Source organism: Bos mutus, chromosome 13 (genome assembly GCF_027580195.1).
Source record: "Bos mutus isolate GX-2022 chromosome 13, NWIPB_WYAK_1.1, whole genome shotgun sequence".
Lineage (NCBI taxonomy): Eukaryota > Metazoa > Chordata > Mammalia > Artiodactyla > Bovidae > Bos > Bos mutus.
Genome location: NC_091629.1, coordinates 50616550 through 50687468, shown reverse-complemented (window position 1 = coordinate 50687468; position 70919 = coordinate 50616550). Strand labels below are relative to the sequence as shown.

The 70919-nt window shown below is 54.2% G+C and overlaps 1 protein-coding gene across 7 annotated transcripts; it reads right to left on the bottom strand.

Moving 5' to 3' along the window:
* Nucleotides 1-11892: 11892 nt before the first annotated feature.
* SRC (SRC proto-oncogene, non-receptor tyrosine kinase) lies at nt 11893-67434 on the bottom strand. 7 transcript variants are annotated; one of them, XM_070381706.1, is made up of 15 exons: nt 67276-67434; nt 46149-46220; nt 43688-43765; nt 34920-35086; nt 33223-33501; nt 31479-31578; nt 24057-24155; nt 23782-23885; nt 21788-21937; nt 20112-20267; nt 17843-18022; nt 16303-16379; nt 15412-15565; nt 15124-15255; nt 11893-14821 (listed from the first exon to the last, which is right to left on the bottom strand). In XM_070381706.1, exons 5-15 carry the CDS (start codon nt 33488-33490, stop codon nt 14613-14615), a joined length of 1629 nt encoding a protein of 542 aa, XP_070237807.1. In that variant the 5' UTR covers nt 33491-33501; nt 34920-35086; nt 43688-43765; nt 46149-46220; nt 67276-67434; the 3' UTR covers nt 11893-14612. The 7 variants fall into 7 exon arrangements, with proteins under 7 accessions (XP_070237807.1, XP_070237808.1, XP_070237809.1 ...); XM_070381707.1 differs by lacking the exon at nt 43688-43765 and adding an exon at nt 36148-36284; XM_070381708.1 differs by lacking the exon at nt 34920-35086.
* Between the last annotated feature and the right edge of the window lie 3485 nt (nt 67435-70919).

Here is a 70919-nt window from a genome sequence, read left to right as displayed (position 1 = left end):
AGCAATGAACAGACACTTCCTGCCTCTTCCGGGGGCCTACAGTACAGTGGCAGAGAGGATGGTGTGAGAGAAAGAAAATAAACCAAGAAACCATGGATAAGATAATAGCTGCAGGACTTGGAGAATGAGCTAATGGTTGCCTGGAATGGAGGGACAGTCGGGGTGTTTGGGATGGGCATGTACACACTGCTGTACATGGATAACCAACAAGGACCTACAGTATAGCACGTGGAACTCTGCTCGATGTTATGTGGCAGCCTGGATGGGAGGGGGCTTTGGGGGAGAAGGGACACATGTGTATGCATGGCTGAGTCCCTTTCCTGTCCACCTGAAACTGTCACAACATTGTTGGCTATGTGTGTGTGTTAGTTGCTCAGTCGTGTCCAACCCTGTGACCTCACGGACTGTAGCTCATCAGCTGCCTCTGTCCATGGAATTCTCTAGGCAAGTACATTGGAGTGGGTTGCCATGCCCTTCTCCAGGGGATCTTCCTGACCCAGGGATCGAATCTGGGCCTCCCGTATTGCAGGCAGATTCTTTGCCTCTGAGCCACCAGGGAAGCTCCTAATTGGTTATACCCCAATATATATAAAAGGTTTAAAATAAATAAAAAATTTTTTTAAAGATGAAAGCTGCAGTGTAGAGTGCTCTGAAGACAAAGACAGCAAAATAAGGTAAGAAAAGCTAAACTGGAGGATTCTGTGTGAGGCTCAGTCATCAGGGAGGCCTCTCTGAAGAAAGACAGTGGAGCAGCGGTCTGAGAGGTGAGCGAGCACACAAATCTCAGGACAGAGCGCTCCGGGCATCTGGAACAGCACATGCAAAGGCCCTGGGGTGGGGCAGCACATCTCAGTCAAGGAGAGGCAAGGGCAGGGTGGCTGGAGCAGAAGGCCAGTGGGCAGGGGCTGGGGGAGTAGCGGGTAGCGGAGCCCTGCCTGCAGCCAAGGCCATTCCTGTAGGTACCAGTGGGTGCCTTGGTTTTGAAGGGGAGTGTCCCCCAGGGAGATGGACCCTAATGAGAACAGGAGGAATAAAAAGGACAAGGAGGACCTGTCAGGCCCCAGCCCTGCTGGCTCTGCCCCCCGCAGGGTTGGTTGATTAAGACTTGATTAAACCCTGAAAGTTTCCCCAACAGATTCCCTCAGCAACAGAAAAGCAACAGGAGGGGCGAGAGCAAGGTGCTTTGGAGAGATTCACAGAGACTCAGGCCAGACGCAGAAAGAAAGGAAAGAAAGCTTGAGAGGTTCCAAGGGAGAGCAGGGAGCAGCCAGGCGAGACCCCACGCCGCCAGGGGCTTGGGATGACGCACGCTGCCGGCCCACGCGGGCGTGAGGTGTGACATACAGCCCATGCTCAGGCCACCGGGCACAGACCGTGACATGATATCCCATCAAAGCTCCCAGGAGCGGGGACGCAGAGAAGGGAAGGGAGGGCGAGGGAGACACGTGAGCTGGACAGCCCAGCACTGGGGGGATCTGGGGCCAGACAGACAAGGAGCCCCAAGACAGAGAGGGAAGGACACATGGACAAAATCATCCAGACAGACCCCTCCACTCAGAGAGACACAGCCAGAGACACAGTGATTCTCACAACACATGGAGATACAACCAGGAAGGACTGTCCCTGAGACACATAGATGGACATCACGCACACATGTGACACCCCACACAGACAGGAGACACACACACGAGGAGACCAGCACACACTCCTGTTCTTGGGGGCAGAGACATTCAGAATCCCCGGTCAGGACACACAGACCATCAGATAAACACAGAAACCCAGGGAGACAGACATACACATACACACAAATACAGATACCAGACAGTCAAATAAATACACACACAAACGCATCCACAGACACCAGACAGGATGACCAGATAATCACACGCTCTGGTGCATGGGGACAAACAGACAGACCTCACAGGGAGAGATACACAGACCCTCAACCTGAGTCAGACGGGAACACACACACACGGACATGTGGAGAGACGGGAGGGACACCCGCAAGGGCGAGACGGAAGGACAGGGAAGTTGGTGGAGACGAGAAGACGGAGGTGAGGCCAGGTGCCTGAACCGCAGCCTAACCAGGCTCGAGGGCTCCCCTCCACTCCAGGGAGCCCAGCCACAGATACCCTTTTGACTCTAAGGTCTACCCCACAGCAGGGGGACCCTTTTGACTCTAAGGTCTACCCCACAGCAGGGGGACCCTTTGACTCTAAGGTCTACCCCACAGCAGGGGGACCCTTTGACTCTAAGGTCTACCCCACAGCAGGGGGACTGAGGGGTGGAGGGTCCTCTGCCTCCCTCACGTGCCCCCACCACCCCATCGTGGAGCAGCAACCGTGTTTGTTGGCCAAATCCTCCTGCCGTCAGATGCAGGCTGGAGCACAGCAACAGGTGACAGGTGACAGGACCAGACACGGAGAAGGAGTCAGCAGGGAGGGGGTAGGGTCAAGCGACGCAGTGTCCTCGGGCTGCAGAGGATGGACTTGTCTGCAGCGTCAGACCCGAGTTGGCTGGAGGGTGGGAGAGGCCACAGCGAAGCCATTTCAGGGGGTCAGGAACACAATGCTGACAGCCAGGGAATGAGAGGGAGGTGCACGGAGAGACAGCTCTGGGACGGGTGCTCTGCAGGATGGGGGAGACAGATCGGTGGTGGGGGGACGGACCTGGGGCTCAGCTCGGCTAGAGACCCCGATGGCAGCTAGTTGTGGAGCAAATAGAGTTTGCAAAGAGGTCTGGGGAGCTTTGAGGGGCAGGAGGCGAGGGGGTCAGGCCAGGCACACACACACACAGAGCGCTGGCCAGTGCTCATCCACCCTCCGAGACAGCGAGGGAAGAAAGGAGAGAGAGAGGGAGAAACAGAGCCAGGCGCACCTGGAAAATTCTAGATGGAGCCCCCAGGAGTGGGAGAGGAGGAGAGAGAGGCAGAGGTGGGGGAAGCAAGCAGGAGCGAGGGGGAGGTGGTGGGCAAGCACACACACAAACACACTCTCACGCACACATACACTCCTGCAGTGACGCACAGAATAGAAGCAGAATTCAATAATGACTTAGAGCGGAGCGAGCAGGGAGGGATGGAGGGAGTGGGTTAGACACACACAGCCTGTCTCAGGAGGTATTCAATAATTGTTGATCGAATGAAGGAACAAAGATGAGGGACTCTCAGAAGGAAAGCTATGCCTGAGAAAGTTCCGAAGCGGGTAGACAGAATGTCACACATATACACAGTGAGAAAAAAAAAAAATTCCCAATCACGTTTTGGATTTAAAATAATGAGAATAAACAGTAAGAGAGTCAGAATAACCGGTTTGCTTGGCGGTTGGTGGTGATCCTGAGAGAGAAGGGGGCTGCTGGGGGCTGAGATGATTTGTTTCTTGCTCTGGGATGTGGATCCACAGGTGTAGACCCATGTAAAATTCATCGAGGTTTTTCATTTAAGATTTGTACATTTATGGTATGCAAGCTCTACCTCAATTTTTTCTAATGAGAGAAAGAGTTGATAGGAGAGGGAAGGAAAGATGAGTGTCAGACAAGAGAAGGACAGATGCACGCGCGTGCACACGCACACACAGACACACACAATGTAACAATGTCCAGGTGAAAACAAACCCTGACAAAGTCTGACGAGAAAGGAATTAAAAAGCTAATGTGATGGAGAGAGAAAGCCCAATGCCTAAACCCTCACATGGAAGGAGAGAGAGACCCCAGAGAGACCTGAATTGGGAGCAGGGTCCACAGGGCAGGAAAGAAATTGCCAACTTTGGCCCTTTGAGCTGGAGGTGCCAGGGGTGGGAGCTCCCGGGGCAGGTGTCCACCACCAGCCGTGAAACAGCCTGGCCAGGATGGGTCATCGGAGGTGGGGTTGAAGCAAGCATGTGGGGGAGAAGGGGGCAAGGAAGGTGCTGAGTCTGGGGTGGACTTGAGGGGTGCAGGGGCCAGGCTTGCAGAGGGTCCCAGGAGCAGCGGTGAGCTCAGATCTGGAGCTCACAACTCAGAGGCTGAGAGTGAGGCGTGGGCACTGAGACAGCCCAGCAGGATGAGGACCACAGTAGAGCCAGGCACGGGGTAGGTAGGAAAAGGGCCCAGAAGTAATGATCAGACAGACAGGCAGATGGATAGAGGGATGTGCTCAGGCATGAAGTGAAAGGAAGTGCTGGACAGAGTCTCAGAGACGGATGGAGAAGGAGAAAGAGAGATATAGAGGGGAGTGGGGAGATAGACAGGTCGGCATGTGTGGAAAAAGCAAAATGGAGCCGGAGAAGAGGGGGAACAGAGAGCAAGGGGTGCAAGGGACTCTGTCACACACACTCATTCACACACACACACACACACTCACACTCACAGGAGGTGTTCAGCATGTGCTGACCAAAAGAAAATACAAAGGAACTACCCCTCAGCGTGGGAGCAGAGGATTCAGGTAAAGTGGCCGAGGGGACACAGTGACAGACGGCTTGTCACACACAGATACACACACACACACACATACAACCTCTCTCTGTGAATCCACATGCAGGACCAGGGTAGCTTTCAGAACCGCCTTAGAGACTGGGCAGCTACACACTCACACCCAGCAGAGCGCTGGCTGAACAGAGGGACAGATGCAAACCGCTCAGGGCATGAGCACAAAAGCAAGGACCCGAATGAGAGGGGCCAGGGCAGGGGGCTACTGGGGCCCTTAGTCACTCTGTGTCTCACACACACACCTGCCAGGGAAGGACTGATCTAGGAAGAGCCTAGATGCGAAAGGAAACACAGCCCCCTCCAACGGCAGGGACCCCCAGAGTAGAGTGAAGGAGGTGGCCGCCCACACTGGGAATTCCGCAAGAGGCTCAGGGGTCAGATGAGTTAGAGCCCGGCTCGGCCACATGGACACACGCACAAGCCTGAGGTCCCCACCCAAGTGTTTGGGGCGGGGCGGTGGGTAAGTGAGTGGGGGGACACATTTTGGGACCCAGACACACGGGCACACAGACAACCGTGAAGTCACATCTTGGCAGAAAAAATGAATTAATGTGGGTAACACAGAGAGTTAACCTAAAACTAAGGATGCAGATAACGTAGTGCGCGCGTGCTCGGTCACTTCAGGCGTGTCTGACTCTGCAGCCCTGTGGACAGTAGCCCAGCAGGCCCCTCTGTCCATGGATCTCCAGGCAAGAATACTGGAGTGCTGGAGTGGGTTGCCATGCGCTCCTCCAGGGGATCTTCCCGACCCAGGGATTGAATCTGCGTCTCCTGCATTGGAGGCAGATTCTTTCACCACTGAGCCACCGGAGAAGCCACCGGAGAAGAAGTAACACGTAGAGCTAACCTAAAACTGAGAGGCAGAGGCAGAGAGAGACAAAGAAAGAAGAAGCAAACAGAAAGCCAGAGACACTGAGACAAAGACAGGAAAATAGAGAAAGGGAGAAAGGCACTGAGGCGGGGTATGGATGCAGCGGCAAGAGGGGCCCAGACGCCATAACCAGAGGAGCGGCCCAGAGCGGGGTTTGGAAAGAGAAAACGGAGATGGGGGCTGAATGGAGCAGGAGAGGAAGATCAGCAGGAGACGGAGAGGCGCCCGGGCCACCAGAGCGGAGGAAGAAGCAAAGGAATGAGTGAAAGAAAGATGCCTGAACGGACGCGAGGGACCCTCAGCACAGCCCTGGCTGGCTTCAGGGGGCAGCCAGGGGGTCAGCAAGGGAGGCATGTGCCACACCACACACACACACACACACACACACACACACACACACTCACACACCCCACACCATAAAACACATATCACTCGACACACATCACACCACACACACACACACACACACACACATCACACCATACAACATACATAACACATAACACACACCACCCCCACACACACACTGCTGCTGCTGCTAAGTCGCTTCAGTCGTGTCCAACTCTGTGCGACCCCATAGACGTCTGGCAGCCCACCAGGCTCCCCCGTCCCTGGGATTCTCCAGGCAAGAACACTGGAGTGGGTTACCATTTCCTTCTCCAGACACACACCCCACACCATAAAACACACATCACTCATGACACACACCACACCACACACACACACACACACCACACCCCCCCACACACACACCACATCCCACACACACACCCACACACCACACCACACCACAAAACACACATCACTCATGACACACACCACAGTGCACACACACACACGCACACCCCACACCATAAAACACACATCACTCATGAAACACCCCCAGACACACACACATCACACCATAAAAAACACATCACACATAACACACACCATACCACACACACACACACCCCACACCATAAAACATACATCACTCATGATAAACATCACACCACACACACACACATCACACCATACAACATACATAACACATAACGCACACCACACTACACACACATCACACCATAAAACACACATCACACATAACACACACCATACCACACACACACACGCACACACCCCACACCATAAAACACACATCACTCATGATATACATCACACCACACACACACACATCACACCATACAACATACATAACACATAACGCACACCACACCACACACACACATCACACCATAAAACACACATCACACATAACACACACCATACCACACACACACACACACTCCACACCATAAAACACACATCATTCATGACACACATCACACCACACACACACACACACACACACTCATCACACCATACAACATACATAACACATAACACACACCACACCACACACACACACACCACACCATAAAACACACATCACACATAACACACACACCACACACACACACACACCCCACACCATAAAACACACATCACACATGACACACACCACACCGCACACACACATATACCACACCCTACAATACACATCACACATACCACACACCATACCACACACACCACACCCCACACACCTCACAAATACTACACCATACAACATATCACATGCTGAACTACATACACAAAACACGCATGACCCATACACACCACACAGGTGTGTGAACACATGAACAATTGCAGGAAGCCCAGAGAGAAGACAAGGTTTCGAGAAGTCCCAGAGAAGGGGGAAGGAGAGAGCAGGAGAGGAGCAGTGAGGGCAGGGTTCCAGGTGCCTTTCTCCCCTTCCTGGGGTCAGTCTGGAAGTCTGTCCAGCTCCCTCTCACTCACTCTCGGCCCCTCCCCACCCTCCCAGCACACAATCACACTCTCCAGGAAAGGGGCGAACCAGGGGCAGAGAAAAGAGGGGCTCGGTGACTGTCCTGCCCCCGGGAGCGCTTCCCCTTCCCGCATTCTCCTCCCTGGCTTCTGCACCTGCTGCCCCAGGGCCTCACTCAGCCCCCTCCTGGGGGGGAGGTGCACTCCGGGCCCTCTGTTCAAGCTCGGGACCCCGGCTCTACTCTCCGCGGACAGTGGGCCTTTCTGCATCTGTTCTGCTCATCTGTCCTTCCGGACACTAAGTGCCTGGTCAACAGCTGCTCTGCAGCAGATTTTTCTCACCCCTGAACCCCAACCCCCAACCAGGATCAGGCACACAGTAGGGCTCAGTGGCCACGTGTACAATGAAAGCTTACACACCTGAGTGACAGCAGAGCTGGAAGGCGTTAGGATGAATGTGGAAGGGAAAAGCCAAGGGTAAAAGAGGAGGGCAGAGGGAGGGAGAGCCCTGGGCGGGGGACGGAAAGATGTGGCAGGCACATCTGGAATAATCTAAAAGGAGGTACGGGGGTGGGGCGGAGCCCTGGAAGCTGGCAGGCAGTGGGTGAGGGGTGAAGCACTTGGTGGGTACAGGCTAATACACGCACGTGCGCACACACACACCCGGGCAGGGCAGCTGCTTCATGACAAGTGCTTTATGAAGAGCCTGAAGAGCCCAGGGAATGAAATGAAACACCCACCCCCAGCACTCAGCAAGAGAGGGGCTGCAGGGAGAGAACCCACACTGGAAATTCAGTAAGCCTGCAGGTCCCGGAGGCAGGTGGCCTGGGGGATAGACAGGGAGCTAGACCCCTGCTCCCTGGCAGACACACAGATGCCAGGGCCACACATGTTTGTTGGGGGAATGAATAAATGAACAGGGGACCCCAGAGCAAAAGACAAACCTGTCAAGGTGAGAGAAATGGACAGAGAGCGACAGAGACTCAGGGGGTGGGGGTGCTAAATATACTATGGGGCTTTGATGCTCTCATATGGAAGTCAGGGGCAGACCTCAGGGGGCAGGGCGGGACCCATAAGATCCAGAGAGGGTAGAAGGTGCAGAGGACATAGAGCATGCCAGCAACAGCTTTTGCCCAGGGTCAGCACAGAGAGGGCACTCAGTACATCTACAGCCCACAATACCTTTAGGGGCCCATGAAAAATGTTTTAATTTCTTTCAAAATCAGGAGAAAAAATGAACTTTAACACAAAGAAAATGTTTTCATATATAATGTTAACATATTCCTCTTTATATAAATGTTGTAAAATACCATTTTTTTTTGGTATCTTTATGGAGGAAAGGGCCCACGAAGGCAAAACTGACCAGGGCCCATGAGTCATCATGGAGCCCTGGTTGAATGCCCAGCCTGGGATGGGGTAAAATGAGGCAAAGTCTAGGACAGACCCTACAGAAGGGAGTGCTGGAGCCAAGGGAACCCAGGGAAGGGGCAATCAGGAAGGAAGGAAAGACATGTCAGGCAATCGTGAGGAAGATGAGGCTTCCTCCACCAGAGACAGGCTTCTTCTGAGTAGGGCCAAAAGTGGGAAGAGAAAATGAAAGACCAGGGCAGAGGGAGGCTGAGTGATGGCTGACTGGGGCCCAGGATCAGGGAGGGACCAGACAGGAGTGGAGTTGAATCTGGAGTGGAGGGGGGCCAGGATGGGGAGCAAGCAGAAAGTGACCCTTGAAACCAAGTCCTAGGAGCCCTGGAAAGAGGAAAGGGGGCAGGGGGAGGTTCATTCATACACACACACACACACACACACAGAGAACGACAAGAAAGGGAAGAAGAGAAGGACATTTAATAAATCTGCAGGGAGATGGAGGTGGGAGGTAGAGAAAGAGACCCACTGGCACAGAGACCCAGCCGCAGACACAAGGACACACACACACACGGGGACAGGACAATCAGAGAAAAAGACAGGCATTTAATGACACCTCAGCAAGGGGGAGGCAGGGCAACAAAGGCAGACACACAGACGGACAGACAGATGGGCAGAAGGCAGAGTCCTGGGTCCCACTGGACATACTCTGAGGGAAGCACAGGTCTGGCAGTGGGTGGGAAGAGCCCCAGTGAGAGAGGGCTGGGGAGAATGGGATGGACAGATGGACAGAGCTTCATCTCCCCTCCAGATCCCTCACCACCACACCACCCTCCACCTCCATCGCTCCATCTCTGTGTTTCTCTCCCTGCAGGTCTCTCTCTGCCTTCCTCTCTGCAAACCACAGCTTTCTGAAGACCCAGAGAGAAAAATGGGAAAAGAAGACAGAGATGGGAGAAAAAGACGAGGGACCTTGTGTGTGTCTCTGTATGTGTGTGTGTCCAACACAAGGTCTGGTTGGACTTTTAGGAGGGAGGGGATGAAAGGAGCAGATGAGCAAAAGGACCAACAGCAGATTGGGGGGCGGGGCACAGCCTGGAAGGATCAGGAACACACAAGCCTCATAACACACCACATACTGCACACATCACACACACTCTGCACACACTGGAAGTGCCATTCGTGGGAAGGAGGTCAATGAAAACATGGAGAAAAAGAGGCAGCGTGTAGAGGGTGTGTGGAGCTGAGACAGATACACAGGGGAGTGCCTTTACTCCCAAGGCCGCCTAGCAGGACTGGGCCCAGGGTCCATCTTTAATGTAAGTTTTACATATGAATGTCTGAAAGAATCAAGAATCAAGCCCAAGAGCCCAGGTGACAGCCAGTAACAATAGGCCAAAGGATGAAGAGACAGAGAGAGAGACGAGGAGACACTGAAGCCAGTGGGTAGAGGACAAGCAACAGTCCCAGATGGACACACACCCAGAACCATGTTCCACCCTCTCTAGGTGGTGGGAAGGGGTACATAGCACAAATTACCGTGTTGTTGTTGTTTTTCTGCCACATGGCAAGCAGGATCTCAGGTCCCTGACCAGGGATGGAACCCATGCCCCCTGCAGTTGAAGAGCAGAGTCTTAACACTGGATCACCAGGGAAGTCCCAATTACCACCTTTTATTGTATGTGCTTTTCTGTATCTTTCCTACCCTGCTGTAAGGAATGTTTTGTGTTTGTTTTTTTTTGCAAACATCTTATTTTTCTCAAAAAGAAAAAAAAAATGCATGCGGAACGAGAAAAACCACTGAAACCTGGACGGGAAGGAGGAAGAGTGAGGAGGTCCCAGGGTCTCCGATCCCCTGGCGAGAGCTGGACACTGAGGAGGGCGGCAGAGGAGGAGCCGGCAGCAGGGCGGGGAGACGGCGGCCAGCAGAGTGGGCGTCACGAGCCTTTTCACTGTCTCTCTCGAAGGGTAGAGAAAAAGCAAATTGAACAGAAGCCTAGAGTGAAAGTCAAAACCAGAGAAGGAACCAGCGATAGGTGGGAGAGACAGGCTGAGCCTCTGCCTCCCTTCCCTGAGCAGATGGCACCTCTGTGGGCCACATTTGGGTGCCTCAGCCAGAATTTCCCCAACCCTGTTTTCATTCTCTTGAGAGAGTTGTGTGAACCACTATGACAACCTCTGCAAGTTCCAGGGGCGTTAAAGAGAGCTTCCAGACGTGACTTGTGGCCTCTGAGACATGTTTTGAAGGATGAATAGGAGTTTGCCAGGTGGCAGAGAGGCAAGAAAGGGCATTCTCAGTGGTGGAAACAGCCTGGACAGAGGCACCGGGTGGCGGGAGGGCTTGGGGAAGAAGCAGAGGCTTTGAGAGATTGGTTAAAAAAAAAAAATCTGAGACAGAAACACACACAGAGAGACTAGAAGAATAGAGATGGCCGTGAGGCACAGAGAAAAAGAGAAACTAGCAGCAGGGAGAGACAGACACATACAGACACACAGACAGACAATCAGGAGCGCACGGGGACACACAGAAAAACACCAAGAGAGCGTGGTGGTGTGGGGGGAGGGGGAGGGGTTAAGGAAGGAAAAGCAGCACAGAAAACTGTCAAGACAGCCAGAGAGAGAGCTGGAGAGACGAAGATAAAGAAACACAGGCCACTGAATCGCATGGAGAGAATAGGGGCTGGGGCTTCTCCAGGGTTCAACCCTCTGCCCCGCGCCGCGCTGCGCAGGCGCACTCCCGACCCTCATCCCGCTGAGGATGCCGAGGACAGGCGCTTTGTCCCCGCCAGGGGCTGGGGCGCATCCCAGGCTGATCGCATGTGTCCCTGCACCCCGCCCTGCCAACCGTGTGTGTGGGCCCTGGCCAAGCGGCTGGCATTCTGTGCACGTCCTGAGCCCACAAGCATCCATGTGAACACACACGATGCACAGTGCAGACAAGAGAAGCCCCGTCATTCAATTCGGGGTCCTGGCCCCAGTAGCCCACAGATTGAGGCAGAACCTCCTGAAGTGGTATCCACGCAGTACTCACAAATCACATCCTCACAGCTGGAAAAAAGCAGGTTCACACATTTGCGCACACAACCCCAGGAGCCCAGACTCACAGGCCACCTGGACACATGTCCACACACCACCACAGGCGTTCATGAGCACACAGGCCCACAGGTGTACCCACGTGAGCACAAAGACACTCCCAGGAGCGCACACTCACTCCCATGCTCCTACCTCTGCTTCCAAGACACATGCACACCCATGGAATCTCCAGATGTCCATTAAGATCTGGACATTGTAGTGTTTGGCTTGTGAACATAACAGCAAACAGAGAAACATCCCGATTTTGAAATCTGTTTTTAATTAAACAGATTAAACAGTGTCATTAGGCCAGAGGTAACTCACATGGATAGGTGTGTGATCTGATAAAAAATACATTTCTTCCTATAGACTGTTGCAAATGAATTTCCCGGGGCCGTGTGCCCTGGTGGAGGGGACAAGGGAACAAAGGAGGAGTCTTTGGAGTTTTCTCCAGAATACCCAGGGCTTTTGCTGACCCAGTCTCACCACCCCCACCCTCCCAGGCACTCCTGGGAAACACACAGCACACACACAGCCACAGCTCCCCCTGGGGACATCCACAACTCCACAAGGGCATGACAGCCCCATAGGGCCCCGAGTGTCAACTGCCACCATCCACCCAGGGCATGCTACTGCTACTGCTAAGTCACTTCAGTCGTGTCTGACCCTGTGCGACCCCATAGACAGCAGCCAACCGGGCTCCCCCGTCCCTGGGATTCATCTGAGTCCTCAACTGCTCACACTTGGAGAGTCCTGGGCTTCACCCAGACACAAGCAAGGTTGCTGCCAGGCATGGTCACTCCCCAAACACAGGAACAGATGTTCACACACAGCCACACTCCAGAGGTCTCCAATCTGATTATGTCCCTCCCTGACCTGAAGCCGTCCAGCCACCGGTGCTGCCTGCACAAAGGCTCCTCTGACACAGCCTGTCCTCCCATCCCACCCCCTGTCACGCTCCAGCACACAAGAGATACTCAAGAAACCACTGGCCAAACTCTGAGGTCTGTTTGTGTTTAATCAGACAATATGCAAAGTATTTACAACCAATTCCAAATTCCCCCCTCCCCCACCCCAGGCCTGGGCCATGGAATGCGGGACCCCCTGGCCCTGCCCAGAGCCGGGGGTCCCCTAGGCCTCTGCATAGTCATCTGAAATCTACAAAACACTGTTCGCTTAAAAAAAAAAAAAAAAAAAGGACAGTATTAGGATACCTTATACAAAGGGTGCTGGGCAGTTGGAAGGGGATTTGAGAGCACGCTGGAGTGAACCCAGATTTTGACTGGGACAGACAGGAGAAGACTTGGGTAATACACATGTATGAAAGGAAAAATTGAAATTTCATAGGCAGGCACCACTTGGCCTCCTTCCCCACTGGCAGGGCCTGGCTGGCTCAAGAACCCCTGGCAGCAGGAACGTTATTGCTATGATGAGGGCAGGGGGTGAAATGTACATGGCTGGGGACAGAGTAGGGGACATTTTTACATGTTAAATATGGACACACATGGAGGAGGAACACACACGTGTACACACACACATACACACACACAGGGGCCCTTGGCAGAATGCCTACAAAACTGTCAGCTGCCCCATTTAAGAAGGGCAGGATGAGGCCCAGGGAGAAGCCACCACATAGCCCAAGGGCCAAAACACGGTCTCTTGATGCCACGGGCTGGACTCACCACGTGATGCCAGGCCATAAGGTCTGGACAGGAGTGGAGTAGTTGCAGAGGCCATGGCCACATATGGAGGCAGACACTGAAGCCCAGAGAAGCAGCAGGGGCTGCCTGAGGTCACACAGCCAGTCCTGGTATGTGGCAATAGACAATCTGTCCTCTCTCACCCCAGCCTACGCCTCCCTCCCTACTCGTGAGTTAAGGGTGCCAACTTGGAGAGGAGAGCAGGGGCCAGGCATTGAAACAACACAGGACAAACTGGGGGAAGGAGGACCTGGGGTTCCGTCCTGAGGCCAGGGTCTCACAAACACTTGGATCTTCCTTCTACTTCTGCTTGATTGCCTCCAGAGCCTGTGAGCTCCTTTTCATGATTGGCTAGCGCCAAAGATAAAAAACCACCCACATTCTGATTAAAACCTGCTTCCCTATCCTTATACCCTTCATTTCTAGCTCAGCCCCACATCCACCTCCACTTTCTCCCCCGACAATAGCCCCACTGAGCGAGCAGTGGCAACGGGACTGTGTCTGCTATCTCTGAGCCATTCTCAGGCCCCTTGTCCCCTGGGCTACCCCAGTCTGTCCACAATGCCTCCAAGGACAATTGCAATGGTTCCTGAGGAAGACAGAGGGAGCACCGGGTTCCAGTTCCACCTCAACCCTGAAGTGCTCTGCTGCCTCGGGCAAGTCACATCCTCTCTCTGGACTCAGTGTCCCATTAGGTAATACGAGGACAAGGAATTGATGATCTCTGAGGATTCCTCAAGCCTAAGAAGGGCAGGGTTTGAGGACGGTGTCCAGCCCCACCCACGATCATCAAGTCAGGCTAGGCCTCACCAGCCTGGGAGCCACCAGCAGAGAGGGCTGGACCCAGGAGCCTTCCGCAAACAGGCGATTCAGAAACGGACGGATGGGCCAGGGCGGCAGGCAGGCCGGGGGCCAGGGGCCCATCACTCCTCTTTGGAAAGGCTCTTTGGCCAGCTCTGCAGACAGACCTGGGGTGGCGTGGAACTGGCAAGGAGCCAGTGCACGGGGTGGGCTGAGACTAAGAAAAGGGCACCCTCAGCCCCAGCCTTTCTTCCCAGGGTCTCCCGCTGAGACATCCAGAGCTCCAAGAGAGAACGCAGGGAGGGGGCGTGTTTGTGGGCGGAGCCAGGACAGCAGCCTTAGGCCCCGCCGCCATGGCGCCCCCAAGCCCCGCCCCACCACGGAAGAGGGCGGGGCCTCGTCACTGGCAATTCCACGGAACGCGGGCAGGCAGAGGCAGGCAAGACCCCGCATCAGGGGCCACCCCGCCCAGGATCCAAGCCGAGAAGGCAGTCTGGCCCGGTAGCCCCGCCCTATAGGTTCTCTCCGGGCTGGTACTGGGGCTCGGTGGACGTGAAATAGTCCTCCAGGAAGGCCTGCAGGTACTCGAAGGTGGGCCGTTCCTCCGGGTCCTTCCGCCAGCACTGGCACATCAGGTCATGCAATGACTCGGGACACTCAGGAGGGCAGGGCATCCGGTAGCCCCGCTCCACCTGGTCCAGCACCTCCCGGTTCACCATCCCTGCGGGCAGAGGGAGGCGTGAGGCGCTAGGGGAGGCAAGTGGAGCAGAGGGACATTGATGGGGACAACAAAGAGGGGTTCCTGCTTAGGGGCAGGGTGGCTGTGACCATAGGTAAGGCCCTCCCCAAGCCTGGGAGCCCTGAACAATGACAGAGCCTAGGATCAGAGGGTCACCTCCTTGTTATGCAGACGGGGAAACTGAAGCCCAGGAGGGGCTTTTACATGCCCAAGATCTCCTGAGCAGGGGGGTCACCAGGGCAGGGGCAGAAGGACTAAAGATGGGCGGCGGGGAGTTCTCTTACCAGGGTAGGGCACCCGTCCCTTTGTTGTGAGCTCCGTCAGCAGGATCCCAAAGGACCACACGTCTGATTTGATGGTGAACCGGCCATAGAGGGCAGCTTCCGGAGCTGTCCACTTGATGGGGAATTTGGCACCTGTAGGAACAAGAACGGTCGGGGGAGCTCAGGAGAACATCACTACCTCTCTGTCGGGCACCATTCTGGTCCCCACTTGACAGAGGAAGAAACTGAGGCTCAGAGAAGGGGTGTGACTCCCAACGGCCACATAGCATCGGCTGGGAGCCTGCCCACCTTGCCGGGCTGTGTATTCGTTGTCTTCAATGAGTCGAGCCAGCCCGAAGTCAGCCACTTTGCATACGAGGCTCTCTCCAACCAGGATGTTGGCAGCCCGGAGGTCTCGGTGGACATAGTTCATCCGTTCCACATAAGCCATGCCTGAGGCGATCTGCAGGCAGAACCCGGGAGTCTGATTCAGAGGCCACCCTGTGCCCTTCCCAGATCACAGGGCACATCCCCAGGGATGGGGTCATCCCCAGGAGTGGACAACCAACCAAATGCCCTGCCCTTCCCAGTTTTTCAGGCAATGAAACCAGTTTACAGTAAACCCTGTTGGCACAAAAAGCGGAACCAGTGCCTGGCCTAAGGAGGGAGCATAGGACAAAGGGGAGGCACAAGACAAGATGCAACCAGGGAAGTGGGATGACCATGAAAAAGAGACCCCAGACGCTCCCAGAGACACAGATGAGAACCAGATCCTGCCAGTTGTCCCAAGTCCCCTTTCTGAGCCTCAGTTTTCTCATCTGTCAAATGGAATAATAGCCATCCTACCTCCTCTGATTGTGATAAGGAGTAAAAAGTGGCTGTTGAGCACTGCCTGCAACAAGCAAGTACTAATACACGTTTGTTGAGTGTACTGACACTTGACAGAGAAGAAAACTGAGGTCTGAGGTCCCATAGCAAGTCAGTGACTCCCGATGCCCAGGTAAGGGCTCTTTCTACTGCCCAGAACCACCACTCACAGCATCTGTAAGTGGTCCCAGTAATACATAGGATGAGATCAGTGAGGGTGGGGGCAATCAAGGCAAGTTTCTTGGAGAGGGCACTCAAGAGGCCAGATGTGGCAGAGCCAGGTGGGCGGGAGAGCTCAAGGCCAGATGTAGGAGGTGGGAGGGGCTGACTCACCTGTGCAGCCATGTCCACCAGCTGAGGCAGCCGCAGGTACTTGCCTGTCTCCCCCTTGAGAAAGTCCAGCAAACTCCCTGGGCAGAGAGAAAGCAGCTCTAGCTCCCACTCTGTCCTCCCTGAGCCAGGAAGCAGTGATTCCCAGATCTTGTCCACTGGGGCAAGCCAGTCTTGCTTTAACCATACAGCAGATTTTATGTAAACCTATCTCTGAATAAAGTCTGTGTTTGTCACTCAAAAGGCAAGCAGGATGGGAAACAACCAAACGTTCACCTCTAGGAGAACAGAACTGTTGTACAGCCATACTATAACGGCACAGCCATACTATAATGGAATACTACTAAGCAATCAAAAAGGAAGAAACTACCGATAATACACAAGAAAGAAAACCCGTGGATGTAAAAGATTTCATATATGAAGTTCTAGAAGAAAGAAATCTATGAAGACAGAAAGCACATCAGCGGCTGTATGGGTTTGGGACTGTAGCATACTATCTGCAAAGGAATACAAAGGTGTTTTCTGGGGTGATGGAGATGTTTATCTCAACTATGCTAAGAGATACACAGCATATCCATTCATTAAAACTCACTGAACTGTACATTTTAAATGGGTGTTTTTTTTCCAAAGGTTTTTTTTTAACGTGGACTATTTTTAAAATCTTTATTGAATTTATTACAATATTGCTTCTGTTTTATGTTTTGGTTTTTTGGCCATGAGGCATGTGGGATTTTAGCTCCCTGACAAGGGATCGAACCTACATGTTCTGCATTGGAAGGCAAAGTCTTACCCACTGAACCACCAGGGTGTATTTTATCATATGTAAGTTATACCTCCAAAAGTGGAATTTTGAAAAATAATTATTTTCAAAACGAAGTAAAAGTCAAGCCAGGAACTTGACCCAGGTGTGGCTCAGCTTGGAGGATTCAGGGAATTTTCCTTCCAGCCCTAGAAATGGCAAACAGCTTTACAAAAGCAGCAGACAGGGGGACACTGATGCATTGAGGGACATCACTAAAAACAAAATGAACCGAGAAAGGCAACCTGCAGTTTAATGTTCCATGGATGTGGGAAGTTGATTCTTTTCATGCATTTCACCTTTAAAGGCATGCACTCTAACTCACAGACCTAGAAAACGAACTTATGGTTGCTGGGGGAGAGGGACAGTTAGGGACTTTGGGAAGGACATGTACACACTGCTATATTTTAGATGGATAACCGACAAAGACCTATTGGATAGAACAGGGTACTCTGCTCAATGTTATGTGCCAGCCTGGAACCAGGTGGATGGGAGAGCTCAAGGGAGGGAGGCCCGGGGCAGAAGGGATACATGCATACGTATGACTGAATCTCTTTGCCTTTCACCTGAAACTGTCACAACATTGCTCATCCCCAACACAAAATGTTTTTGATGTTATAAATAAATAAATAAAAATTTTAAAAAATAAAGGCACACACTCATTCTAGATGTGGTGGGAAGTGAAGCGCGTCCCACCTGCCCTGTTGCAAGGACCCCCACCAGGGCCCTCCCGGCTTCCCTCACCCTTGCTCATGTACTCCGTGACAATGTAGATGGGCTCTTCGGACACCACGGCGTACAGCTGCACGAGTTTTTCATGCCTCAGTTTCTTCATAACCTGGGCCTCCTGCAGGAAGGCCTCCGGAGACATCGTACCAGGCTTCAGGGTTTTGATGGCCACCCTGGTGGTGCCGTTCCAGGTACCTGTGTGGACAGGTGTGCAGGTTGCCTCAGGGGAGGACCCCCATTCCCATCTCACAGGGATGCAGGATCTGCCTGTCTGGGTACCAATGTCAGCTCTGACCTCCCAGGCCAGGTGACAAGCCCAGCCTCTTTCTGAGCCTCAGTGTCACCATCAGCAAAATGGGCAGAACACTCCTCACAGGGCACGCTCAAGAAACAGTAGCTGTTCTTAGGACTCTTATGATTAGAAATGTCCCCAAAAGCAGCACATTAGTCAATTCAACTGCCCTCCTCGGGGTGGTCATGTTCCTTCTGGGTGACACACTGAAAGGTGGCCTAGGTGTTCACAGCTGGTGCGTGTGCACTGGTGGGGGATGGGGGTGAGACAGAGCTGGCCTCAGAACAAGGCCCCAGAACAAGAAGCTGTCTCAAGCCACACTCGCCAAAAATTAATTAAAGCCTTACACAGAGTACAAAGACTCAGAGGTCAGACTGGCAGGAGTTTGGCTCCCACCTCTGCCCACTGTCAGCAGTGAGACCACAGGTGAGTCAGTGCCCCTCTAAACCTCGATTTTCTCATCTGGAAAATGGGGATGCTATAATCCATCTATGGGGCTGCCAGGGCTGCTAAGCCCACTGTGAGCACCCAGTTAACAGCTGCAGCTGTCATTTTATTATCTGGTTTTTCAAACTGTGATGCCTCAGGGAAAGCTATGTTTTAAACCAGTGTGTTTAATCCCTGTTTGGTCCCAGCCAGGCCTGAGGATCCTTTGATGAGTGGCCTTGGCCCATGCCTCACTATCTCTGGGCCTCCATCTGTGGGTTGGGGCTCAGGCCCATGTCTGCAGTCCTCCAGCACAGGCCCTCTGGAGATATGTACCAGGCTCTTCATAAGTCTGTCTGGATCATCCAGGGAGGAGCGAGAGCCTCCTCCACTGATTTCACCGCACAGCTAAACCAGGAATGAGTTTTGCAGCCCCCAGAATGGCGGATGCTATCTCCGTTTTGCTCGGGTTCTCTTTTTTTAAGATTTATTTATGCATTTGACCACTAGATCTTAGTTTTGGCACACGGGATCTTTGATATTTGTTGAAGCATGTGAACTCTTAGTTGTGACTTGTGGGATCTAGTTACCTGACTAAGGACTGAACCTGGGCCCATGCATTGGGAGCATGGAATCTCAGCCACTGGACTGCCAGGGAAGTCCCATCAGTTCCTCTCTTTGTGCCTGTGCTTTGCATCTCCATCCCCTCTCCCCAGCTCAAAGCCAGCAGCTCCTCTTTCCTGACCTGGCCTGACCTCCAGCCTGTAGGCCCCTGTCCCTGCAGTGAGCCTCCCAGGAAGCCCCTCTGCTCTCCTCCATCATCTTTTCCTCATGGGAAGGAAGTGGAGGCAGTGATACACCGGAGCTCAGATGGAACCGCCTTGAAAACTGCACACGGTCATCTCCCCACGGGATATGCGGGCTCACAACGGCCAGGCCTCCCTCACCACAACCTCTGCGACCGGTGTCCGCAGAGACCAGTCAGCAGAAGGGGGCCTGGGTTTTGTCAGGGCTGCACGGCGTTTGTTTTCAAGGACAGTTTGGCCATTTCTCCAGAGTGAAACAGGAGATCGTTAACAGGCCAGGAGCCCTCTAGACTGCACCTCCCGGAGCTCCATCTAGGAGCTGAGGTTTCTCTTCCCACGGCTGAAGTTAACGTGGGGACACGTGTAGGGCAAGCATTCTCTCAATCCCCCAGGGGGTCCTATTACCACCCCCCCCCAGCCCCATTTTACAGGTGGGAAGATCAAGGCTCAGAGGGAAGCCACCCGGCCCAGACCACAGGGCATGTCACTGGGGAATCACGATGCCCAGCCCCAAGCAGTTCTCAGAAAACGGGTACCACGGCAGCTGGAGGCATGGCTTGCTGGGGCCCTAGCTTGCTACTGCCCACCACTGGAGGAGTTCCACGTTGAGAGTAGGACCCACAGTTCACAGAGGTTATAAGATCGTGGAAGCAAAGGTTGGGGGACTCATGGGGCCTGGAGAAGCCACATGGGACAGACATCTGCCTGGTTTTCAAAGGGGGACAAAGCAGGGGCGGGAGAGCCGGGGGCATGGCCTTACCCATCCACACCTCTCCGAAGCAGCCCTGGCCCAGCTTGACCTCCAGCCGCAGCGACTCCCGGGGGATCTCCCAGGCATCTTTGGCCAGGCCTTGAGTCTGCGGCTTGGACGTGGGGCACACAGTGGTGAGGCGGTGGCAGAGGCCGTCAGCGTGTTCTGAAGACAGAGACAGGGCAATGGAGTTCAGGCCTGGCATCCACGCAGGGTCACCGTGTCCCACGGTGTGTGTGTGTGTGTGTGTGTGTGTGTGTGTGTGTGTGTAGACTCACACACTGCATGCACACAGGCTTCAGGGCCACACAGGACACCCTCAAGGCCAGGCGTCCATACCTGTGTGTATGCACTGCCCCCAACACGGGCCCACAGTGCCTCATGCATCTGCTCCCCGAGTCATTCGTTCATTCATCTGACTTTAAGGGGGTGCCAGGGAGCCAGTGGAAGCCTGCCCTCATGGAGCCCCCAGTCCAGGGGGGCACCCAACTTTCCCATATCACCTCCCAGGACCACAAGTGTGACAGAGGAGAGCTGTACATGCAATAGCAGGTGGGTTGGGTGGAATTCTGGGAGGCTTCCTGGAAGAGGTGGCACCTGGGCTTGTATTTGCAGGAGGGTGAGTGGTCAACTAGGGAACAGCCCTCTGGGTAGAGGGCACACTGCCTCATCCATGTGCAAAGGCCCTGAGGCAGGAACAAGCCAGTGGGTTGGAGGAGCTGAACGGAGGCCGAGGTGGGTGGGGAGGGCTGCCAAGGAGTGAGTAGGGGAAGGAGGGCCCCACGTAAGGCATGGAGGCCAGTTGGGTTTAGACCACCCAAAACCTGACGCCACATGGGGGTCTTTCTCCTAAAATTCCAAGGTAACCAACCCCTGGAGGGTTTTGATCTGGGGGAACCAGGTTCAGAATAAATACAGCGGTGGCCAAAGGGATGGAGGTGGACAGCGGCAGATCCTTGAGGAGTCAGGAGGCTCAGCTGACAGAGGAGAAGGGGCTGGCGCTCTCAGGAAAGGCCACACGTGAAGGCTGTGGCCACATGCCAGACACCCAGGTCCCCAAAGGACTGTCCCATGGGAGCACACAGGCCAGGACACCACTGGAGTCCACCCAGGCAGCCCGGACATCCAGACGGACTGGCCACAGCCTTGCACACATGGCCTAACCCGCGCCCACAACCTGCGCCTGTGAGCTCCCCGCCTGCCACTCGCTCTCCCCCTCTCTGCTGCAATCGATCTAGACGCCCCCTCGTCTCCTGGTAACCGGTTCTAACCGGTCCTAAGGCTGCAGGGACAAATGACACCGGTCTATGCCCCTCTCCTTCCCGGCTTACTTCTCCAGACAGCCCCCTCCTCATCAGGCAGCTTCGGAGGAGGCGAAATAGGACGGAGGGGTGGGAGGGGGTGGGGAAGGCAGAGGGAAACCAGGGAGGAGGGCATGGGAGGAGGGGAGTGGGAAAAGGGGCACAGGAGGAGGGGAGTGGGAGGAGGGCGAAAAGGGGAAAGGAAGAAGCGGGAGGGGAACAGGAGCTTTCATCCTCAGGGTGACAGGAGTCCTGGACCTGGTTGGCTCCAAAGCCCCCAGCTCAGGGTCTGCAGTATGGATGGAGACCCCCACCTCCCAGCCGCTCCCGGGCCCTTCCCTCCCCTGCGCCCAGCTGGCAGCCTGGAGGCCGGCTGGCACTCACTGGAGTAGTAGGCCACCAGCTGCTGCAGGCTGTTGAACTGGGTGCGGGAGGTGATGTAGAAGCCTCCGCTGTCCAGCTTGCGGATTTTGTAGTGCTTCACGTTGAGGCCCTTGGCGTTGTCGAAGTCAGACACCGAGAGGCAGTAGGCGCCTGCAGGACAGGCCGGAGAGGGGCTGTGACCACCACGCCCGCTCGCCCATGGCCGCAGCGCTGAGCACACCTACCCAACACGGGACAGAAGGCAGGCACAGACGGAGCCAGGTCTGGTCCAGCCTGTCTCTGAGCACCCAGCGCCTGGGCGGCCACTGGGGCAGAATCAAGTGACAAAGGGCACGTGACTCAGGAATCTTTCCATGCACCTTTGACCTGTGAAGCCCAGATATGCATCCCAGCTCTGTGACCTAAGCAAGTGACTTGCCCTCTCTGGGCCGTAGTTTCCTCCTCTGCACAAGCAGGCTACTCCCCAGGCAGCTGGGCAGATTCAGTGAGACCACATATAAGAAGGCCGGGTACACAATAGGCGCTCAGTAAATGTTTGTGGGGAGCCTCATAGGAATAGCCCCAGGTAGCTGTGTGTCCTTGGCCTAACTGCCTCTCCTCTCTGGGTCTGCCCACTGTAGTGGTGTCCAGGCCCCGCCCCTCCCTGAAGACTCCAGGCTTAGGCAGGAGCGGGTGGTTGGCTAAGGCCGGGCTGCCCTGGGCAGGAGACCACATACTGGGCGTGGCCTGAAGGGCGCCAAGGCTCAGCTGGGCCAGCCCGGGTGGCCCCTCCCTGTTGCCCTGGAGCCTAGAAAAGCTTTGGGCTTGAAAAGTTTCCTTCTGCCCAACAGGCCTGTTAACCTGAGCCCAAGAGATGCCTGGGGTGGCATCAGGGAAAAAGGCTGAGCGCCAGAGGTGGGGGAGAAGGCTTCAGTGGCCAGAGAAAGCGCTTCTAAGTAAACAGCATACAGGCATCATTCTAGAAGCCCAGGCCCCTCAGCCCCCACAACCTCTGGACAATCCTCAGGTGGGGTTTACAATATCCAGTGTCAAAAAGGGAAAATGAGGCTCAGAGAGGGAAAGCAGCTAGCTTCGGGTCACCCACCCAGCAATTCAGACACACACAGAACCTGTGGCTGGGTCTCTAAAGCCTGCACTGGACAACCATGACTTTCTGCAGATGGCCCAGGCCATGTGCTATAGAAGCCACAGCACTAAATCTAAAGCCAAGCCCTGACCACGTGTGCACACACCACAAACATGCCTGTGTCCGGTGGCCATATGCTCACACAGGCTCACACTCTCCAGGCCCCCAGGCACAAGGACAAACCCACAACAATTCACTCCCACACAGCATTACACAGACAACACCACCCCAGGTGCACACACACACACGCCTGGACCCACATGGCAGGCACAGCCACATGACTGCTCATAAATGCACACACGTGACATGGACACTCTGCTTTCCCATCTCCCACTGAGCCCCAGGCCCACAGGAGCAGGAGCTTCGTCGCCATGGTGATGGAGTCTGCAACCCACTTGCAGAGGGGCTAGAGAGAAAGGGGGTGATCATTCTCTGGCAGAGGGGAAGGACAGGAGAGAAACAGAGGCCAAGACTACTGGGAGAAGGGCAAAGCCAGGTCCCAGTACCCAGTCCAGCCCCTGAGGCCCCTGGGGAGAGGGAAGAGAGAGGGCCATTGCATCAGCACCCTCCTTGGGAACAGCCTTTGGCTTTTTGACCCTCAGGCCTCCTGATAATGTGTGTCCATTCCTTATCTGAGCAACCTGAGGCCAGAGAGACTGGCCTCTTTTGTTGCACCTTTTGCGGCATCTTTTGCTCACCCCAGATAATTCAGTGCTCTTCAAATGTACCTCCCTGCCCTTGATCCTGGCTTTTTCTCCAGCTGGAGGATTCTTCCCATCCCACTCCATATACCAAACTCCTATTCATTCCTCAATACCCAGCTCAAATAACCCACAAAAGGTTCAGTTCCCAGTAGAAGCACTCATACCTTTCGTGGTCTCGCTTTCTCGCACTAGGAAGGTCCCTCTTGGGTTCTCTGCATTGAGCAGTAACCGCTCTGACTCCCGTCTGGTGATCTTGCCAAAGTACCACCTGGGGCGGGAGGGAGGGGGATGGTGCTGGTGGTCCAGGATTCTGCCCACCCACCATGCCTCTTCCTGGGATGTGGCTGGGGCAGCCAGCCCCTCCACTCTAGCCCAGGAGAGAAGCTCTGAACCAGTAGCGATGATGGTGAGCAAGCAGGAGGCCAGAGTCAATACTCACTCTTCAGCCTGGATGGAGTCAGAGGGTGCCACGTAGTTGCTGGGGATGTAGCCCGTCTGTCCTGTGCTGAGCGAGTGGGCCAGCCACCAGTCTCCCTCTCTGAGCAGGGGGAGAGGGAGGGAGCAAAGGAGAAGGAAACCATCAGCAATGGGCCCCGGGGCGTGTGGTCTTCAGAGGTGCTATGCTGGGGGCTCGCGAGGCTGAGTGAGGTGCAGGGAACACGAAGATCAGGCCACTCACCCCTTGCCAAGCTGAGCTGGCCTGGGACTCCTCCCCTCCCTATCCCAGAAACCTCCTGGCCAAAGCTGACTCAGACGATGAGGCCTGAACTCACAGGGGCAGAGTCCTGAGACAGGAAGTGATCGGCTGCCCTGCAGATACCCCAAGCCATCTCAAGATGCCAAGCACCTGCCTTGGGATTTAGGGAGGGAGCTCCCTGTCTCTGGGGAGCAAACAAGTTGTAACAGGAGAAGCTTCCTGCCTGAGATGGATGGCGAATCAGACCTTCAAAACCTCCCCAAGCCCTGAGATTTTGAAGCCCAAGCCTGGGAAGTGGCGAGACCTGAGTGGAGGCAAAGGATGGTCCTTTTGGGGCTTGGTGACAATCCAGGCGCTCTCTGCAGAGCTGCCACTGCAGCTGGAGCAATGCTTGCCTTTGTCACAAATCACAGGTCACGCCCACCAGGCTCCATGACTGAAAACTACAGGCCTCCTCCTGCAGCCTACTCAGCTATGGGGAAACTGAGGCCAGAGGGGGCTGGGACTTGCCCAAAGTCACACAGCGAGTCATGTCAGAGGGAGCTGAAGTGGCAGAGCCCCAGTGCCCAGGGCCCTTCTACACTGATTTCCCCATGAGGCAGGGAGTGTGATGGGGACAGGGTGATGGGGCAGGAGAAGCCCCCAGCAGGGTGGGTCCCCTGGGTCTGGTGGGGAGCAGGGAAGGGGCAGAAGTACCTTTGCAGCCATCTGAATGTGAACCAGGTCTGGCTGGAGCGGGGGTCCAGAAACACAGAGGAGGGAGGAGAAAGCGAGAGCCCAACAGGAAAGAAGAGGCAGAGATGGGGGTGGTGAGAGAGAGAGAGAGGCAGAAAGAGCGAGGAAGAGAGCAGAGTGCCAGGCGGTGCTGGGGACAGGGGAGGGGGGACAAGGCGGCAGCCACAGGAGCCTCGCATCCAAAGCAATCAATGGAGGCAGGGAGAGGATTGATGGGAAGGGAGGGGAGGCTGATGGGAAGGGCTGCCTGGGAAATAGGGCCCAGCCCCCTCCAATTCCCACTGTACAGATGGGAAGACTGAGGCTAGAGACGCAAGGGCCTCTGCTCAAGGCCACACAGCCAGGCCCAGGTTCCTAACTCCCAGATGAGGAGGAATCCTTCCCTACAGGGAGCTGTAGAGCTGGATACCTTGCTGAGCTTCTCACCTCAAGGCTGCCTTTGACCTCATCACAACCCTGAGAAGACACACAGCCAATGGATGTGTCCCCTGCTGCCCATGATCGGGATCCAAAGAGAAAAAGGCCCTTGCCCACAGCCACAGTCTGGACTTGAACCTGGATCCCTGGCTCCAGGTTCTTCTGAGCTGCCCCACCTATGCTCTTCAGCCCATTTTGAAGATGGAGAAGTTGAGGCCAGGAGAGAGTGGGGCTGGGCGAGCTCTCCGAGAACAGATGAGTATAGGTGAGCATCCCAAAGTCAGCCAGGTGAGCCCAGGCTCGACCAGAGAGTATGAATCCCATCTGGATGGAGTGAGATTGGCGCTGTGGGGCTGACTCAGCTATACAATCATTGCACGCATGCACACTCAGGTGGGGGCACAGGCTCACATGGGAGTCTTGGCAGGAGACGGGGGGCCCCAGAGTAAGGTGGTGATGCCCACCTCAAGGAAAGAAGCCTGGAGGTGCCCTGGACCTCCATCTACCTCTCTGTGTGTACCCACAGTGGATGGGGGGGCCCCTCACTGTCTGTCCTATTTGACTCTCAAGACTGCCCTGCAAAAAAGGCAGGCCTCAGCCCCTAGATGAAGAAAAGGTGGCTCAGAGATGTCTAGGGGGCCAGCCCAAGGACACACAACACCCAGGATGGAATAACCCAGCACTTTCTTCGTAGAGTTGGTGAAAATGAGGCATAGAATGGGTAGAAACTTCCCCAAAGCTAGTGGAGATCTTCCAGCCCAAAGCCTTCACTTCAGCAAGGGGAAAACTAAGGCACAGAGAAGGGCGATGATTTGCCCAAAGACACACAGCGAATCCACAGCAGAGCAAGGGTGAGAACCAGGGCCCCTGTGTGCCCACAGCCAGTCTTGGCCGGCCCCCTGGACCCCTGTGCCCTCCCCAGGCCCGTCAGACTCAGAGACCCTCAGGGAAACCAGGGAAGATGGAGGAGGAGGCAGCAGGGCTGGGGGCAGGGGACTGAGCCAAGGTCTAGGTCAGAGACTACGAAATGCGGCAGATTGACAAAGCAGAGTTTGCAAGCTGGCTGGCCTTGGGAAAGGCCCCAGCCACCTACTCACAATGGAAGGCTGGCAGCAGCATGTGCCCAGAGGCTGGCCAAGCACGGCCCCAGAAGCCCCTGAAGCGGGGGTTCAGCCCTGCTGACATTACCCAGACTGGCCCAGCTGAGCCTCCAGCTCCCCGACACCAGCCCATGTATGAGTTTGGGCTCACAGTCCAATTTGGGGGTTTTATTTCACAAGGACAGGGATGGAGGCGTGCGGAAAGCTCACTAAGGATCCACGGTCCAGCTTCAGCCTGGCCCCAGCTCGAGAGGTTTCAAAGAGCCTGAGCGCCAGAGTCCAAGCATCCTGGCGCCAGCCCAGCTCAGCATTGCAGGCATGACCTTGGCCCTACCTCGGTTTCCTCATCTGCAGGATGGGGATACTCATGCCTCCCTCCGAGGATGTAAAATCGCAGCACTATGCCTGGCACACAGTAGGTGCTCAATGTGCATGAGCTGATAGTATCTTGGTTTGGCTAAAAAAAGAAAAAGAATGAAATCTGCAACTCTGTGGTACCCCTCCCCACTCTCATCACGGCTTTAAAAACCAGCACGCAGCTCAGTTAGTCTCCGATAAGGATTTGCTGTGTGACTTTGGGCAAGTTCCTTACCCTCTCAGCACCTCTATAAAAAGGAGGTAATAGTCATAAAATCTCCCTTGCAGGCAAAGCGTGTAAATCAGTCAGCATCAAGCCAAGAAGTGGCTTGATCATCTGTGATGATCATCTGAGCCTCAGTGTGCCCACCTGTGAAATGGAAATATCAAGCCCCACCTTCCGCTGCCAACGGTCTGGAAGGTTCAAACCTGCCTCAGACGGCTGTGAGCTGGCTCTGCCGAGGGCCAGGGACTGCCCTCACAATGAGGGGCCCCACAGCTTCCCAGATCAGCCCGGTCTGGTGGGGACTCTGATCTGAGCTCAGAAGTGACAGTGGTGTTAACCTAACATGTTGAGCACACTTACTGCATCTCACACCTTTCCTGGGGCCTGGGTCCCATCAGATAGGGAGGAAGAAGGGAAGGAAGGGAATCACACATTCCCTGCCTGACCCCTCACCTTCCCTCACATGGCCAGAGAAGAAAGTACTGGACCAGGAGTCCCCGAACTACGATTTTACACCCCAAGTGCTGTCACTAGCTGTGTGACTTCAGGCTACTGACCTCACCTCTCTGAGCCTCAGGATCCTCTTTTTAGAGCCTAATCCTTGTGGCTAATTCAGGCCGGCATGTGGACTGGGAGGGTGGCAGCTTTGGAACCTGGGGAATTAGGACAGCTTGCATTGTTCTATTTAACTCATTTGGGCTGTTGGGACTGACCAGAGAAGCGATTTGGAGCTTGCAGGCGAGCCAGGGCAGCTGGGCACAGCTCAGACAGTCAAGTTTCCAAGCCCTGAGGCCTGGACCCCTGCTTGGTCCTTGGGGAGAGAGCAGGGTGAGGCCGAGGCAGATCGTGCGAGGAGGGCAGGAAGGGGTCCCTCGCCCCATGGTGGGGAGTGGAACCGAAGAGCCCAGGGCAAGGGGGCAGAGGTCAGTGCCCGCTGGAGAAGCTGCTGGAATAATCGGGGTGGGAGGAAACGGCAGTTTGGGAAGCACCCCAAAGTCAGACCCGAGGGGCTCTGGCTCCTAGAGAACCAGGACAGGGGCTTAGGGTGGTCACCCCTCAGACGGGCTTCCTCCGACCCAAGGCCACACAGCAGCCAGAGCTCTAGGTCCAGGACCACGTGGCATGGAGATCCAAGGAGCAGGGTCTCCAGGCAGCTACTGTGAGGACTCCAACCCAGCCAGCCCTGGCCCAGCCCCAACAGGCTCAGCTTCAAGCTCTCCCTCCCCGACTCCCAGCCCAGCCACAGGCTAGACTCAGAAAGTCCCTCACTCCTGCAGGGTGTGGGGTGGGTGCAGGGGGCTCACAATGATGGAGCTTAAGCAATAACGGTACAAGGACATGCGGGGTGTTCCCAGGGTGAGGTGTGAAACCTCACGCGTGGGTAGCCTGTCTTCCACTAAGGGAAGCAGGACAGGGATGCTTCCCTGTCCCATCCCCGATCCTGTTACCCCTCCTCTTCCTCTAATGCCAGCTCCCCCCCAGCTCCATCATCACCCGACTTCTGAGGCAGAGGAGCAGCTGAGTGCTGTGATATGAGGAGGGGCTCCCGATCCACCCCCACTTTCTAATCGGGGCACCTCACTGCCCCCCATGGGCTTCCCATGGACAGATCTCCATCACTTCCGGCCCTCCTGGCAGCCCATCCTGGAAGGCAGGAAGAAGGAAAGGAAGGGGCTGGCAAAGGACGAGTGAAAGAGGCAGGATCAAAGCTTCCAGAACTTTCCTCTGGCCACACCTTTGCTCAAGCTGTGAGTTCCCTAAGAAGCCCTTCCCATCGTTGCCAATTGAGATCTCCACAGCACTTCAAAGTCTCCTCCAGCCTGAGGCACCATCCCGCCCAGCTCGGGCCCCTCCCTCCTCCCAGCTCCTCTGCACCTGCACAGAGCCCCTCCTCCAAGGGCTCAGGGTCATGCCTACCTCCCCGCCGCCCAGCTCTGCCACTACTAGCTGTGTGACCTTGAGAAAGTCATTTCACCCCTCTGGGCCTCAGTTTCCTCATCTGTAAAATGGAGCCAACAAACATTTCCACTTCCCAGGGCTATGGTGCCTTTTAAATAAAACAACGCAACTGAAGCGGTCAGCGTGAGCACAGGCCCACAAGCAGGGCACAAGAAATGGTGCTCCAGTACCACCTGGGTACCCCCAGTGGGGTGAGGAACATGGGGTGGGGGGCCCCAAAATGTGGCAGGCACAAGAGCGGCCCTCAACGAGTTTCCAGTTTGGGGGTGGGCAGATGGAAACAGCTGGAACCAGGAGAGAACTAGAGTGGCATTGGGACTCAGACAGCAGGGGTTTGGGGGAGCTGGGAAAGGCCCCTCCCCTTGGGAGAACAGCTTAAAGAAGACAGAGAGCTGCTGCCCAAGTTCCAATCCTGGCTTTGCTACTTGGTGGCTGTGACCTTGGGCAAGGGCCTTTACATCTCTGAGCCTCAGTTTCCTCCTTCCATATGAGGAATCAATATGGCGATGGCCCCGCCCCCATCACTACAGCCCTGGCAGGCGGAACGGCAGCAGAGTAAAGGACGTGGGTAAAAATGCCTACCCCTCTTTCCCCCTTTGCCTCACAAGGAAGGCACTTCTGAGCTGGATCTTGAGGGATGAGTAGGAGTTTGCCAGACCGATGGGAGAAGGGGCCTTTCACGCAGAGGGAACAACATGCATAACAGCAGGCAGGCACGAACAAGCAAGAAATGACTGGAGACGGTGGGGATGTCCAACCTCCTTAGCCAGGCCTTCAGGGATGCTCCGGGATCAATCCCATTCTACCCTCTAGAACCTTCTCGCCCTTCCATAGCCCTGAAGGCATGTAAACCCCTCCAGCACTGCACCCTCCCAGGAGCTGCCCTTCTGTGAGGGGTGCTGGCATCTACCACCCCACTCCAGCACCTCTGCTTCACTGTGCTTCCTTTGAGGTCCTGCTTGAGTCTCCCAGCCCCTGGTCACCACCAGAGGTGGGCACACAGCGCGGCCCCCTAAAGACCAAGCTGACCCCAGCCCCGCCCTCCACCGGTCACGGGGCCGGACTAGGGCCAGTCCCGCTATACTCTGGCCCCAGGAGGACGTGGCCTTCTCCACCCAGGCCTCCCTGGGCCCAGCGCTGGCCCTGCATGCAGCTGGCACTCGGGGGGAGCTGAGCGAGCAGGAGGTGGATGGGGAAGAGGTGTGACGGGGAGTGACAGGGGTGATGAGAGGACCCTCCCCATTCTCAGCCTGGGGTGCAGCCTGGTCCAACTCTAGGGTGTGAGGACGGAAGCTGGGGAAGCCGGAGGGGGTGCAGCCAAGGGGGTGCAGGCGGAAGCGCATGCAGCCCCACCCCCACCAGTGAAGCACCCCCACCCAGCCCGCCGCCCTGGGAGCGCGTACACACCTGACATCCACCTTCCTCCTAGGGCCAGCGAGAGAGAAGCAGAGAGGGAGAAGCTGAGAGAGAGCTGGAGGGAGCAAGCACGGGCCAGGAGTGGGGCAGGATGGGAGGTGGCAGAGAGGGGAGAGCAGGCCGTCCAAGGGCAGGAAGGCAGCTGGTGTGGAACTGTGCCCCGCCTTCTGTTGCCAGCTCCGCCCCTACTGTGATCACCCCAGGGCACGGCACCCAAAGCCTGCACTCCCCACCCCCCATGACAGGTGCTGCACCCCACTCCCCACTGCACTCTGGGCGGGGAAAGGAGAGGAGGAGGAAGAAGGCGAAGGACCTCATCCCCTGGCTGAAGCCCCACCCCCCTCATCAGTTCATCACTCACAGGGGCCCCAGCCCCCCCATTCATCAGCTTGACCCTAGGATGCCCCATGCCAAGGCTGGAGTCCTGGAGGGGGGCATGGATGCCACCCTAGGGTGCCCTGCCTTCCACATCCTATGCCCCCATCCTCCCCATGCCCTATCCTGACCTCTCTCACGCTGGGTCCCTAATATGGGTCCCCCAACCCTGCCAATGTAGGGGCCTCCCTCTACAGCTGAAGACTCATTTTCTGGGCTGCCCCAGGCGCTCCAGCACCTCTGGGGGCACAGCCTTCAAGTACAAAGGCCCTGCTGTTTGTAGCCCCGGGTCCCGGGCCCAGTCCTGTGCTGACCACACACCCCTCTGTGGGTGCTGGGATCTGGAGCACCACGCTCTGTGGACCAGTTACCAAACCCAGATCCCTGTCCCTCGAGCCCTCTCAAAGCCCCACCCACCTCATCAGGATGCCTGCCTCATCACCCCCACAGGCCCCAGGATGCCCAGGATGGGTTCCCTGGACCTCGGCTGCCTTGACGTCCAGCCCCACCCACTGCCCATCAAGCTGGCTCTGGGATGCTCAGAAGTGGCTCGGATCAGGGTCCCCAGGGGGCACTCACGTGTTGTTGACAATCTGAAGCCGCTCCCCTTTCTTGAAAGACAGGTCAGTCTCTGTCCGCGACTCATAGTCATAGAGGGCCACGAAGGTGGTCACTCCGCCTGCTCAGAAGACGGGCATGTCAGAACGGCCAAGGCCCTGGCTGGCGGAGGAGAGCCCTGCACCCTGGGGGTGGGGGTGGGTCCCCCACTGCCAGCCCGGAGGCCTGCTTTCATTTACAGACGGCAGGCTTCTACGCATGGCCCCTGTGTCTATGTGTCTGGCACAGCCGTGAGGGCACGGAGGAGGCACGTGGGTCTCTCACGTGCGTCTGAGCGGGTTCAGGTGACGAGCCCAGCGGGTGATGCTCGGTGTCGGCTTCTGTTTGGTATCTGTCTTCCCCCCAGAACCCGAAGTCCCCAGTAACAGGCATCTTTGTTTTGTTCCTAGAGTCTGGCGCATAGCAGGTGCTCAAGAAACAACCATGAGGTGAATGAAGCAGTGAATGAAGGGAAACTGCCCCCTGGGGAGGTGGTTCTGTGACTCTCTGTGTGACTCTGGGTGCTTCGGGCCATCAGGGACGATCCTGGCTGTGGGTGACTGTCCCTCCTGAAGCCCTCTCTGTGCCCATCTTAAGTTACAACCTCCATCCACACATCCCCCAGCGTCCCTCCCTGTCCTCCGTGTTCTTGCAGAGCAGTTACCACCCACAAACACACGGCACAGTTCGCACAACTCGCTCTTCGCCTCTCTTCCCCAGGAGGGTTTTGTCTGTTTTACACACTGCTTGTGTTCCTGACACCAGAAGAGACCTGGCACACAGGCGGGGCGCCACGACTGTCTCTTGAACAAATGAATGGCTGTGTTTGTGGGTCCATCTGTCCCACTTGGGTGCACGTCTGTGTTCTCACTGCACGTTTGTGCATCTGCGAGTCCGTGGGTTCTAGCTGAGCATGTGTGCACTTCTGAAGGGCTGTGACTGCACGTGTCTGTCTCCATCTGGGAGTAGAAGGCGTTTCTGCGTATGTGCATTTGTATTTGTGTGCATCTGCGTTGGGTGTGTGGCTGTGCCTGGAGGGTGCCCATTCCTGCGTCCCTCTGTCTCTGTGTCCACGATGGAATCTTCAGCCTAACATGTGCACGTGTCCTATATGGGTGTCTCTGAATGAGCTGCCGACTGTGTGTGTGTGTGTGTCCGTCTGAAGGTGTCCCGGTAGAAATGCCCGTGTTTGTGTGAGGGTCTTACCTCTCCAGAACCACATCTACATCTCTTACTGAGCCTCACTCGCCCGGGGCTGCTGTACCCCCTCAATACCAGCAGAGGGCGCAGGGGCGCATCTCGTAGGTTCGGGCCTCTGAAGACCCGAGATCGCTCTCTCCTAAAACCTGCCCCGCCCCCTTGGCCACTCACCGCCTCCAGTCCTGATCCATCTCAAGGCTAACCAGAGCGAAAAGGAAAGCCTCAGACCTGGTCCTCGGGCCTCCCCAAGAAGCCCCCGGCTCTCTGGGCCTCAGTTTCCACCTGCAGCCCTTTATCTCTAGGGCCCTTTATACTGTGCGTCAGAATTCAGCCCTAAAGGCAATGGCGTGTGCACCACATTTTCCAGTTTATAAAGCCTCCAAAAAACTCCCAATAGGCCCTAAGACCAAGTAACCCCTAGACTCCTCCCCATCATTAAGAGAAAGAAACAGCAGCCCAGAAAGCGGGCATCGCTGCCCTCCGGGGCACACCGCCACCCGGCATTCACACTCCCAGGCACACTGACCAGACAGGGGCCCCGCCCTCTGCGGGGAGGTGACTGTGTCCGAGGAGTTGAAGCCTCCGAACAGCTTGGGCTCAGCGGCTGCAGGGGCGAAGGCCGTGTTGGGGCCGCGGTGGCCATCAGAGGAGGCTGGCTTGCTGGGGGTCTGTGAGGAGGGGAAGGCACCCCCACCGCCGCCGCCGCCGCCGCCGCCTCCGTGGGTGTTCTCGGCAGACTCCAGGCTGCGGCGCCGCTGGCTGGCATCCTTGGGCTTGCTCTTGTTGCTGCCCATGGTCCTGGAGACTAGAGAGGACCCTGAGGTGAAGGACTCTGGGAGCAGACAGGGCTACCTGGGCCCCTTAGCCCGCACTTCCACTCATTCTACAGATGGGAAAACTGAGGCCCAAAGAGAGATCTTTGGGTAAGTTACCTTTCAGAACCTTAGTTACTCCATCTACAAAATGGGAATTGTGATGGCACGCATAAAGGGCTTCCTTGGTATAAGGTCAAGCACAGAAGAAATGCCTCATAATCAGAAGCCCTAACTGCACCCCGCCCCCTTCCCCTGAGACACCGTGTCCGTCCCTCCTGGTCAGGGACAGCATCTGAGGCATGTGTGTGTTCCAGGCACCCAGGAGAGGGCTGAGGGTTTGTTGAGTGAATACATGGTTGGCTGAAACTGTCCTACACCAAGGAACGAGGTGCTAAAAGTTGCAACCAGGGCAGGGGTATAGCAGGCAGCTGGAAGAAGGAGAGATGGCTGATAGCTCATTCCAGCCCCAGGGCCTTTGCACATGCTCTTCCTTCCACCTGAATGCTTTTCCTTGACTATTTCAGCAGAGTAACTCATGTGTCTTTCAGTTCTCAGCCCAAAGGCAGCATGTGGGGAGTGGGAGGGAAACGTTTGGGGTGATGGATTATCTTGACTATGTGGATGGTTTCATGTGTGCATCCATGTGTCAAAATCTATCAGACTGCACCCCTTAAACATGTGCAGTTTACTGCATGTCAATTATACTTCAATAATGCTCTTAAGGAAAAAAAAATTCACCTCCTTTGGATGTGCTCCCAAACTACTTTCATTGGTTTAAGTTCCCTTCCTTTTGTGCCTCTTCTTGATAACATGAGGCTTCCCTGGTGGCTCAGACAGTAAAGAGTCTGCCTAAAATGCAGGAGACCCAGGTTATGTCCTTGGGTTGGGAAGATCCCTGGAGAAGAGAATGGCTACCCACTCTAGTATTCTTGCCTAGAGAATTCCATGGACAGAGGAGCCTGACGGGCTACAGTCTGTGGGGTCACGTGACCCAGTGTGTGTGTGTGTGTGTGTGTCTGTGTGTGTGTGTGCACGCGTGCACGTGTGTGATTATATGATTATTCCTATGGGCTTTTGTCCATCTAGACACATTGCTGCACTCCTAGTACCTAGAAGTGGCACATAGTAGGTGCTCAATAAACAGCTGAATGAATGAGTGAATGTGTGACTATTGAAGAGTTAGGAGATGTCTAAGCAGGAATCTGGGTGGGCTAGAGATCAGGAAACACAAAGAAACTCAAGTTGCAAACTCCCCAGTGATGACCATCACCCCACCACCCCCTTTTGCTCCCTACGTCCCCATCTACAGGTGCTGACTCCCACCAAGCCTGGCCAGGGTCTCCCCACCCACTATGGCCACCCCTCGCAGCTCCCTCATCTTGGCAGCCCCGATGGGTCACCACCTCACCTGGTGGAAAGCAGGGGCTATCCCAGAGGACCTGGGAAGCAGCCTGAGGTCAGAGCACGAACACCAAGTGTGAAGTCAGGGGTCGTGGACTAGAGGCCCTGCTCCACCTCTGCCTGTGTGTGACCCTAGGCAAGTCACTTCCCCTCTCTGGGCCTCAGTGTCCTCATCTGCAAAGTAGGGATAAAGCAGACTTCTCAGGACTATTGAGGGGATATGATTAGAAAGAGAAATCAGGAACTTCCCTGGTGGTCAGTGGCTAAGACTCTGTGCTCCCAGTGCAGGGTGCTTGGGTTCGATCCCTGCTCAGGGATCTGACCCCAGGTTCAGATCCTCTGTGCCACAACTAAGAACCAGCACAGCCAAATAAATAACGATTTTAGAAAGAGACATTGCCAAGGCGCTGACCCTTGGGTCATGATTTATCTGGCTCTGACTCTGGCAGGCCCAGTGCTAAGTGCTCCCCAGACCCGAAAGATCCTTCATTCCTCTCAAAGCAAGAGAGAGAGTGAGGCCAGGTATAGCATGGTGGGCTCCGAAGCCAGACTCCCTTCTCTTGGATCCCAGCTCTGCCCCTAACTGGCTCTGTGACCTCAGGCAAATGACTTAACTTCTCTATGTACCCCATTTCTTCATCAGGAAATGACTGTGACAACTGAAGGCAAGGCAGAGTGCTGGGAACACAGTAATCACCCTGCCACACCAGCTATTACTGACACTGTCATTCTGGACACACTGGCGACGTGAGTTCCAATTACTCCCTCGGGGATGCTGCAGGTCCTGGAATCAGTCCAGAATTCCTCTGGGAACCCATGAATGGGGAAAAGTCCCCATGACTGGCTGGGGCCTCGGGGAAGACTGTTTGCCCTAAGCACTAAGCCCAGCTATGCGATGCCCCTCCCTAGGTGAACCTTAGCCAGTGCCTCTAACCCTCTGGGACTCAGGCTGCCTATCTACACAATAGGGGTGTGGCCTGCATGCTCCCTGGGGGCCAACCAGCTCAGAGAATGTGGGGCTGGGAAGGCCCTGGGGAGACCTGTTCAAAAGATCACCAGGGGAGCAACATGCTGATGGGCCTGGGAAAGCTGATTTCTATGGCAACTCAATCCCTTGAGGTCATGATGCCCAGCAGTGCTCATATGGTTGCCGTCCTGTGGGACCTACTGACCCAGTAGCCCACAGCCCCAGGCTTGATGGAAGCTGAGCCCCAACCACCATACCTCCCACTCACCTGCTCCCCCGGAACAGTATTCACAGCACCAACTGTGCAGTAAGCCCTCTGCCAGTCACCACAGGGGGACACAGAGATGGACTGGCCAGGTCCTGTCTCAGGGGGTGCATGGTCTAACAGTGGACTTGTTTGCAGGACTTTGAGAGGAAATAAAAATATAAAAGTTTTTTTTTAATTTTAATGAAGAACTTTCTAAAAGCTCACATTTTCTTTACAAGGAACTAAATGATAAAGAATGAGCCTGCTGTCACTAGAAGTAATCAAGGACAAGAAAAAGAGTCCTTTGACGTGCCATGGAGGGCGAGGGACAGCCAGGGCTGCACCTCGGAGGCCCTTCCAGCACCAAGAGGATGCATGTGCCCTCTTGGGAAGGAGCAAGGAAAAAAGCTCCTGGCCTCTAAGTTCTTACACTGACCAAGAGGACCACTCCCCACTGAGGCATTCAGAAAAAGCATAAGAGGGCCTTCAAGACTAAGGTGGCCTGGGGTCTCTGACTGCAATGTTTGTTGGTTTGGTGGGGTTTGGGTTTTTGTTACACAATGATTATACAAGTACCATGTGTTTGGAGAGAGGTGGGCGGGTTGAGGTCAAGGGCAAGAACACTGGAGAAGACCATCTGTGTGAGTTCCAGCCCTACAAGCCCAGTGTAGGACCCCGTGCCTCAGTTTCCTCCTCTGCCAACTGAGGATAATACCAGTAAGTACCAGGTCATAGGGCCACTGGGAGGATCCATGAGGAAGTACACAGAAGATGCTGGCAACATGCCAGCCCCTGGGCATGGCGGTGGACTTCCTTCCAGTGTCATATAAACATAAGACCGAATCCAGGGACCCCACTAGTGTGCTTGACTCCAAGCTCCCTCCAGGCAGGACCAGGTCAGATTCATTTCCTTATCCCCACTAGGTATTCTGAAATATTTGTGGAAGAGACAAAAGACTAAATGCAAAGACTAAGCACTTTGCATCCTGCTTTGTTCCTGCAATGCCACACGGTCAAGACCATGTATCTGAGATATTCAAAGTCTCCTGGAACCTGGACCTTGTACTGGGCCCTGCTCTAAGCACTTTGCAAATATTGACTCATCAAATCCCCATGATAATCTGGGAGGTAGACATTAATAGTGTCTCTATATTATTGATGTGGAAGCAGAAGCACAGAAAGGTTGAGGCACCTGCCTGAGGTCACACAGCGAGGGTGAGAATGAAAAGAAATGGGGACATGAAACCACATTGAGCAGGTAGGAATCAGGGGTTGCTCATGGGGTCCACCTCCTGCCTTATGGACCTCTCCTTCACACAAACAGCCAGATAGATGCCCATGGCAGATGGGGCATGACTGGATAAGGCAGCCTAGCCCCGTTCCTCTAGAAAGACCAAGATTTCAAATTTTTTAAAAATATATTTATTTATTTACTTGGCTGCATCGTGGCTCTGAGTTGTGGCACGTGGGATCTAGTTCCCTGACTAGGGATAGAACCCAGGTCCCCTGCATTGGGAGCGTGAAGTCTTAGCCACTGGACCACCAGGAAAGACCCAAGATTTCAAGCTCTGACACAGCAGAGTGTGCTAGAAGGACAGCACATTTAGGGAGGGATCCAGTCCCTGCTAGGGTGTGTCACCTTGGGACCGACCATCCTTCCAGACTGTGGTCTCCTTTCTTGAAACAGGACTCTGTCTCAGGGCCCAAACACTAAGTCACCATGAGCTGCCCATTTGAGAAGGGCTAGCTCCACACATCTCTTCCGCCACTTGCTCACTCCCAAGCAGAGATAGATCCCTGGGGTTCAAGAGGAAGTGGGGAGAGCTCCATACTGGGGATGTGTGAGGCTCCCAGAGGAAGGCGGTCCCTTTCCTCTGGGGACCTGCTCCTGACCACAGGCTCAGGACAGAGGACCTGTGCTGTCAATACCGTGACAGGCCCCAGGATGCCCTACAGCAGTGGTCCCCAACCTATTGGGCACCAGGGAACAGTTTTGTGGAAGACAACTTTTCCATGGACCACAGTGGGGGGTTGAAGATGGTTTGGGGATGATTCAAGCCCGTTACACTTACTGTGCACTTTATTTCTAATATTATTACATTATCTCCATCTCAGATCATCAGGTATTAGATCCGGGAGGTTGGGGACCCCTGCCCTACAGCACTTCCCCATCAGTGTCCCCAGGGCTTCATGCTCAGTGGGCCCCAAACTGACTTAGCATCCTCCTCTAAGACTGCTCCGCACTCCACGTTTCCGTCTCAGGGCTGGTTCACGCATCCTTCCTTCCAATCTTCCTCATACACATCCCTCCCCTCACCCTGTCTCTACTCCCTCGAGGCCAGGCCCTTGTCATCCTGACCTGGGTCAGCAGTGGAGACCCCTCCTCCAAAAGCCAGCGGCATCTCTGTAATCCACACAAACAAATGGGGCTTTTGTTCAAAACTGTCCACGGAAAACTGGAAACGACCTAAGTGTTTATCAGATGGGGACCAGATAAATAAGGGATGGTCCATTCACCGAGTGCACAGCTGTGCAGCTAAATAAACAGAAAGAGTGCTCCATGTGGCCTGGGAAGATGCTCATGATACACACTATTAAGTGAAAAGAGGAAGACAGCACTGTAGAAGGTCCTCTGGGCCATCAGGGGCCTCAGTTTCCTCATCTGGAAAATGGGGACAACAGTGCTACCTAGGTCCGAGGGTTGGTGGAAGGATTAAAGACACAATGCAGGCAAGGGCGTAGTGGGGTGCCTGGCATGTAGTACACAGCAACTCCAATTATTTCTGTAAATTCACGTGTGAATGTGTATGTGCGGATACACACACACGTGCTATAGAGGTTTAGAGAAAGTTTTGGAAGAAGTCCAAGTTCTTCACAATATTTCATCCAAAGGTGTGAAAAAGGGAAAGGAAAATCCCTTCTTTATGTTAAGTGTTGTGTCACTTGGGCTTCCCTGGTGGCTCAGTCAGTAAAGAATCTCCCTGCAATGCGGGAGACCTGGGCACGATCCCTGGGTTGGGAAGATCTCCGGGAGAAGGGAATGGCAACCCACTCCAGTATTCTTGCCTGGAGCATCCCCAAGGGCAGAGAAGCCTGGCGGGCTACAGTCCATGGGGCTGCAGAAGAGCTGCACACGACTTAGCAACTAAACAACAAAAAGAATAAAAGTAAAACAGACATTTTCAGACAATTAAATACCAACATGGGCTTCACCGGTGGCTCAGATAGTAAAGAATCTGCCTGCAATGCAGGAGACCTGGGTTCGATCCCTGGATTGGGAAGATCCCGTGGAGAAGGGAATGGCAACCCACTCCAGTATTCTTGCCTGGTGCATCCCATGGGCAGAGGAGCCTGGCGGGCTACAGTCCATGGGGTCGCAAAGAGTCAGACATGACATTTAGAAATTACTCTCATCATTTTTTTTCAGTGAGTCTTAAAGAAACATATAAGCGCTTCCCATCATCCTCTCTGGATGAGGCCTAAACCCTTCACCCGAGTCCACGCGGCCCCTTGAAGTGGGGCTGCGGCTCCGCCCCCCAGCCCCCTACAGGAGGGCACCACACACTCTCACCTCCTGGCCTTTGCGTAAGCTGTGCCCCTCTGCCTCGTACGCAGACACAACATCCAGAAGAGTCCAAAATAGACTGTAATTCAGTCAGGACATACCCACTCCTTCCTTCCTGACTGAAGAATGTCACCTCCACCTTCTCTAAGGGTGGAAGGAAGGCCGGGAGCTTAGGAATAGAGTGAGGACTCCAGTCAGACCTGGATTCAAATCCCAATGGAGTCAGCCCCACTATCTATTAGCTAAATCTTCTCCGGCAAGTCACTTCACCTCTCAGTTTCCTCATCTTTAAAAGGCGGGTAGGACTTCCCTGGTGCTCCCGTGCTTAAGAGTCCACCTTCCAATGCAGGGGACGTGGGTTCGATCCCTGGTCCAGGAACTAAAATCCCACACATCACGGGGCAACTAAGCGCACACGCCACAAGGACTGAGCCCACACGCCACAACTAGAGACCCAACACAGCAAAAAAAAAATAAATAGGTGAATATCTTTTAAAAAATTAAATGGGGGTAGTAATAAACTTAACATCTGAAATTAAGTGAGAGAGTCCATGTGCCAGGCAGAGAATAAGTGCTCAATAAGTCGCTCAGTCATGTCCGACTCTCTGCAACCCCATGAACTGTAGCCCACCAAGGATCTGTCCATGGAATTCTCCAGGCCAGAATACTGGAGTGGGTAGCCGTTTCCTTCTCCAGGGGAATCTTCCCAACCCAGGGATCGAACCCAGGTCTCTTACATTGCAGGCAGATTCTTTACCATCTGAGCCACCAGGGCAGCATGGCGAGTCTGGACATAAATACTTTTTAAAAAATAAAATAAAATGGGGGTAGTAATAAACTTAATATCTGAGAATTAAGGAGAGAGTCCATGTGCCAGGCAGAGAATAAGTGCTTGATAAACAGCACTCACTGTCGTTTGCTGTTATTACCGATACGAGTGACCCGAGGACAAATAGCAAGATGAAGCAAGAGTAGATGGCAGGGACCTGAAAGCCGAGCACAGAACTGAGAACTTTGCTTGCAGTCCATATCAACTGTCCCCGCAGCACAGTGAAGTGGGGGACTATAACTACACCCTCTTTACAGATGGGCTCAAAGTTCAGAGAAGCCGGAACTTTGCCTGAGGCCACACAGCAAGGCAAGTGCAGCTCAGTTGAGATGCTCAGGTTCAGGGAAGTGCAGTCAGAAGGTACCTCTGGGGCCCCGCTGATGCTCTGACTACCCCAGGTGCTCCCACCACTCGACCATCTCCACCTCCTTAACACAGAGGCAACTTGGGTCAGAGGTCAACCTCTAACATCACCATCCATATCTCCGGATCCTTCAGGGAAGAAGAAGCTTTATGGAAGGCCTGGATGAGAACACCAGATTCAGAAGCCAATTTACCACTTTCTAGTCGCACAGCCTCCAGGGGGCCTCAGTTTACTCCTCATCAAAAATGGGAATCTATAATTGCACCTACATGATTAAGCTTGAGAGGAAATCATGAGGTAATACTCATACAGTGCCTGGAACACAGGAAGTGCTTCCTAAATACTTGCTATTATTATCATTACTATGGAAGATTTCTTTTCATATCCTTGCTCTCTTTTCTAACAACTCTTTTAATTAAGCAACAGCTTCCAAAATTCCTAGTATGTGCCAAGCCCTGTGCATGACCCTGGACAGAGTATCTGGTAGAACTGATTGGAGCCAAGGCTTACAGAAGCCACTTCATAGGGAAAGAGTCCAGAAAAGACAAGCATGTCTACGAGTTAACTTTGCTCTACAATGCTTGCCAGTGCAATGAGCTAAGAAAAAGAAATGGAAGGGATAAAGAGAATTGGAAGACAGAAGACGAGTTTCATCATGTGCAGATGTTATCAATGTATATCTGAGAAATCCAAGAGAATCTGCGATAAAACTATTGAAGAAAAAGTAAACTGAGTAAAACAGAAGGAAATTAAATGTAAATATCCCAAAGTCAATAATGTAGCTACACATCAACAGCAATGAGGAGATAAAATGAAAGAAAGCTTAGCATGACAAAAATATCAGTTCTTCCTAAGTCAATCTAAACACTGAATGTGATCTCAATGAAAATCCCAGCAGGATTTTTTTTCTAATTAGGCAGGTCAGTTTTCAAGTTTATGAGTAAAGGTATAAGAATAGCCAGGAAATCATAAAAAGAAGAGTAGCGAAGAGCAAATAGCCCAACCAGAGAGTACAACTTACTGACAAATTACATACGGAAAACTGTGTGATATCACTACAAAAAGAGACAAATTAATGGAGCAGAACAGAGGGGCCAAAAATTGTCCCCAAACACATGGGAATTTAATATATTACGAAGGTGGCATTTTATAACAGTGAGAAAAAGGTAGGCTATTTTTAAGATGGAGTTGGAACCAACGATCTTCCTTCAGGAAACAATATTGGAGCTCGATCTCACTCAACATGCCTATAAGTTCCAGATCAATCATATTTAAACTACACAAAAATGGCATCCAGATGGACAAGAAAGTAAAACTATTCATAGACGTCAGAATTTTGTATATAAAAATTCCTAAGTACGCTAAAAAGATTAGGAGAACTAAATAAACAAGTTCAGCAAGTTGCAAAGTACAAAATTAATGTATAAAATTAAAATGTATACACTAGCACAATAAAAAATCCAAAAATTAAATTAAGAAAATAAATTATAATATCAAAAGAAGACTTAGAAATAAAATTAACAAAAGAAGTGCACAACTTATACTCTGAAAAACACAAAAATTGTTGCAAGAAATTAACTAAATAAACAGGATGAGAGCCCACATTTGTGGATCAGAAGACTATGCATTTTAAGATGGTTCAGTTCAGTTCAGTTCAGTTCAGTCGCTCAGTCGTGTCTGACTCTTTGTGACCCCATGAATCGCAGCCAGGCCTCCCTGTCCATCACCAACTCCCAGAGTTCACTCAAACTCACGTCCATCGAGTCGGTGATGCCATCCAGCCATCTCATTCTCTGTCATCCCCTTCTCCTCCTGCCCCCAACCCCTCCCAGCATCAGAGTCTTTTCCAATGAGTCAACTCTTTGCATGAAGTGGCCAAAGTACTGGAGTTTCAGCTTTAGCATCATTCCTTCCAAAGAACACCCAGGACTGACCTCCTTTAGAATGGACTGGTTGGATCCCCTTGCAGTCCAAGGGACTCTCAAGAGTCTTCTCCAACACCACAGTTCAAAAGCATCAATTTATTAAGATGGTAATAGTCCTCAAACTAGTCTATAGGGTCAACACAACCCTTAAAAAAAAAAAATCCTAGCTAGCTTCTTTGCAAAAACAGACAAACTGATCCTAAAATTCATGCGGACGGTCAAGGGACCCAGAAAAACCAAAACAATCTTGAAAAAGAAAAACAAAGTTGACGGCCCACACATCTCAGTTTCAAAACTTGCTGCAAAGCGCTGGTAATTAAGACAGTCTGGTATTGGTATGAGGACAGATTTAGAAATCAATGGGAGCGAATTAAGAGTCCAGAAATAAGCACTCACATTTATGGTCAATTGATTTTTGACAAGGCTGCCAATATAATTCAATGGAGAAAGAAGACTTTTTTCAATTAAGACTGTGGAACAACTGGATACATTCAGGCTGAGCACCTTCCTCAAAACCCTACACAAAAATTAACTCAAAATGCATCACAAATCTAAATGTACAGGGTAAAACTTTAAAAAATCTTATAAGAAAATACAGGCATAAGTTTCAACACCTTGGATCATGATGGTTTCTTAGACATGACACAAGCAACCAAAGAAAAACACAGATAAAACTGGACTTCATCAAAATTAAAAATTTTTGTGTGTCAAAGGGCACCATCAACCATAGGTATACTATGGCTGTTCATGGTGATGTTTGGCAGAAACAAACACAATATTGTAAAGCAATTATCCTTCAATTAAAAATAAATAAATTTAATTATTTTAAAAAAAGGGTGGGGGGACACCAGCCAGAAAGATGGAAAGATGGGAATTACCTGGCAGTCCAGTGGTTAGAACTCCATGTTCTCACTGTTGAGGGCCTGGGTTCGATCCCTGGTCAGGGATCCCACAAGCTGCATGGCATGACCAAAAAATTTTTAAAAGGAGAAAAAAGAGAAACAGACTTATGGACACTGTGGGGGAAGGAGGGGAAGGGATGAATTGAGAGAGTAGCATTGAAATAAATATATTACCATGTGTAAAACAGAGCTAGTGGAAAGCTGATGGGGTAGGAGGTGGAAGGGAGATTCAAGAGAGAGGGGACATGTGTATACCTATGACTGATTCATGTTGATGGATGGTAGAAACCAACAGAAAAACACTGTAAAGCAATTACCCTCCAATTAAAAATAAATTAATTTTAAAAGAGAGAGACAGAAAGTAAAAAGAATCCACCAAATGGGAGAAGATATTTGCAAATCATGTATCTGATAAGGGACTTGTGTCTAGAATATGTAAATAAGATTTACAACTCAACAAACAAAGAGAGAAATGACCCAATTTTAAAATGGGCAAAGGATTCAAATAGACATTTCTCCAAAGAAAATATACAAACGGTCGATAACTGCATGAAAATATACGCAACATCATTAGTCACCAGGAAAATGCAAATCAAAACCACAGTGAGATAGAGCTTCACACCCACGAGGATGGCTATAATTGAAGACAGAAAACAACAAGTGGTTGGAGAGGATGTAGAGAAGTTGGAAACTTCATACATCACTGGTGGGATTATGAAATGGTGTCGCTGTTTTGGAAAATAGTCTGGCAGTTCCTCAAAAGGTTAAACAGAGTTGCCATATAATCCAGAAGTCCCACTCCTAGGAATATACCCAAGAGAAAAGAAAACATATATCCGCATAAAAACTTGAATGTGTCCATAACAGCATTGTTCATAATAGCCAAAAAGTGGAAACAATCATATGTCCATCAACCGATGAACGGATAAATAAAATGTGGTATACCCATATAACAGAATATTATTTGGCAAGAAAAAGAAGCGTGTACTGATACACGCTACAGCTTGGGTGAATCTTCGGAACATGCCAAGTCAAAGAAGTCAGACCCAAAAGGCCACATATTACACAATTTCCTTTACATGAAAGATTCAGAATAAACAAATCTATAGAAACATAAAGTAGATTAGTTACTACCTAGGGCTGGGGGAGACAGGTTTGAGGGGTCGTGGGGACTGACTAAATGGGTTACACAGTCTCTTTCTTGGGGGGAGGGGTAATGAAATTGTTCTAAAATTGATTGCAGTGATGGTTGTACAACTCTGTGACTGTACTAAAAACCATTCAATTGTACACTTTCGGCCGGAGATAAATTGGCAAATTGGGACTGACATATACACACTACTATATATAAAATAGATAACTAATAAGGACCTGCTGTATAGCACAGGGAACCCTATTCAATACTCTGTAATGACCTATACGAGGAAAGAAGCTAAAACAAAGAGTTAATATATGTACAACTGATTCACTTTGCTGTACAACAGAAACTAACACAACCTCGAAATACACAAATTGTACACTTTAAATAAGTGAATTGTCTGGTATGTGAATTCTATACCAATAGAGAGAAGTGAAAGTCACTCAGTCCGGTCCGACTCTTTGCCATCCCATGGACTATACAGTCCATGGAATTCTCCAGGCCAGAATACTGGAGTGGGTAGCCTTTTCCTTCTCCAGGGGATCGTCCCAACCCAGGGACCGAACCCAGGTCTCCCACATTGCAGGCGGATTCTTTACCAGCTGAGCCCCAAGGGAAGTCCAATAGAGGTATGATATTAAAAAGACAAAGCACTACACCAGAGGCCATCTGTTAAGATCCATCTATTAGATTGGCAGGTTCCCACATTCTAGAGCAACCTGTGTTGGTGACAGCTAGGGGAAGCAGAGGGTGGGGTGTGAAGGTTCATCAGCACCACTTCCATGAAGGGCCATCTGGCCACATCTACCAAAATTACAACTGCACACATTCTCAGACCCTGTGATTTGGGACTATCTAGTGTTCCTCACACAGGGCCACTAAGTGTACAATGGAAGGCATGCATCACAGAATGATCTGTAATAAGCAAAGCAATCTTAACTAATTAAATAAAGCACTGTCTCCATCCACACAATGAACACTATGTAACCAGGGAAAAGACAGCAGTAGTAGCAGAAAACCATCTCCAAGGCACACTGTCAAGAGCAGTCAGGTGTAGACTACAGGATACACCATGTGTGATCATTTGTGGGTTTTTTTTTTTTTTTTTTAACATACATGCTTCCATATACGCCCTGGAAGGACATACTGGAAACGCCTCCCCATGGCTGCCTCTGGCAAGGAGATCTGAATGCCAAAAAGGCTTTGCTTTTCCCTGCCTTCTTTGGTACTGCTTGAATTATTTTTTACTGTGTGTGTTAATGCTTTTTCTTTCCTTTTTAAGAAAAAAGACAGGCTTACCTGGTTTCAGATCCTGGTGTCGCTCTCTCTCATAGCTGGGCAAGTCACTTCACTTCTCTGAACCTCTGGATTCTGCAAAGGGAGGGCTAATAATAGTCTCCACCTTGCAAGGTTGTGGTGAAGGATTAAATAAGACAAGGCCCCACAGGCATGCACAGGGCCCCCACTGTTTCTGTGTCTGGCGCCTAGTGGTAGGTGCGTGGTCCGTGTGGGTTACTAATATGTCACTATGGACGCCAAGGTGGATTGTAACAGGTGCCACCAGAGAGCCTCAGACTAAGTGTTCAGAGCATCAGCAATCCCCTCAGCCTCGGAGAAACTGGAAGGGCTTCCTGGGAGAGGCAGCATGTAAAAAGGACTTCAAAGTCGAGAAGGAGGTCCACAAGCAGAGACGACTGGGGCTGGTGCATCCGGCAGAGAGTCGCGCAGGCAAAGGCCGGGAAGTAAGAAAGCCCCGGGTGTTTGCGCAACCGTGCATTCACTGCCTCCTTCACCAAGCTCAGCTGAATACTGACGATGCACCAGGCACTGTCGTGGGACAGACAGACAAAGCCAAGTAGCTGGACCAGCCGAGGGAGGAAGTACAGTGTGTGGAGACAAGGGGCTGGGGCAGAGCCACACCCAGCTCCAGGTGCTCAGAGAGCAGACCAGGAAAAAGAGGCTCAGAGAGGGACAGAGGCCACCTAAGATCACACAGCACCTTCTCAACTTCCGGAAAGGGCCTCTCCCAGCTCCACCCTCCCTGTGTCTCTGAGGCCTGGAGAAGAGGAAGCCTATAGGGGCCATCCCACGGTGTGCTCAGCAAAAGGAGGATACAGATGCCATCACAAAGAGGAGGGACAACTGGTTCTCAGATGATAACAGCACCTGGTTGATGGGTAGAGAGCCTCCTGTGTACCAGGCACCAGGCTGAGAAGTACATACAGTCCACAAGCCCAAGTGAACCTTCTGCAGCCCTACATGGTCAGTCCCATTTTGCAGATGAGGAAACTGAGACCCAGAGAGGTCAAGTGACTAGCCTAAGGTCACACAGCTCAAAAGAGACCGCATCAGCAGGCAGACCATCTGCTTTTGTCCCAGGGCCTATCCCCCGAGGGAGCCACTGCCAGGGCCTGCATCAGCAGTCATACTCCTTCTTAAAAGGGCCCAGGGTGTAAGCTGTTCTCAGCCAGTCCAGGAATGTGTCCTGATAACAGGACCAGGGGTGGGAGGGGTGGGTGGTGGAGGTTGTGCGGGGAAAGTGGGGGCAGAGGAGGGGGAAGGCGGGGGAGGTGGGGGAGGGGCACAGCCCATCTGCATCGTGCCTCTGGAGGGAAGGGAGCAAAAATAGCCCCATCGGGTACCCGCCGGAGCCAGCTGGGTGGGGTGCAACATCCTTGTGAAGAGGGATCCTGCCACGACCCATGGCAGGGCCCCGAGCAAGTCAACCAAAGCCTCGTTCAGTACCATTGCTATTGTTCAGTTGCTCAGCCACGTCCGACTCTGCGACCCCATGGACTGCCCCACACCAGGCCTCCCTGTCCTTCACCGACTCCTGGAGCTTGCTCAAACTCACGTCCATCGAGTCGGTGATGCCATCCAACCATCTCGTCCTCTGTCGTCCCCTTCCCCTCCTGCCTTCAATCTTTCCCAGCATCAGGGTCTTTTCTAACAAGTCAGCTCTTCAGTACCATGGAGACACACAAAAGGATCCCGGGACAGTTATGAAGGCAGAGGAGCTAACCACGTGTGCCCTGGGCACTCAGGCCATGCTGGATAAATGGGGCTCCAACCATCACAGCTACCTTATAGTTTCCATCGTTACTGTGGAGCTCTCCAGTTCTCACAGGGACCCTGCTTCACAGAGAAGATCAGCCCAGTCTCCCAGACAAGGCAACAGAGAGAGGCTCAGAAAAGCCAAGCCAGGTGCCCAGGCCACCATCCAAGACAGCAGAGGACCAGCTGGAGACCCTGGCTCTCCTGGCCCCGGGCCACTGTGGCCCCTCTCTCCAAGGGCACCGGTCCCAGCTGGGCTCTCGCAGGGAGTTACTACACCAGGGATTTAAGCAGGGCACTCAGCCAGTCCATTTCCAACTAGGGGAATGGAGGCCAAGACACGGGGAATGGGCTGGTCCACATAACCCAAGAAGAACACTTATTTTGGAATGAACCTCTCAGCCCTCTGAACCTCCAAGGCTGGGTCCCCAGCTGATGCCCCTTGCCTCCTCGCAACAGCCCTAGGCGGGGCAGGCACCACCAGCATGCCATGTCCACCGGGGAGGAAGTTGAGTCTGGGGGAGCCTGGGAGAGGGGCCAGCCCTCATGCCCATCTCACAGATGGGGGCCGCCACCCCTGCCTGCCTCCAGGGACCTCCCTCATGTGGCAAAAATCTTCTCATTCTCTTTTTTCCTTCAGCCTTTCAAAAGAATGACCTGCTCACCTGAGGTGTTTTTGTACAAGCAGATTCAGAATATAAAAAAAAGTCCTACTTCAGAGAAGAGAATATGAATAATGACACTGATAAGATAACAGAGGAAGCAATAGCTAATACATATTTAGTGCCTACTGTGTCCTATGCTTTCAACCCATTTTACAGATGAGGAAGTGGAAGCAGAGAAAGGTTAAATAATGTGATTAAAATCCCACCTCTTATTAAAAAAAAAAAAAAAGAGGGAGGGAGGAACTTGCTTGGTGATCCAGGGGCTAGGACTCTGCGCTGCCAATGCAGGAGCCTGGGTTCCATCTCTGGTCAGGGAACTAGATCCCATATGCTGCAATTAAGAGTTCGCATGCTGCAACTAATGATCCCCAAGTGCCACAACTGACCTGGTGCAGCCAAATAAATAAATATATTTTTTAAAAAATCCCACCTCTTGGGACTTCTCTAGCAGTCCAGAGGTTAAGACGCCGCACTTCCAAAGCAAGGGGCACAGGTTCAATCCCTGATTGGAGAACTAGGATCCCACCTGCGGTGCAGCGCAGTCAAATAAGTCATTTTTAAAAATATCCTGCCATCGGCTGTTCCAATGCGGGCTGGTGGGGTGGAACGGGGCATGCTGATGGTGGTGTGGAGACCTACACCATTCCCCCTCATGTCCTCCCACCTGGGGTTCATGTCCTCCCACTTGGGGTTTACAGTACTCCTTCCATACTCCCAACAGCCCTGGAACCACTTTAGGTGTCACTCACTTTACATGTCAGCACATGGGGGGCTCCAGCAAGCTGCCCCAGCCAGGAAGTGGAGAGCCAGGGTGCCAAGCCAGGCCCAAGGATACAAAGCCCACCCTCTCTCCACCATACCTGCAAGGAGGCATGGGAAGGGCCGTGCAGGAGGCGGACACAGAGCAAGCAAAGGCCGTGAGCCAGGAGGGTCAGATGTGCAGGGGGTTATTGAGTGAGAGGTCTGGACCGAGTGGGTTCCAGCCTATCTGGGTCGCTGCAGGCTTTTGGCCCAGGCACGAGGAGGTCTGAGGGAGGCCCCGAGAGGGACACGTCCAGCAATTTAGGTCATAAAGACCTGAAAAATTGAGAGGGGAGCCCATGAAGATTTTCTCAGGCCCTGGAGCATGCTGAGCGGGATGGGGGCAGACTATTGAGACTTCATCCTACAGCGATCCTGTCAGAGCACAGTGGTCTCCAGCCCCAGAGGAGGCACCTAAACCACGGTGGACTTCCAGGAGGAGCGACATCTTACTGGAGGTCCAAAGGTAAGCAGTTTATGAAAAGAGGAAGGGGAAGCGTGATCCAGGCAGAAGCAATTGCTTGGCCAAAGGCCCAGAGGTGGGACCATTGAAAGAAAGGCAAAGGGTCAGTTTAAGTCATGTGGCCTCAGTTTCTCCAGCAGCAAAACGTGGGGGAAGGGCACACAGTGGGTGCCTACATCTCCCCCACCCCCACCTCCTACCACCTCCCTTCTCCAAGGCCCCTGCCCGAGAGGAAGGGCACTGGCAGCTGGTTCGCCCGCCATGGGAGCATCTTTGAGGCTGGCAGGATTGGGAGGCTTCACTGACCCCCTACCCTTCGACCCCACAGGCCAGGCCAGGCTGCCTAGCAGGCGGACGGGGAGGGCAGCTGAGGGGCCAGGAGACGACAGTCCCAATCTCAGAGAGCTTTGTAAGAGATCCCCATTCTCAGATGTGGAGGCAGAGGCCCAGAGAGGGGCACACTCAGCCTCAGGCACACAGCACAGTTGAGTTAGGGGTTCGAAAGAGGGTGTGGGACGGGGCTTGGACTGAAGATTCTTGGCACACCAGGCCTAAGGGCACTGAGGTGAGGAGGAGCTGGAAGAGGAGATGCTGGGCCCCAAGGACCACGCATCAGGCTGGTCTCAGGGACCCAGCCAGGTACCGCCTGGCCTGGCCACCATGTGGCTAAGCAGAAGGCCTCCCTCCAAATCTCCATGTGATCTCCGCAAATCACACCCACTCACGGGCCTTAGCATCTGCACCTGGGCAGAGGCCCTGGCATGCCAAGGATTCTTTAACAGACGCCCCCCGCCCCCGCCCCAGCATCAGAGTGACCCCAGGGAACACTGAGGTGACGAGTTTTGCTCTGTCCCAGCTTCTCCAAGGTCATGCCTCCCAGGCACCCTCAGCCCCGCCGGCTGATGGCTGACAGGTTCCGGGGGAGACAGCTGCCAGCCGGCCCCTGCCCACGGCACCCGCTACTCCTGCCAGCAGCTCTGGCTGCGTCCCTGCTCTGGGGACACACAGTGTCCCTTCCTCCCCACCCCTACCCCAGCCCCCGCAGGGACATGGGTGGGCAGGAGCAGCTGGCAGCCAGGCCCCTCCACATGGCTGGCCCTGAACTCAGCCCCCCACACTCAGAGCCTGCAGGTGCCACCCTGGACGTGTAACCTCCAGAAGGTCCAGGCCTCCCTTTACTCATCCATGAAATGGGGACCTCTGGGAGGTCTCTGAGAGAGATGGCGTCCGAGCCTGAGGCCAAGGACAGAGGTAGAGGATGGCCAAAACCCTTAAAGCTCCTACGATTCGTTCATGGGATCAAGGCCAAGGATGGGGGCGGGGGTGGCTGCTGCAAGCTCCCTCCTCCCCACCCCTTGACCCTCCCTGAACTCAGAATTACGCTCCAGCCTCCAGACCTTTGCACCCTGCTGTTTCCTCCTGAAGCAGCACAGCCCTGGCCCCAGCCAACTCCAGGAACTCCAGTGCCCACTTTGAGCCTGACCACAGGCCATACTTGACCCCGCCTGCCCTCGACTGAGAGAGGTACCCTCTTTTTCTGGGCTCACATAGCCTCCATCACATAGAGATTAAGCATTAGACCGCCTGGGTCCCAAACCCAGCTCTGACCCTTCCTAGCTGTGTGGCCTTGGAAAAGTGACTCTACCTCTCTGTGCCTCCATTTCCTCACTTATAAGACCCCACATGCTATGCGGCACAGCCAAAAGAAAAAACCAAAAAGGAAGACGAAAGAAAATAATACAAAACAAGGTCTGAGCCCCTACCCCTTGCCACGAACCGCCCCAGGCTAGGCCAAGCACTGTCACACTCTCCACTCGCCAGACCAAAGCAGCAGTCGTCTCTCTGGTCTGGGGGCTCCATCCTTAGTCCCCACAGTCTGCTTCCCACACAGCAACCAGATGCCCTCAGAAAGCCTCCTGGAGCCCCATTTCACTGGGAGTAACAGTCAACGTCAAAAGGATCCGGAGGCCCTCCCTGACCTCCATCTCTCTCTGTCCTTTCCTCCTGCCATTCTCCCCCTTGCCCACTCTGTTCCCCTGGCCCCCATGCTGTTTCTCCAACACTCCAGTGCACCCCACCTTATGGTCTTTGCACTGTCTGTTCCTTCTACCTGGACTCTCTTGCCTCAGGGAACGACCTGTCTCCTCCCTCCCCTCCAGGGACGTGAGCTTCTGGGAGAAGTCTTCCCCCTGCGTTCCCATCCCTCACCATCCTATCTAATCAGCTAATCACAACCCATTCTCTATCCCAGCCAGTCTTCCCAGCTTTATGTTTGACCCATGACACGCTGGCAAAGATTGAAAGCAGAAGGAGAAGTGGACGACAGAGGACGAGATGGTTGGATGGCATTAGCGACTCAATGGACGTGAGTTTGAGCAAACTCCGGGAGATGGTGAAGGACAGGGAAGCCTGGCATGCTGCAGTCCCTGGGGTCACAGAGAGTCAGACACAACTGAGCCTATCAAGTTCTTACAGACCATGTGCGTATTTTCCTTATTTGCTCTGCTTTTATCTCCGCAACTAGAATGTCAGCTTTGTGAGACCACATTTTTGCCTTGTTGCTTCTTTGCTGAATCTCCAACCTCTAGAACATGGTCTGGCACATGGTGTGTGTTAGTCTCTCAGTCGTGTCCGACTCTTTGTGACCCCATGGACTGTAGCCTGCCAAGCTCCTCTGTCCATGGGATTCTCCAGGCAAGAATACTGGAGTGGGTTGCCATTTCCTCCTCCAGGGGAATCTTCCTGACCTAGGGATCGAACCTACTGCACTGCAGGCAGATTCTTTACCATCTGAGCCACCAGGGAAGCCCCCCTGGCACCCAGTAGTACTCAGTAAATATTTGTGGGAGGGAGGGGTAGATGGAGGGAGGGATGGAAGGAGGGAGAGATAGAAAGAGGGATGGAGGCAGGAACAGAGGGAGGGACGGATGAATGGGTCCTATCCGGAGCCCCCTAAGATAAAGAGATACAGGCCTCCGTCCCAGGTCTGCCCAGCTGCACAACCTATGCCCCAACTACAGCACTCTCCTGCCACTGCCTGGCCTGTCCCCTGGGCAGAGCCTCTGACCTCCCTGGTTACACGGGACAGTGTGCAAGGGTGAGACAGCTCTAAGCCACGAGCCCCGCCCTGCACGGCTCAGGCACGGACTGGGTACCAGGGATGCTTGCTGCATGAGCCAGGGGTTACTGAAGCGTGAGCCAGGGGCCATCCACGGGCCAGGGCAGCCAGGACATGTCTGGTCCTGTGTTCCCGGTGCCAGCACACGCACAGCTGTCAGACCTCAAACCGGCTCCGCCAGTGCGGCCAGGGCGGGATGGGCACTGCAGGCTCAGGCTGGCATGGCGGGCAGATGGAGGGGCGCTGCCTGAGCGGGGACCCACCCCCCGGGAGGATGATGGTTCAGCAAGCGGATCGTGCTGCTCCCACTAACCCCGGCCCTGTGGAGATGGAACTGTTCCAGTCCAGGTGGCTTTTAGGTTTCTTTCTGGACAGGAAGGAGACCCCCTTTCCAGACCCTAGGTCCTGACCTGCTCTGTAAAGGGCGGGGTCCCTTCCTGAATCACCAACAGCCCAAGAGTAAGGACGATTCTTCCTGTGCCCCATGAAACCCAGTTCCAAGCCCTAGGACCTGTCCTCAGCCGGGAAGCCCGAAACGGGGTAAGAGGCGATGTCGGAGCTCGACAAGGCAGCAGGCGACCTGGTTAGAGCCCCGCTCCTCACCCAGGCGCAGCATGGCCCTCGGCCAATCCAGGTGGGTCCAGACCGTTTCCCCAGGGGGAAAGCAGCGCCGGGCACGGGTTCCAGGGACTTTCTTCCATCCCAACCTCCAGAGTTATCTAGAAGAGGCCACTTTGGTGACTCCAGCCCTCCCCCAGAGCCCACCCCTGGGGTGGACGTGGCCAGAGCCTAGACTTGCACACACGTCCTTACTCCTCACAGAAGCAACAATAATAAATAGACCTGCTAGTTACTGAACACTTTACTCTGTGCCTGCCATGCCGGCTTTACAGGCACTGTTTCATCTGGTCCTCCCACCAACACTGTGAGGTAGGGACCGTTACTGTGCTCATTTTCCAGCAGAGGAAACTGAGGCCCAGATCACATGGCAAGTTGGAGTCCAGGTCCCCAACCCCACCCCTGAGGTCACACGGGCAGCTTCTCTCTCCCCAAGACAGGTCAAAGTAGGAAAGAAATCGCAGGTACCCCCTGAAATCTATAGCTGGAATTGGAGGAGGTGGGCAGGGTCCATATTTCCAAAATCCATAGGCCTTCCTGAGTCATGAGAGGCCAAATCCTAACCCTGCCCCTACTGTGTAACCCAGGTCATGGGTGTACCACTCTGAGCTTCAGTTTTCACATCTATAAAATGGGTAGGATCCTGCCAGGTTAGCCTAAGGTATACCATTGCTTAAAGGCACAGAAGGGAGGAACTTTCCTGCTGGTCTAGTGGTTAAGACTTCAGATTTCCACTGCAGATGGCACGGGTTCGATCCCTGGTCTGGGAACTAAGATGCCGCATGGTACGGCCAAAATATTTTCAAAACTAAAATAAAAATTTAAAATAAATAAATTTCCTCTTCTAATAAATAAAAATTAAAAAAGCTTCAGGAGCCAGAAGACTCAGTCCAGCCCTCAGGACAAGGTGGAGAAGCTGCTTGGCCTCCGTGCCTCCAGATGGATCGGGGGGAGGAGAGTGAGCAAGAACAGGAAGCCAGTGGCGTGTGGTGTAGACTCAGCCCCACATCACCAGCAGCCCAGAGAGGAAGGATGATTCTTCCTGTGCTTCACGAAACCCACTTCCAAGCCCTGTCACTCCCACCTCCAAACACAGCCTGAATCCACCTCCTTCCCTCCCACCAGAGTCACCCCTCAGGTCAACCCCTCAGGCTGGCTGGTTGCCTGCAGAGAGTGTCTCTGAAATGTCCATCTGAACCCATCCTTCCTGCTTGACGCCCCTCACAGCCCGCACTCCAAGACGAAAGACAAAGTCCTCACGGGGGCCTCCAAGGACCCCAGTGGACACTACCCGGCCCACGCCCCTCCCCTCCTCCCGCTCTGCCCACACTGGCCACTTCCCCTTTCCCTAAGAACCTGGTACATGCTTGCCTGGGAGCCTTGGCACTTGCTGTTCCCTCCACCAGCGCCTACTTCCTTCGGGGCTTTACTCAGACGTCTCCTGCTCAGAGAGGCCAGTCCTGACCACCAGTTTAAACAGCAACACACTCAGCCAATCCCGCTCTCTCTTTGAGTCTCATTTCAAAAGCCACCTCCTCACAGGAGGCCACTCTGACCTCCCCCAAGTGAGAACCTTCCACTTCTCCTTCCTGGTGGGGACCATAGCTGTGATGACATGACACACTAGATGAGTACATGTCTGAGGAGGAGGACCGGGGCCACTTCCATCTCACTCCCAGCCAAATACTCTGCAGTGGGTGTAACAGTCACAATACTTCACAGCCGGGATGCTTGGGGCCATCCGGTCGGAATGGACACTGGCCAACGTATAGGGCCTAGCATGGAGTCAGTACTTGGTAATTACTGGATGAATGAACAAATGGATGGATGGAGGGACGATGGATGGATGGAGGGATGGCGGATGGATGGAAGGATAATGGATGGATGATGGATGGATGATAGATGGATGGATGACGGCTAGATGGATGGATGGATGGATGAATAAGTGAACACACCGTGGGCCTGGGACTTACCAGAGATGCCCAGGGCTCTGAGAAGGTGGCCCAGAGAAGGGAAGGGTCCGCCCTAGCTCACCAGCCAGGCTCTGCAGCTGGAGTCTCTGCTCCTGCACAGCCCGACTTTCATTTCCCATCCTCTCGGTCTAAGGAAGCTCCTTCCCCCCCACCCTGGGGAATGAGTGAGGAGGAGGGGCAGATGGCCCCCTGGCTCCCAAAGAGGGGGGCGCTCCCAGGCTCCATCTGTCCCACCACAAAGGGGCTTTGTCCTCAGTGCTGAGAGCCTGGGGCAGACCGGAAGCTGCCCCTCAGCCACCCAGCAGGTCCCAGCACCCCCAGTCAGCTGAGCTAACAGCTCCAAAGCCGGATCCCAGGGGCTGGCATGGTACTGGGCACAGCCTTCTAAAATCTCATTAATCCTCCCTGAGAGCCCTAGGAGGGAGGTTCTAGGATGACCCCCATTTTTATGTATGGGGAAAGTGAGGCAAAGTCACTTGGCCAAGGCCTCCCAGCCAGCACAGAGCAAAGCCAGGATTCAGACCCAAGCCCACCTGGCACTAGCATCTTCAGCCCCTGCTCTCAACTCGCCCTGCCTCTGGGTTCAGAAGCGTGGAGGCGCCTTTTCTGGAGGCACAAGTGGGCAACCACACCTGGTCCTTCACCCTTAGAAGACCGCTGCCCTTTGGAGGTTTACCCAACAAGGGAGAGGGGGTCAGGCTCTGAACCCGGAGCCCTCGCTCCATGCCCAGCCCATGCCCCAGGTGTCTTTGCAATCTGCCAGCCAGGCCCCAACACGCTTCCACCACTTCCTGCCAGGCAGGCATCCACAGGGAAAGGCTGGGCGGGCAGACAGACCAAGGGGTAGACTTCCCCCACCCCTCACCCACCACGCCCCTGTCAATCCCAGACCTGCTATCTACCTCCCTGGCACCCACCTTCTCTCCAGGCCCATCTGGTCTCAGGGCAGTTACCAGGGCCACTTCACCAAGGCCACAGTGCCAACGGGACACCTACCCTCAGTGGACACTAACCACAGGGCCAGGCAAATCAGTCCTGCCCATCACCACCACCACCTCTGCCTCTGTGGCTTCTCCTTGCTGCCCAAGGGTAGTGTGTAGACTCCCCAGGGAGGGACTCCCAGCCCTCCATTGATTGGCACCAGCCACCTGCCAGGAGAAAGCTCTGCGGTTCTGAACTCCAAGAAGAGTAGAGCTACTCACACTGTACCTTCAGGCCTTTCATGAGTTCTACCTGCTCCCAGAGAACCGTTCCATTCTCCCAAGGATGTCATATGTATCGCTTCCTCCAGGAAGTCTTCCCTGACTCACTTCTCCAAGACCCCAGACCAGCCCCTCCCTTCTGTCCCAGCTAGGGGCTCTTGATCCCTATCTTGAACCCCAGCCTATGTGGGCTGCCTTCACTTGGCAACAGTAACTGAGCACCTGAGCCCAGCCTGATCCTTCTCTCCGCCCTCCCTTCACACCTTCAGCAAGAGGCCGGCCCTGCTCCCAGAAGTCGCAGTCCGAAGCCTTGCCTGACCAACCTCATCACCGTCTAACTGTCCTGGATCTGATCTCCCCAGTTCCCCAGATCTTTGCTCACCCTGTCTGTTCTTGCTGGCAGGCCCTCACCCTTCTCTTTCCCTCACGAGCTCCTGCTGCTCCTGCTGCTGCTGCTGCTGCTGCTCACCCTTTAAGCTTCAGGCCAGGTATCACCTCCTCTGTAAAGCCCTTCTGGCATCGTAACAGCTGCCCCAGTTCATACAGCATCTACCTGGTGCTGGGGCCATGATCAGGGTCTGTGTCTGGCTCCCCTGGGGTGTAGGCTGCTCCCAGAGTGCCTCTTTGGGGTCCCTGGCACCCAGAACAAGGCCAAGATCTCACCAGCAGATAGTCCAAAGGCCAGCTGCCAACCCCCTGCCTGGAGAACCCACGGGCAGAAGCCAGGAGCAACTCCCAGAGGCAGGACTGACTCCTATTTTGCCCACACTGCCCACAGATCTAAGGTAGGGGTGGAGTGGGGGAGGGGGGCTTTCCACCAATGGCCAACTGGTAACCAAACCCACGTCGTTTCTAAAACTAGGGCACAGGAGAGAAATGGGAGCAGCAGAATTGTCCCCAAATAGAACGGTGGCTCATCTGGTTCCAGGGCCTCCGGGAACACCTGGCGGGGGTGGGGGTGGGGAGGGCAGGTGGCCGCTCCCAAGGCTGCAAAGGGAGATCTGAAGTTTGGAGAACGGGGAGGTCGAGACCACTGCAGCTGGAGATGGTGGTGCAGACACCCCGCCCACCTCCCTCAGGGTTAGTCCCAATCCAATCCCACTTGCCCCCACCTACCCACTGGGTGCTCCCTAAACTGTCCCACCTCCCAGCCTTTGCTCACTTGCATCCTCTGCCCAGAATGCTGTTGCCCTGGCTGTCGGTCAGAATCCTGCCCTTCCTTGGCATCATGGCCACCGACTGGGCACTTGGTATAAGCCTGACACAGGTAGGCACCTGGGGGGAATGAGCTTATCAAATCTTCCCAACAGTCATATGAGGAAAAGACTCCTGCCCCCATCTCACAGATAAGAAAACTGAGGCTCAAAAAGAGAAGCCATTGGCTCAGGACACAGAGCGGAGGAGGCAGGTAGACCAGATGGAAGGTGGTGGGACCTGGGTGGTGGCAGCCAGAGAACCACCCAGGAGGTCTGACAGGCCTGGTTCACCTTTCTATGTCAGCCCAGGCTTGGGGACTTGGCATAGCTCAGGGCCAGAGAACCTCACTGGCCCAGATAGAACAAGAGCCCCTACATCCTTCTGACCTTCCCCTCAGAGTGGCTGGGGACTGAGGAGCCACCCTGGGCCAATGTGATACAACTGTCTCCCCTCAAACACGCACAGACCCACCGCACAGATGAGAAAACTGAGTCCAAAAGGGGACAGTTTTCCCATCCGGAAAGTGCGATGTGCCCCAGGAACTCTCTGGCTGTGACACTCCTCTATGGATTGAACTGGTGGATACGATTTCCTTTCTCTGAGTCTCAGGTTTCCTATTTGGAGACTGGAGCTGTGATTCCTCCCCATGTGTGCTAAGTTGCTTCAGGCGTGTCCAACTCTGCAACCCTATGGGCCATAGCCTGCCAAGCTCCTCTGTCCATGGGATTTTCCAAGCAAGAATACTGAAGTGGGTTCCCTTGTCTTCCTCCAGGGGATCTTCCTGACCCAGGGATCAAATCCGCATTTCTTATGTCTCCTGCATTGATAGGCAGGTTCTTTATCACTTTTCCAGTGCTACCTGGAAAGCCTTGATACAAATTATAATAAAGTAACAGCCAACACATATTGAGTGTTTCCTACATGCTGGCATTGCTCAGAGCATCACGCATAAGGCCTCACTTGATCCTTAGAACAAGTCTGTGATGCAGATATTACCATCAGGCCTGTTTTTCAAATGGGGAAACTGAGGCACAGAGCAGTGAGCTAACTCACAAAGTCACACAGCTAGCATGGAGGCAGAGGAGAAGGCTGTGGGGCTGGGGACGGCGGGGGGTGGGGTGGGGCTTCCCAGGGGAGTCCCTGGCCTTCACACTGCCCCGAGAGGAACAGTGGGGACGGGGCTGGAGGAGCGATCAGGGGTCAGGCAGGAGGAACAGAGGACAGGGCAGGGCAGGCCTGCAGTATTCAGGAGGCCCTGGGTCCGCAGCCAAGCCACTGTCCTTTTGCTCCTCTGAGCCTCTATTTGGTATAATGGGGCCAGAACTTCTGCCTTGCAGGGACACTGTGGGGACGGGACACGGACATTCGTCTGCCACTGAGCGAGGGCTCAACTATGTGCTCAGGAAAGACGCCTCAGGGCTGGGCCGATGGCTCGCTGCCCCTCCAGGATCTGGGTGGTATCTGATTCTCTGCTCTGCAGGGGCAGGAAGGGGGGTACAGCCTACCTCTGCCCTAGAGGGAACCCTCCGAGCTCTGCCAGCTTTCCAGGCTGTGTGACCTCGGACAAATCACTTCCCCTCTCTGAACTTCTGGCTCCTCCTTTTGCTACTAAATCAAGGCTTTCACAGGGCCCTGAGGAAGGTGGTCCTCCCTGGAAGGACTGAGAGCGTATGCGGGGAGGGCAGCTCAGTTCAGCCTGCCTACGCGGAGAGAGCAGTGCCTGGCATGATGCTGCCTTGAGACCTCCATGTCTTCATCCTGCCAAATGAAGTCTGCTGGGTTTTTTATTTTGGCTGCGAGGCTTATAGGACCTTAATTTCCTGACCAGAAATTGAACCCCTGCAGTGGAAGTCCCAACAACTGGATCACCAGGGAATTCCCCAAATGAGGATTATTAGATAGTCTGTCTCCCTCCCAGCCCTGCTGGGGATGATCAAAGGCGATGGTGAAAAGAGCTTGGTAAACTGCAAAGCGTGGCACCCTTGAGAGTGATGACGATCACTGTACTCCCTTAGAGGCAAGAAGAATCCTGCGACTTGCCATCTAAGGTAGAATGTGCTACAGCCATGAGGGAAGGCAGAGAATGGGGGTGTGGGGTACAGAGAAGCTTGGAAAGTGTAGACTTGGGTTGGGGCACAGGGTGGTCAGCCAGAACTTTCCAGAGGCAGAGACATCTCAGCCACGGGAGAGGGCGGGAACGCCTGGCAGCAAGACCCGCAGAGTCAAAGCATGGACGCTAGACTGCCCGGGGCCGGCAGGAAGGCAGCCGATGATTCAGAAAGGCTAACGGGTCACCTGAGTGAAAGGGGAAAGTGGGAGGCGACAGGGTGGAGTGGAGGGAAGAGCGTGGTCCAGACCACCGCCACGTCCAGGAGCCCTTGCTGTGGGCCCTAGGCCCCTCCAGCCTCCCTCAGCTTCAGCTGTGCCTCCCCCAAAACACAAGAGTGGTGACAGTCCCTGACTCCAGGCCCAGCGGGCAAAGATGCAAAGCACGCAGTGCTCAAACAGCAGCCACTTTTGGAGAAATGGACCCATTCAGTAAGGGAGTCCTTGAATGCCAGGGCTCAGGACACTCAAAGGCCTTCACAAGCCACAGGAGGGCAGGCGCTGAGGCAGGAGGCTGGAGGGAGCTGGAGGGAGCTGGCGGCTTGCAATTGGTCCGGCCACCAAACCTGTCTGTGTATAGTTAACCTCCCCGCCCCCCATCCCCGCCCCAGTGGACAAGCCTGGACACGGGCGTCCAGTCTCAGGCCTCAGGGTTCCTGGATTCACTGGCCTGCAGAGACCCAGAATTCCTGCCTCATCAGGGAATTACCTTCATAATTACAGGCACTCAGAAATCCTAAGCACGGACTGCGTGGGGGCCCTGCGCCAGAGCAGACACACATTCTCTCGCCTGACCCTCAGGCCACCTGGTCGAAGTTGCATTGGCCCTGCCATCCCCACTTCAGAGATGGGGAGACTCATGTTCAGAGCCACCATTTCCCCGCAATCACACACAGCAAACAAGGGGCACAGCCAGGATTTGAACCCAGAACCCATTCGGTCCAAAAATCTGAGTGGAAGTAGCGTCCATGGAGCACCCAAGTTATGCTGATCCTGGGAGCTGGGCAGTCCCTGCAAGTCCCAGGATTCCAGATCTGAGTGGAGATCCACCAGCCAGAGCCGGAAGCCTAGGGAGGCAGGATCGCCTGTCAGCCCAGCCACACACCCATGCTATTTCGGGCAAGACCTCAGCTAAGCTGAGCTCCCATTCAGTGGGACTCAGATGCTACACATCGACCAGCAGCCAGAAAGCTGGGCTCACACTCTGATGGGTGATTGTGGCTCCAGCTCTTAGCCTCTCTGAGCCTCAGTTTCCTCTTCTGTGTAGTAAAAACAAAAATTCCTCCCACCCCCGGATGACACAAAGGTTGGAATGAGTCACCTCGCTGTGACCTGGACCTTGACATCAGACAAAGTAAAAGTCAAGACTGAGAATCTGGATAAAGCAGCCGGAAAGAGGAGCTCCCCAGGTGGTTCAGTGGTAAACAATCTGGGGCCAATGCAAGAGACATGGGTTCAATCCCTGGGTTGGGAAGATCTCCTGGAGAAGGAAATGGCCACCCACTCCAGAAGAATTCCATGGACAGAGGAGCCTGGCGGGCTACAGTCCATAGGGTCACAAAAAGTCAGACACAACTGAGCGACTAAACAACAAAACAAGCCGGAGAGAAGATAAGCAGACCTTGACAGAGTAGACCAAGCTTCCGGACGCCACTCCAACCCCGATTTCCATCCCATAGCAGCAGGAATCTGCTTGCACCAGCCTCACAGCCCAGCAGGTCTGAGGACCCCAAACACCCATCCCCACAGTCTCTCAGTAGCCTCCAGCCCCACTGACATCCCCAGGCCCACCCGGCATCAATAAGGACGCAGCCGGAGCCAGCCCCTGGAGATCCCCTACTAGGATCCCTGTCTCAGAACCTCAGGAGGGAAGAGCCCTCACCAAACAGATGAGGAACCTGAGGAACGGAGCACAAAGAGGCTTGGACAGGATCACTGGACTACTTCTCCTCTCTGGCTTCTCATTTTATTCTGGAACTCTGCTGGACAGTTTCAAGAGGAGGAGAGGAACTGAAGCCCAGGTTGCAGGGGAAGTCACTTGCTCAAGGTCTTGCAGCAAGGAGCGGGGAAATTGAGGTTCTGACTTCCAGCTCTGGGATCTTCCCCAAGCATCTACTCCTTGACTCAGCCTCCCCGACCCCCGCATTGTATTGTGGGGCTGTATTGTGAACAAGCTGGCTGGGTGGGGAGAGCCCCGGATGAAAAGATAGGAGATGTGCATTTTTCACCCTGCTTGAATACTATGTCCTGGGTCTTTCTGGCCTCAATTCCCCCATCTGTGAAAAGAAAAGCTCAGAATAGATCAGGAATGACAAACTCATGGCACATACACAGTGACATCTAACATTACTAATCTATCACAGCACTCTTTCCCATGAAGTCTCCGAGTGGGCCTCAGCATGTTTTTTAACAGGGCACAGTCCAGGTCGGGGGGATCTGAGTCCTAGGGCCATCCCTAGATTGGGTAACATCTGAGTTCTCCCCAAGGGAGGGGAGGGTTTCACAGGTGGCCCGAGTGGTAAAGAACCCACCTGCCGGTGCAGGAGACATAAGAGACACAGATTCGATCCCTGGATCAGGAAGATCCCCTGGATGAGGGCATGGCAACCCACTCCAGTATTCTTGCCTCGAGAATCCTTTGGACAGAGGAGCCTGGCAGGCTACAGCCATAGGGTTGCAAAGACTCAGACATGACTAAAGTGACTTAGCATGCACGCAAGGGAGGAGAAGGGAGAAAGAAAGACGTAACATTTACTGGATATCCAGTAGTTTCAAGCGCTGGGAGACATTTATTGATTTAATCCTAAGGAGGGAGGTGTGCACAAGCTGAGGTTCAGAGAGGCTGAGTGATCTGCCTTTGGACAGACAGCTGGGAACGGGGCCTTGAACACAGGGGAGGTACCTCTGGGGTCACCCTCCCCAGGGATAGTGATGCAGAGCCAGCCACCAGGTGAGAGCCTAGGTTATGGCCTCACCTCGTCCTCCTTTTGGCCCTACTAAATGCAAGCCCCATGCCCATTTTACAGCATCAGAAACCGAGTCACAGGAAGGGGGTGTCAGCTGCCAGAAAACGATGGACTTGACCATGTATCTAGCTGTTCCCGCCCCATTCATCCAGCTAATGTGTGCTAAACGCTTTATTTCAGTCCCCTTGGGACACTCCAGGAGCCATGACTCATACCATCCCACTTCATAGATGAGGAAATTGAGGTGTCCCCAAAGGAAGTGGCCCCCAACCCTCTAGGGACTCCAGTGGAGACCAGAGTGGTTTACCATGGAGATAAGTGGGGAGGAGCAGTAGAGGGGAAGTAAAGGGCTGGGGGAACCCAAGAGAGATAGAGGCTGGGTGGCCACACAGCTAAGGCAGGAAATGAGGCTCTGGTCAAAAGGCCCAGGGCAGGGGATGGAGGCCTCTGAAGGGTCTCTTAGGCCTGCAGAGGCACGGGAGGCCCTGCCCTGGACTAGGAGCCCAGAGCCCCAAGCCCAGGTTCAGCCCTGTCACTTGGCAACTGGGAGACCCTACCAAGTGTCTTCCCCCTCTGGGTCTCAGTACTCACAGGTGGAAAATGGCCTAATATCACTGAAGGCAAGCTTTCCAAAAGTTGGGACAAGCTGGACCCACAGAGCTCTCCCCAACTCAGCCTCCTCACACACAAAGGGCAAGGCAGGACTCCGGTCACCCAGTGTATGGATGGCCTTGGCCACCAACATCCTTTCTGAGGCCAGCACCTTCAGAATTAGTGAGCTCATCCCCTCGAAGCCTTCATGGGACAGCTGGGGAGAGGTCAACTCATCAGGGCAATTGACACGCCCAGTGTTCACACCGAACAGGGCAGGTCCCACTCCCCCGAGGACCTGCTGGTTCCAGGCAGCCCTCCTTGAACCCTCACTCCATAGGAAGATATTGACTCTTCCCATTTTCAAGACAAGGAAGCTAAGTCTCAGAAAGACAAGATGAATGAGCCAAGGACACCCGGCAAGCAGGCATGGTCAGAACTTGAATGCAGGCCTGTCTGACTCCTGAGCCCTTACCATACCTTAGTCTCCAGCTCCCCAGCTGACCCCTTCCTGCTCCCAGCCTCCAGCCATTCTGCATGGCACTGCCCCTACCCCTGGCTCTCACCCTTTCCTGCTTTCCTGCTACTGAACTCCTACTCTACTTTCAAAGCCCAGCCTCCAGTGCCTCCTCCTCTTGACACCTGATCTATGCCCCCACAGAATACCTAGAGTCCAGCCCACAGATTTACTTCTCCCAGGTGACTTGGTCAGCTCTGACCTCCCTGGTCCCCAAGTTGGAGCTGTTCACACAGGGGACACCAATCAGCGCCTTGTGCGAAGATGGAAGCCAAACTTTCCCAAGGCCCATGTGGCCCCACATGGCCCAGCCCTGCTGATAACATCCCCTCGTTTCACCTCTCATCTGCTCGTCTTAATTTTCTGTGCTCCAGACTCACAGGCTTTCCCATTGTTTCTCCAGAACAGCACACACTCCCTGCCTCAGGGCCTTTGCACATGAGTTCCCTCTGCCTGGGAAGCCCTATCCCCAGCTCCATGCCTGGAGGACTCCTCCATGCTTCTTTCATGATTCTTCTGCACCCCACAGCTCTTTCTCAACGCTTATCACATCTGTGATTATACATTCATTTACTTGGTAACTTGTTTGCTATTATACTTGGCTCACTCTCTAGACTTACATTTCTGGGCAGCCAGGACTGTTCACAATTCCCCAGCAAGGACCCACCCAAGCTGACCACTCCCACACACGTCCCAGAGCCTCCCCCAGGGGCCCTGGGACATGTCCGAGCTGAAAGGAAGAAAGAATACTGTGTCCCCTTCTTTGTTGAGGAAAATGTTGCTCCCTGCCCCCTCCGCCGCCCCTGTCACCACCTCCTGGAAGCCTCCCAAGGTCTCCTACAGCTCCCACTGCTAACCCATCACACACTGCTCAGCTCAAGATCAAAGCTCCTAGAACGTCATAGGTACTCAACACAGGGCCATGGATGCTTGTATCTCAGCAGGTTTGGGAAAACGGGGTCAGTTGAGGTTCAGGGAATGGGTGGTTGGTCACAGACCACTGAGCCATCTCCCTCCTGGCTCCTGGGGTTTGAAGGAGCCAGACAACCTCCCCCTACCCACCACCCCACCACTCCCAGGTCACAATCAGGGTAGAAGCCAAAGCAGGAACTGGCTATGAGCTGGGGATACTTCACGCCTGGGAAGAGGCTAGGGGAGAGGAGGAGAAAGCTGGGAGGCCTTCCTGGAAGAGGTGGGCCTTAAACGAAGCCTTAAAGAGCAAAAGCAGACAAGCAGCTCCTAGAGGAGAGGGCACTCCCGGTGGGGAAACCTTCAGGAGCAAAGGCCCAGGGGTCATACTGGAGGGCCTAGGCAGGCAGTCAGCTGAGAGAGGTGATACACTGTAAATCATTTCCTTGGGTGGAAAGACCACATCACCACGGCACACCACTTCACCCAAAGGGCCTCGTGGCTTCCGCACAATCACTCATCGGAGTCTTTTCCAACACTGTCGTGTGCCTGGTCCCATACTGAGAAACACCCATTCCTCCATCACGGGAAGGGAACAAGGGCAGCCAGACTGGGGACTCTGAGCTCTAGGCTCTTATTCCAGCTTCAAACTGTGTGGCTCGGTCAAGTCACTTCCGCTCTCAGAGCCTCAGTCTCTTCCCCAGCAAAAAGGGGATACACAAAAATCCCTACCTCCTAGGAGGTACTCGACAGATGTTAGCAGCTATCATTCTCACGAGCCCATTTTACACTGAACAAAACTGAAGCCAGAAGGAGAAGCGAGTTGTCTCAAGCGCTGGGTGGCAAGACTGCACTGAGGCTGGTTCCTCCTCAGGGGGTTAGGAGGTGGCTTTGGGGACACCGATCTGCCCTCTTCTGGGATAAGCCCCACAAGAGCCAGCCATCTCATCTCATGCCCATCTTTTTCAGGCCATTCATCCAGTGCCATGCTCATTTATTGAACACCTACTACATGCCAAGGCCCTACCTGCAGAAGTGCCTACAGGTTTCCCCTGGGGATCCCCACTGCACACAAGCAGACTCAGAGAGGCGGTCCTTTGGCCCAGGTAACCCAGTGTGACCAGAAGCCTAGGTCTTGTCTCTCCAGCCAGAAAGCCAAGATGAGGCTCAGCAACAGCATCAGCCTGCTCCATTCTTGAAATCAAGTCTGATCTCAGCTGACTGAAGCCAGGCCTGGAGTCACCTCAGGTGATCCAGAGACCATTGCCCCAACTGGACAGTGTCCCTGAAGCTGGGGGACACCTCACCCAGGGCCACACAGGCTGTGTCCACTCTCAAGTCTGCCTGAAGGTCCCAGAGGTTGAACTGCTACCCCACAGGTGAGGACCTTCTGTTCACCCAGTCCTTCCACCAGCCCAGTAGGCCCAGCCAGGCTCACAGCTGGACATGAGGAGGGCCCCCAGCTCAGAGAGAGCAGGCAGTTGCTTGAGGAAGCACAGCAAGGGCAAGAAAGCAGCGGCCCCGCTGGGACTCCAACCCACCACCAACCCCAGCCCAGACAGGCAGATGGACCGGCCTGGGGGCGAAATCTTAAACTTTTGCCAACTTCTGAGCAGACAGGAGGTAGGACCTGCCCAGAGAGGAGGCTGGGGGCTGTGGGCAACTGGGACCAACCACAGTTTGGCCCAGTCCTTTCCAGGCCGGCAGCACCAGGCCCTACCCGAGGCCCCACGAGGACAAGGAGACCCTGGTGTCCTGGCCCGGCACCCCCTGCCCGGCGCCCCCCAGGCCCACCCTGCCGGCCCCTCTCCACCTCCCATCCCGGGCTGGGGGCGCCAGGCTGGGTAGCGGCGGCCAGAGGCGGCGCCGACTGGTTCAGATTTCAGATTTGGCCTAGACCTGGCCTGGGGGCTCAGGCCCGGCTCGCTGCTCTCAGGGGGCCCGCAGAGGGAGGGTGAGCGGAAGGGGGCTCCTCGCGCGGACAAGACCCCTACGCCCCCAACCCAGCCGCCTCCCCACCCGCGGCATCACAACAAAAGGCCGCGCCAGGCAAGTCCCGGTGCGCCCGCCCGGCGCTCCGGGATCTCCTCTCGGCTCGAGGGGTGAGGGTTGCGGGGCGGGGAGGCGGGGGGAGTAATCCCCGCGGCCCAGCGATCGGACGGCAGGGTGGTCCCCGGCCGGGGGGGCTACCTCACGCGGGCCGGGAGCAGGGAGCCGGGGCCGGCGGAGGGGCGGGGGGCGCTCACCTGGACCGGCGGGCAGGCGGACGCACCGGGCAGACAGACGCACTGGCGGACGGACCGCCGGACGGCCAGGGGTTCGGGCACACGGCGGCCTGGCCGCTCCGGCTCCCGGGCCGGAATGGATTCCGGGCCGGGAGAGACAGATCGAGAGAGAAAGGGAGGCGGAGGAGGAGGAGGAGGCGGCGGCCCGGGGAGGGGAAGAGGAGGGAGGGAGCGCGCGAGCAGGGAGGAGGGGCCCGGCAGGGAGGGGGAGGAAGGAGGAAGCGTGCCGGGACGGGTCCCCGCCGGTGACCTGGGAGAGTCCCGCGCGCGGCCTCCCCACGCCCGGGGTCCCGGCGGCCAGGGAATGGAAGGGCGGGGGCACCGGCCACGGAAGCCCCGCCCCACCCCGCCCTGAGAGTGCTCCCTACCCACGGGGCACCCACCCATCAGCTCTCAAGCCAAAATACCCTCCCCAACTCCTCCCAACCCACCCATCCAATTGACCCCAAATCTACCTCTCATGAAATTATTACTAATCATCAGTAACAGCAGCACTGATGGAGCCCTCATTCCTTGCCAGGTGCCATGCTAAGCTGTTCAGGTCAACTTTAGAATCTATTCCTACCAACCAAGTGGCCTGGGCAGGCCAATGATCACCCCCATTTTACAGATGAAGAAACTGAGGCACAGAGAAGGGACTCACCTGACAAGAACCAGGTCTTGGACCCTGGCCTTGACCTGAATTTCCCAAACTGGGGACTGAGACGAGATGGACAGTGTGGTAAGGAGCAGCATTTTTATCTTACTAGATATGCATTCATTTTAATGTGCATCAGAAGGGGGAAAAAAAAAGTAACTAAGAAGCCAGTAAGTTAAGGAACTTATAAGGGGCTTCCAGTAAGCCCCTTAGGAGGGGCCAAAGCAGGTATTTAGTGGCAATTATACTTCCGTGGTGGCTCAGATGGTAAAGCGTCTGTCTACAATGTGGGAGATCTGGGTTCGATCCCTGGGTCGGGAAGATCCCCTAGAGAAGGAAATGGCAATCCACTCCGTACTATTGCCTGGAAAATCCCATGGACAGAGGAGCCTGGTAGGCTACAGTCCATGGGGTCGCAGAGTCAGACGTGACTGAGCCACTTCACTTCATACTCAGTGGTAAAGAACCTGCCTGCCAGGGCAGGAGGCATGGGTTCAATCCCTGGCTCTGGAAGATCCCCTGGAGAAGGGAATGGCAACCCACTCCAGTATTCTTGCCTGGAAAATTCCATGAACAGAGGAGCCTGGTGGCAGGTTTCAGTCCATGGGATCCCAAAGAGTCAAACGCAACTGAGCACGTGTGCTAGTCCCACCCTTGGCTTTTCACAGGTCCTCCTGGGATTACTGCACAGGGGAAGGTGGGCCTGAATCCAGCTTTGAATACCACCATCTGCCTCTGTTTTCCTTCTCTGAAAGTTTTCCCATTTCACAGATGGGAAAGTAAAGCCCAGTCCGGGTCAAACGGTAGAAGCCTGGACTTCTCCTGAGAGGAGCAGGGAGGGAAACTCGAGACCACGGGAGGCAGGGCCTCAGGGTACAGTACAGTATCTGGGAGACCAGGAATGAGCAAGGCCTTAAACTGGACTGATCTGGGTTCAAACCTAGACTGCTTGCCCAGCTGCCGTACCTTCTACGAGCCCGTCACCTTCCCCAGCCCAGGTCCCCTCGGCCATGAAACGGGAGTAAACATGTCCACAGACAACTTCTGGGAAGGTTAGAACTGACAGGAGTTAGGGTGGCTGAGGTTGTGCTCAACAAAGGTAAATCGCTTATGGTTGGTAAACTGAGGCCAGAAGGGGAAGGGGCCGCTTGAAGCCCCATAGCAAGTCAGCAATAGAGCCAGCACCAGAAGCCAACCCTGGCTGGTGAAATGGCTGCAGGTATTTGCAAAGGTGGTTTAAAGATTAACCCCAGCTTCCTAGGATATTCTGGGCGGGGCCCTAGCTGGAGGAGCAGGTTTCTCAGCCCTCATTCACTCCTCAGACAGGCCTACAGGCCTTTACTGGGGGGCCTGGGCTGAGGGCGGGATGTTCATGCAGTGGTGTGCTGAACCTGGCTCTTCTCTCGTGCAGGAACAGATCGGGTTCATCTCTTCCCAACTCCACATTCAGTGATATCATGCTGGTAGCTTGACGTCAGCAGAAGTGGAAGTTTTAACACCGCAGAAACCAGCAGACACGACAAATCAAGGCTTTTTTTTTTTTAATTCCAGAGAGCTAGTTGTTAAATATTTACCAGCCCATCACTAGATTCATCCCCAGGAGTTCAGTCGAAAGTTCTGGGCTTCTTCTAAAGCTTGGATGACAAGAGCGCTTAAAAGCATAGACTTTGGACCCACAGACCTCGGTTCAAGTCCCGTCTCTGCCACTTCATGGTTACATCTCCTTGAGGGGAGCAGAGTTTCTCTGAGCCTCACTATGCCAACCTGCAAAAGGAGCTAAAGAGAGTGCTCCCCTCAGAAGACTCACGCGAACGTGAAATGAAGCGATGTCCCCTCAGTGTGTCTCAGCCCTTTTCACACCCTACCGCTGTCTTGGAGGAGAGGGGGCAGCTGGGACCCCTCTTGGCTCTCTGAGCGCATATGTGGCCTTCCACCTGGAGCCACCAGTGGCTCGGCTCAGCCGCTGAGGTTCTCAGGAGGTCTTTTGGGAGGATGTGGCCAGCACGGTGGTTTCATGATTGAGCGTTGGAAGAGTTCGTTATTTTCAACCACCCCTCTGGGTCTTCGCTCAGGCTGTAACCCCCAGCAGGAATGCTCGCCCCACCTCTCTAGCTTCCCGAACGTCCCAGTCCATCATGGTCCTAAGTAAGTGTGGCCTCCTCCAGGATAAGTTTCCTGACAATCTTCTGCTGGAGGCACACCCCGAGCCATTTGGGAGTGTCTGTCCCCACCCAGAGGGCAGGGACTCTGGCCTATTCCCTGGCACAGAGTAGGCACTGCCAAGCGACACTCTCTGGCCAAGACAGCACTGGGATTAGGGATATACATACAAGAGTTCTAACTCTGCCATTCATTGACTATGTGATCCTGCCCTCTCTGAGCCTCAATTTACTCATCAATAAATTGGGAGCAATAACCTTACCAGGATTATGCAGGCTCAAGAGTTGCTTGCTGGTCTAGCCTGGGGAACTGGTGAGTGACTCTTTGTATATTATTTTGCTTAAAAGATTGTTAGTAAAACAGCAGCTCATTGCTTCATACCTGCCAATCATTCATCTTTGTCCATGGGCGGCAAACACTGGTCACTGATAATATACCCAGCCCCGTGCCAGGCCTGGGACACCAAGAGGGATAATTTCCCAACCCCAAGCACCCAGCAGATGACAGATGTTACTGATGTCAACACTGTGGAGATGGTGAGCACCAGCTGTATACAGTTCTCTGTCTCTGGAAACCTCCTCTCTTTTCCTCCCCCCAACCTGGGTCAAAGCCACAACCGAGGGCAGGATGGAGCATGTGGGGTGAGGCCTGGCTCCTCACAGCTGGCAGCAGATCCGTGGCACCTCCCCCAGGCTATTCGCCTCACCCACCCTGAGCCCAGCACATCCTTGGAAAGCCACTGGGAAGCTGACCCATCCCAGGCTCTGGGTGGGAAATTCCAGACCTGCCCTCTCATTCCCTAGATAGT

Excerpts from the sequence above, each read along its gene's own strand:
- SRC (XM_070381706.1), bottom strand. The coding sequence starts at position 33,490 with ATGGGCAGCAACAAGAGCAAGCCCAAGGATGCCAGCCAGCGGCGCCGC. Across the intron at positions 23,886-24,056 it reads GACTCCATCCAGGCTGAAGA|GTGGTACTTTGGCAAGATCA; the intron begins GTGAGTATTGAC and ends CTCCCGCCCCAG. Across the intron at positions 20,268-21,787 it reads GCTGGTGGCCTACTACTCCA|AACACGCTGACGGCCTCTGC; the intron begins GTGAGTGCCAGC and ends CTCTGTCTTCAG.